This window comes from Zingiber officinale, chromosome 7B, assembly GCF_018446385.1.
Source record: "Zingiber officinale cultivar Zhangliang chromosome 7B, Zo_v1.1, whole genome shotgun sequence".
Classification (NCBI taxonomy): Eukaryota; Viridiplantae; Streptophyta; class Magnoliopsida; order Zingiberales; family Zingiberaceae; genus Zingiber; species Zingiber officinale.
Window position 1 is genome coordinate 38,374,072 of NC_055999.1, and position 72,089 is coordinate 38,446,160.

Consider the following 72,089-nt stretch of genomic DNA (forward strand, 5'->3'; position numbering starts at 1 on the left):
TGATTAAGTTAAATTGATTTGGAATTGATTTGGGTTAATTAAGAATTTATTGAATTGAATTAATTAGATCTATTTGGTTAATTAATTAGGTTAAATATTTATTAGGTTGATTTATAAATTGATTAGTTTAATTAATTGATTTGGTTATTAATTAGATAAATTAGGTTAATTAATTGATTAGGTTAAATATTAATTAGGTCGATTTATAAATTTATTAGTTTAATTAATTGATTTGGTTATTAATTAGATAAATTAGGTTAATTTGGTTAGATCTAAATTTTACCTAAGTCCATCTCACCCTGTTCTAAGTTATCAATCAAGGAACCTTATAGATTTTTATGAGATGGTTAATTTCACCTTTGATTTAGGTTATTATCTAAGGATTAATTTACATTTGAGTTAGACTCAGGTTTTTCAATTAATCAATTAAATATTCATTTCAAAGATTAACTTCCAGGATATGGCGAGGCACTAGGCCTTATTGGGTATGAGATCATCTACCACTTCTAGACAAATCATTTCAAAGAAATTGGATATTTAATTTTCCTTTTTGAATCCCCTAGGTCTAAATAGTCAAGTGTAAATCACGCCTAGGTCCTTATTTAGAATAATCTAAGCATGTATAATAAGAGCAAGAAAAAACAAGCATCAAACAATTTTATTTATTAATAAAAATAGTCTTTCTATTGGTTCCCCCTGGATCATAGCCTCGATAAGGTCTATCAAGATAGTGAACTTGATCCTTGGGAACCCAATATTGTCCAAGTCTGACTTGATTAACCAAGTTTGATTTGGGTACCCATGCTTGGACTATTTTTTTATTTGCTCTACTTACAAGAGATAAATAAGACTTGTATTTCCTTTTAGCCTTAAATCCAAGTCTAGATCGGTTGTAAACAGCTCATTGTTTTCCAAGAATTATATTAAGATTCTTGGAACCCAAGGTGAACCGTTCCAACGTATCCTTTAGTTTCTTGACTTGATTTTTCAGGCAAAAATTCACTTTCTCAAGCTTTTGGACTTGAGTTGAGGTTCCAGTCTGAATGAGGTCAGTCAAGGAGCTAGGGTTAGTCACTTTTTTAAGGGTTATTACCTCCTTTTGAAGTGATTTGACCCGAGCATTGGATTTAGCTAATTTGTGCATAAGGTAATTTACTAAATTATAAAGTTTATTTACTTGAGAAATACTTACAATGGGTTTAGGTCCTTCGGAAACAGATACGGATCTGTGACTTCTCTCGAACTTTGTTTTCGATTCGCTCTCGGTCTCCGATTCATCAATTTGTTCCCAGGCTGTCGGCACAAGGAAGCTCGTCTGCCCGAGCTTTTCGTCGGAATCTTCTAACAATGACTCATCCCAAGTTGCTTGCAGTGCTTTCTTCTTTCTCTGCTTCTTTGCTTCTTTTTGGTTTGGACAGTTGGTTTTGACATGCCCCTTCTCATTGTAGTCATAGCAGGTTACTTCGAACTTTACCTTTGGACTTGTTTGTACTTTTTTGGATTGAATCACCTTTTTGATGTCCTTCTTTGTGAATATATCCCTTCTTCTTTTTGTATAGTCTGCATGCATACTAGGTTGACGAGTTCAGCTGCTATTTCATCATCGTCATCATTTGAGTCCGGTTCTTCTTCGGACTCGAGTTCAATTTGATGCTTCTTTCTAGCTCCTTTATCTTGCTTGTACCTGCAATCAACGCAATATCTTTCTTGGTCAGACATGCATTAGTCTATTCATGCAATTCAAATTCGAAAAATAACTCATCTAGTTTAATTACAAACAATCCTTGGATACCTTGTAGGCATCTACCATTGATGCCCATAATGTATTCCTCGGAAAAACGTTGAGTGCGTACCTTATTACATCCTGATTCTCCACCTTCGGTCCGATCGCATGGAGGTTGTTTACTAGATCTTGAATCCGTGCGTGAAGTTGACTAGCCGTCTCACCTTCCTGCATTTTTATGTTATATAATTTATTCAAAATTAAATCATGCTTACTTACTTTTGTATCGGAGGTGCTTTCGTGCAGCTCAATCAGTTTTTCCTATAGTTCTTTTGTGCTTGAGAAAGGGCCAACTTTGTTCAGTTCTTCTTTCGTCAGCCCGCATTGTAGCATGCAAGTTGCTTTAGCGTCGGCTTCAATCTTCTTCATTAAGCTGGTGTCCCAGTTCACGCATGAGATTGGTTTTCCAGTGTCGTTTCATGGAAGCTTGAGTCCGTTTTGGATAATTATCCACATCTTGAGTTGCTTCTTGAGGTGGTATTCCATCCGGCTCTTCTAGTAGCCAAAGTCCTTGCCGGAGAAAAGAGGCAGGTGGGCTATGATGTAGCCTTCTTGATGGGCCATTAAGGAAGAAAATCTCGCACAAACAAAAACAAGACATTTTGTTCCAAGACTTGGTCTTGGATTAGTAGTGCGGGAAAAAATAAATACGCAAACTCGAGTGGTGTTGCACCATCTTCGAGCAAAAATTTCTATTGCGATTAAAATAGATCAAAAGGTGGCAATTATACCGATTCTGATCGACTCCAAAAAATAAAAAAAAAATACCATGAAAAACTGCTTGAATGGTGGTTTCACCAATTTGAAGCGATCCCGCTCTGATACCAATTGTATGATCGAAAGCGCTTGAGGAGGGGTGAATAGCGCTCGTGGCTTTGACTTTCGTTTCAGAAAACTATCGAGTAAATACGCAACGGAAAAGTAAAACACACAGAAGCAATGCTAACACTTTTGGTTACTTGGTTCGGAGCCTGTGACAACTCTTACTCCAAGGCCCGCGATCATTGATCGCTTTTGGTGGGCAATCACTATAAGCTCGAAAATATTACAAAAGAATACAACAATAAAGCACTATTAAATATTATACTGACAACAAGGAAATCTGGAATTGAAAGCTTCTGGTCATCAGAGTAGAGTTAGGACTTCGTCGGATCGCTTTGTTAGCAGCACACGAAAGAAGGATTGCAAGTATTCGTTGTTCTCTTGCTGTTGGTCAAACTGGGCTTAAGTAGCTTGTGGAGGGCGCCTCCAACACCATGGAGGGTGCCCTTAATCCTGTCGAAATCGCAGCGTGGATGAGCTCCAAACTGATCGCTGCTTATCCACCTGAGGGCGCCTCCAAACTCATGAAGGGCGCCCTCCACCCAGGGTCCAGGGCGCCTCCAGCTCCATGGAGGGTGCCCTCTGCCCTACTGCGTGGAGGTCTTCAGTAGTGCACCCGAGGTGCCTCCAAGTTCCATGGAGGGTGCCTCGGGTACTGTTCATCCGAGGTAAATGTGTCCAATTCGCTTCCTGCAAAATACGTTAGTCCCAGAAACTAACCATGCCCTACAAAACAAAGTTAGCACAATATAGACATGATAAATAAAATATTTGACAGTCTCCGGACTGTCCGATTCTGACTTTAAATTTCCCGTCCGAAAATCCTAGGTCAAACCGACGTCTACTGTTCCCTCACCGGGGAGCGCGTCCTCACCTACTCCACTCAGGAAAGTTTACCTATTGCTAGACTGGTGCTCCAAACCGACTAGATTTTTTCTCAGTGCTCGAGGCTCCAGGACTTTCTGCTGGATGTCCGCTCCACGACCCATCCAGTCTTCCACTTGGTTCACGACACCAGGACTTTCCACCTAGAGCCCCTGACTCTAGGACTTTTGCCCGAAGCCCTCGACCCGCCAAGACTTTCTGCCTAAGGTTACCACCCCCTAGGACCTAGGGTTATCACCCCTTAAAGTTTTCAATCCGCTTAACCGCAGCTAGGACTTTTGCTTATGTACACTTAGGAATTTTCTGCAAACTCATTCAAACATGTTAGACAATAAATTACCTTAACTTTAAACTCTTTGTCATTATCAAAACTTAGGTTCGATCGTTGGATACTTCATGCACCAACACTCTTAGAGGACGAAGAGAATAAAAATCTAGTCTTTACCCTATCTTTGATACTAAAAGGGAATGTCATCAATTGAACTGCATCCGCTGACACTCATTCACAGTTTACCATGTTGGAATATTTAAGAAATTTTTTAAGGTGCAAGTATGAGTTTTTTAATACTTCTCCACCAAATTTATGACATTGCATCATGGTAATTAATTCTAGGTTTAGTTGGAAACTTTTTTACTTTGATATGAGGTTGCATAATAGGAGACATAAATCTTGCTGAAATGGGTATAGAAAATTATCTTAAAAGTCTGCTTGATATGTTAGTGCTCATGGATCTTAAAAAAAGTATGAGAAAAAAATAATAATGCATAATTAAAAATAAGGAAGAGAATGCATAATGAAAACAAGAAAGAAAATTATTTAGAGTAACTTAGATACTAAATAACTAATATTAATCGAAAACAGTTCTAAACAATGGTGCCAAAAACTTGTTGTATAATCCGTAAGTGCATGATTGTCATCAAGTTATAAAAATATTGATCCCACAAGGACTGTTGATTAAACACTAGTTGACTTCGTACAATAAATTATTTAGACAGTCGAAAGATCGGTTTTGAAGACAAGGGAGAATGAGAGAGAGAGAGGAGTTGGTTTAAGGGAATGATTCTAGGAGTTCAGTTTCACTATAATCTCAGTTAATATCTCTATGTATTATTCATCTCCTTACCTCCATGCTGTTGGTCCCTTGGCGATCGACTAGAGGGGGGTGAATAGCCTGCACAATAAAAATAAACAAAATCTCTTCTCAAACTTTACAACTTAATTAAATCATACACTTGCATAAAAAATTGATTAATTAAAGAAATAAAATAGGCACAAAAGAAATTACTTGGTTTGCAATCAGGGGATTACTAATCCAAGGAAATTGAAAGCTCGCTAATGTCTCCTTTGGGCGGAGAAGCCTTTACAGCAGTCAAAGCACTCAAACAATAGCAAAACAATCAAAGAAAGTGATTACAAGAGTTATTATGACCTTCTAGGACCAGAGTTATATTTATAGTCCTGGTTAGGGTGTCTAGATGGGTTCTAGGCGTCTGGAGGAGGATAAACTTTTATTTCCGTCGCAACGGAATGTGCCACGTTGAGTTTGGATAAAATTCATAGTCCGAGCGCCTAGAAGGGTTCCGAGCACTCGGAGTCTGGGCACCCAGTCCAAGTCCGGTAGCCTGGACTAGGTTCGGGCACCCCGGACCAAGAAAGTCAACATTTTGTTAACTTTCAGTCCCGGTCTTCTACTCCGGTTCCACTTGCATTGGTTTGGATCTTCTGCTCCGACTCCACTTGCTTGGGTGATTTCGGCCATCCGGAATAAGGCTCACCCAAACCCCTTTTTCGACCTTCGAGCAATCTTCCGCTCCGGCTTCTCATCCCTCAGAAATGCCATGCACCTCCTTCTCGTCCGCCAGCGTACTCTTCCGTAGCACCTTGCCCCTCGAACGCACCGAACCCGTCGGCTCTCTCTCATGTCGTCCTTCTCGCTAACTGTGTCTTTCGCTCGACTTCCTATGCTCCTAAGTTCTTGCACACTTAGACATAGGGGTTAAATATCAACAGAGTCTAACTTAATTTGGTTGATCACATCAAAACTACCATGGAGTATTTACACATGTCTCAGTCTTATAGGGTTTCTAATTAAAATTCGGCTTAGCCCCATGAAGATCGCGCCGGAGACTTTACCCAAGTTCAAATGCTATTAAGTAAGATGACAACTTTAGAAAGTTTAGTTAAATGGTTGTCCTAAGGCCCCTTAGTCAAACAATTTTAGAGTTATCTAATTTACTTCTTAATGGTAGATTAATACAACTAAGTAGAAGAGACAAGAAATTAAGCATCATATAATCCAAAGTACAAGATAGAGAAGAGAGGAATATTTATCTATGTATCGTTAGTCTTCTTACTTGCAATGCTTGCTCCGAAGGTGGACAGATCATGTGGATTGATAAAGATGGAACTGTTGGGGTTCAATCAAAGTCCCATATTGAAAAGATTTGGTAAATATCATGGGGTTAAAAGGATGCATGATATCTCCATTGGCATAAAGCCTTTTAGGGAGTGCCCAAGAGCAAAGTCATGAGGGCCTAGGCCCAAAGTGGACAATATCATGCCATTGTGGAGATATGTGGGCATCCTTTAGGTACAATAAATGGTATTAGAGTCATGGTCCAGACCAGATGCCATGTGGGGCGGCCTTGAACGAAGTTGAGAGTGGGTCCGGAGTAGGTCAGGATGATTGGATGCTTGCAGGAAGGCCTGGAGCAGGTCAAGGTGATCAGATACTTGCAGGGAGGTGAGTAGGTCAAAGTGACCGGATGCTCGCAGGGAGATCCGAAGCAGGTCAGGGTGACCGGATACTCGCGGGAAGGCCCGGAGCAGGTCAGGATGACTAGATGCTTACGGGGAGGCCTCGAGCAGGTCAAGGTAACCATATGCTTGCGAGGAGGCGAGTAGGTCAAAATGATCGGATGCTCACAGTGAGGGCCGAAGCAGGTCATGGTGACTGAATGCTCGTGGGGAGGCCCGGAGTAGGTTAAGGTCACCAAGTGCGGATGTTTGCGCGGGGGGGGGGGGGGGGGGTCCAGAGCAGGTCAGAGTGACCAGATGCTCGCGGGGAGGTCCGGACCATGAGAGTAATTGTGGTCCTTCGTTTGAGGGGAGAATTGTTGGGGTTCAATCAAAGTCCCACATTGGACAAATTTGGTAAAAATCATGGGGTTAAAAGGATGCATGATATCTCCATTGGCATGAGACCTTTTGGAGAGAGCCCAAGAGCAAAGCCATGAGGGTCTAGGCCCAAAGTGGACAATATCATGCTATTATAGATATATGTGGACATCCTTTAGGTATAATAGGAACCTCTAGGGTACCCCCTAAGTGGGGAGAACCCTTCTCCAAGGAAAGGGACGGAGCTCCAAACTAAAAATGAGTGAAAAGGGGAGAAAACCTCCTTTTATAGGCAGGGGCTATGCCCCTTCATGTTCTCCACCATATGGTCGTACCTGGAGGCACAGCGGGGGTGAGATTGTATTGCCACGGGTGAGGGGAGCATCCATGCCTTTTGGTATGACTAGTCTCTGAATTGACTCTGGACATATGGCATGGTCGTGCCATTTCGCACGGCCGGACCATGATTCGGCTCTGGAAGAGGGACATGGTCGTGTGATTTCACACGCCCCTTGATTGGCTGCTGGTGGGAGGCACAACCATGATTTAGGCATGACCTACCCCTGCTTCTTTACCGATTCTAGGGCATGACCATCTCTATGGGGCATGACCTCCTCGTGGGTGGTGCTGGTAGAGGTACACAACCGTGCCAAGGGGCAAAACTAAGTTGTTGGTCTTTTTTCAGAGTTGCTCCAATGTGCCTTTCCACTCCATTTTCGCTCCAATTTATATCTCATCAATCAAAATAAACAAACAGCAGATCTTCTAACAAATAGAATGAAAGTAAGATATAATAATGAAATAGGATGCAATAAATATAGATTATTTACATGAAATACGAGTATATGTGCATCAAACAATACCTAAAACCATATATAATTACGCACATCAGACCTTCATTCGAGTGAGTATTGTTTTTCCAATTGGTTGTAGAGGGATCAGGTGCTAGAGGTTCGCTCGAGTGGTGAGCAATTTGGGGTGGTTGTCGATCTTGATGAATTTTTCAGGCATATTGGTTATAGTCATGGGTGTTGTGAGATTTGGACTTGTGATATGTAAAAAAGTGAGTATCCACTAACGAGGCTCGACGAATGAGGTCCGAGTGACTTCCACATGTTGGAATGCTCTCTTTTCACGAGCTGGGGGGATGATGACTCGGTCAGTGCTCTTTGTAACATAGAGGATGTGGAAGAGTCTTGCGCTCTTTTTAAAAGGAGGGGTTTGGAGCAGCAACTTCTTTTTTCCAAGTGATTTGGGCCTTTTTAATAGTTTGGCCCAACAAATTGTTGAAATCCTTGGGGGTTTCCTTACCTAGGAACGAAAAAAAAAATCTCCATCGATGAGCCCTTAGAGAAGACATTCACCAATATTTTGGAGGTAGTTGAGGGGGCATCCATGGCAACTTGATAGAATCACTTAATGTATGCTTTCAACGTCTCCTTTGTCCCCTACTTAAGGGCGAGCAAGTTCAATGTGGTCTTGTGGTATCTTTGGCTACTAGCAAAAATAATGGAGGAAGACCGTCTTGAAACCTTTGAAGAATGAGATGGAACTTACGGGAGCCAATTGAACCACTTTGTGTCGAGCTCGAGAGTGTTTTTAAAAACACTCGACACATGATACCATTCGTGTATTGATACAGCTAAACCATATTTTCAAACTTACAAAGATGGTATTCAGGATCGGTCATGCTCCCATACTCTCCGATCTATGGTGGTCAGAAATGACGGGTAGCTTATCTTCAAGGATCCCCTCAGTGAAGGGAACACTTGGGCACTCCGGTGAACTGTTAGCAATGGGGGCTTTACCTCGCCTTGAATCTCAAGGAGGTATATTTCCAATGGAGGATCTCTGAGACTGCTCAGAACTGGCGGAGTCTTCCACTGGCATCTACATCAGAGCTTTAGGGAATTCAATTGGTTGCACTGGCTTGGATCTTCGATCAATAGCTTGTGGTCTTTCAACTAATGCTATAGGTGATTTTGAAGGAGAAGGATTCACTGTCTATTGCTTCCATGTAAGTGCTTGCGCTTTAGCCATTACGAGCAAATCAAGGTCTTCTTATGACAAGATAACAATTGTGAATTTTATGACGTCATCCATTTTTATGTTTTAGATCATGCATACGTTCCCACATATGCCACCAAATTTGAACCAATCTAAAATCGGTGAAAGCTAGACTACCGGTGAGATGATTTCAGAGTTGACCGCAAGAAGACCTCAAGGAAGAAAAATCTACGTAGTTAAGGAGTAGAGGAGGAAGAAGGAACATTAGTAAGCATGTCAGGGGATCCTTAACATAGCTAGTTCGACACTCAAATTAGTGAAGTGGAGGAAAATATGGAAGATGGACAATAGAAGAATATGAGATGCGTGCGAAGAAAAAAAACATACCTGCGCTTACAGGGTCAGGACCCTTATAATACCTTTGTAATCCCCATATTAATGAATGTCATGTTAGGATAAGGAAAATGCCCGATCACTGCATTGTTACTGTATTGTGCAGTTTCATCGACCATACACTACTCATATCTTGTATCTGTACAAAGATAATGTCCTACATGCTTCTAATAACTCCACGTGCAATATTAATTATGGAATGAGTTCATGAATCAAAGGGCCCATTGGGCTTTTTGGGTCTGACCCAAATAATGGGATAATGGGTTGGTAAAAGGGAGCGCAATCTTTGATCATAGGCTAATGGGTCTGTTTATATATCTGTCTGTCTTATAAGAAGCTGAATGATGGTAAGCCTTTAGAGTCAGGAGTATCCAATAAGAAGGATGTGGGAGAGTAAAGTCCAGTGAGTTGAAGATCCGATCGGGACGATATAAGGAAGCATAACCCAATGAGTTGAAGATCCTATCAAGACGATGTAGGAGAGTAGAGCCTAGTGAGTTGAAGATCCGATCAGGATGATATAGAAGATTATCCATTTCATGTAGGATTGTAAGGTCAATCTCCGAGTTGGTAGGATGAAATATTGAGGGAACAGTACCCTTTGGATTAAGATTATCCATTGACTGCCTGATTGACACTTCATTTGGGTCGATCCATATTCAAACCTTGACTTCCATGTCAACTATAAGATTGACCTTATAATCCTACATGGAGTTACCCATATTCATCGTATCATCCCCCATATTCAGATTGGGATTGTGGGTTGGATTGTGTTTGAGTGGATTTGAATGTTACTACTTGTCATGTTTCTGAAATGGTTGGTGATAGTATATCTTGTCAACTGCATTTACAGTGTCCTGTTATACATTATACATAAAATTGAGATTTTTCTTTAGATCAACCAAACCTTCTTGTTATCAACTACAAGAATATTTGCTGGAGTCGTTTTTCAACCGGTGTGAAATATTTTGTTGATTATTTCAATCTCTTTATACGTACTATTATTATTAGTAGGTAAAATCCCTTACAATTTATCTCCTTTTTAAAAAGTGCTGAGAGAAGTCGTCGAAGTGACGATTTTACCTCTTACTACCGACTATACAAATACTCGATTAGCTTCGATCCTTTTGTGATGCAAAAAGATAACAATGTTCAGATGTCCCTCCATCGTTGACTCAATTATATCCGACTAAGCCCTGCGGAAGGATTCCGTTTAAAGATATTTTAAAGAAAATAGTGAAAAAGAATTATTAATTAGTATTTTGTGAAAAAATACATTTGTTTTGGATTTTTTAAATAAATAAATATTTAACAGGATAACGCGATCCCACCCGTTTACTCCACGCTGCTCGTAGCTGACGAACTTGTGCTCGAATGGCCGCGACGATCGCGAGGGGCGGCGCCGGGCTCTTCATCTCCGCCTTCAACGCCCGCCTAGCCGGAAAAAAGAGGATTTCCAGCGCCTCCGGCTTCCTCTCTATCCTTCGTTCCCATGGCAGTGCCACTAATCGTTACTCCTTCCTCCGTTCCTCGCCCGCTGCAAGTGCAAGAGCATACTCTTCGGAGCCACCCCAATCGGTGGTCGGTGAGGTTGAATCCTCAACAGTGGAGGAGGGAGATCCTCCTATTGACCCGCTGCGAGAGGCTGCAGATACTCTTGACATTCGGGTTGGGCGCATCCTCAAAGCGTGGAGGCACCCCGAGGCCGATTCCTTGTATGTGGAGGAAGTGGACGTCGGTGAGTCCGAACCGAGGACCATCTGTAGTGGTCTCGTCAACTACATTCCGTTGGAGCAGCTCCAGGTTTCGTTTTTTTTCCTATTTAAACCCTTGTTCTACAATCCATTATTACCTGTCATGTACTGTGTTTGTTTAAATGCTCATATGAGTTATATTTCTAACAATCACGAGAGTGCAGTGTTTTTTCAAAAAAAAAAGTCTTCCTTTTATGTGTAAAAACAGATTATTTGATTTTAATTTTCTATTAGGTCTCAGTAAACCAAGAGTCTTTCTTCCCGTGGTTATTCCTCCATTTTTGATGAAACATTAATTTTTATGTGGATAAAGCCGATTTTTTTAAGACTCTCTTATACAATGATATCCGAAGAAGTGAACACTAAATTGTTTTGAATTTGGACCATCTTGCTCAAATTCTTATGGCATTCTACACTACTGAATAAGAGATTTTTGTGGTTTCATTTTAGCTATTACTCTTAGATTTCTTAGCTAGATTTGTTAGTGCAGGATAACACTCAAAGTTATCTTTATAAAATGTAATTTTCAGTTTTACAGGAACTAACATAATTATCATATTATTTAGCAGGACACCAAAGTAGTTGTCCTTGCTAACCTGAAGCCTAGAAACATGCGGGGTATCAAATCGAATGGAATGCTTATGGCAGCTTCTGATGAACCTCATGAAAACGTCGAGCTTCTCATACCCCCAGAAGGTTCAATTCCTGGTGAAAGAATTTGGTTTGGCTCTGAGGAGGACAAAGATAAGCAACCTGATGCTGCTAGTCCTAATCAGGTAAGCACCTTTGAAATTTAAATTTCTAAACTTCTCATATATGCATTTATTTATTTGTTAGCTTTTTAACATCAAATCATGTTGGAGTATTGTGGTCAAAGCGTGTCTGCCATTATTGTATTATTATAGTAAAACCAGTAAGTTATTATCTCTCAAATTGTATAGAAAAATTGATGCAATACAAAATACCACACCACAAAATAAATTCCAACAACCCAATTCACTGAAGAAGGAAAATTAGTAAAATGAAAGATCATCTAATACATGAGATCCTAATTGCTTTTGTGGACTTGAAGTCAGGTAAAATCATCAAACATGGCCAATCTTTTCTCTAAAAAATATAATCAACTTCTAAAAGACCCAATTTATCTCTAAAAACTATGACAAATTTTTCACAACTCTTAGAAATTCTAAAAAAATATTTTTAAATTCTATTTTTTTTTAAAAAATAATCTAATTTGAGCCTCAAATTTTGAATTGTGTCATTCTCCTGATTAAGGAGAATTTACTCTAAACAATTTGTCAGCCCTTTTCTTTAATTGTTATTTCTAAGCAGTGTTGTAAATGACAGTAGGTGTGGCAGGGCGGGGCAGTAAATGACCGCCTACTGCCTCTACCTAAGCAGTTGAATTTTTTATTATTTTTTTATATATAATATTATAAATAGTTATTATTCTTTATGATGTTTTTGCATAAATAAGTTTCATACAATATAATTTATATAAAGTATAAATAAATATATAAATGCAACTAACAAGATAATTAATAAAAATTCATCATCATATTGATACTAAAAAAGTAATATCGTTACTTTTACCAAAAGTTAGAACATATAATACTTTCGCTTCAATTCCATTTGATTGTTTTTCATTTTCCGCCATTAATCTTCAATAATTAAATAAATGATAAAAAACTAGAACAAAGATTTACTAGAAACATGATTTAAAATTTTGAATTGTGCTGAGGTTTCGGTCTCAGATCAGAACGATACAGTATTCGTACTGTGTCATATTGTGTCAATATAGTTTCGGTATTTTTAAAATATAAAATATATTAACTAAAAAAAAATTAATCTAAATATTTAAAAATAAAAATAATATATATATATATATATATATATAGAGCTAGGAGTTCATTAAAATTATTAACCTAAAGTTATTTGATTAAACCCTAAGTTAAAAACCTAACTTCGGCCCTCTTACCACTGTTTTGGCCCATGCGATTAGGATCGGGCGACACGTCCGTCGCACGTCGCTGGGCTCGGGTGACGCTTCGGGCCATCGTCGGGCTCGAGTGACGCTTTAGGGCTCGTCGTAGGGCTCAGGTGATGAGTTTGGACCCATCGCCCGCCCTAAGCAACGCATCCGGATGCGTCGTGGCACGCCGGCACCCGAGGCGTACTTGTGTTAGTCCATGGGCTGAACGACTGTACGTATATGGGGAAAAGACTATGGCTCGAGATTTCAATCAATGACTAGAAATATAGAAAAACTGACCTAGTGGTGACAACAACGGTGGTGGTTCCAGGCGGAAGGAGGTGAGTTGTGAGTGACTTGGGTTGTGGAGTTATTTATGTTTTTAAAGGGAGTAGGGTTTTTTAAATTTTGTTGTCCCACCGCCTCGTGCACTGCCTCACCTGCCCACCAATCTTGTCTCATCTTTGACCGCCTAAAGTATCGCTAAGGCAAAGGCAGTGTGGTTGAACACTGTTTCCATGCATAACTTGTGGTAGAATAGTTTAGAGTATGACTTCTTCAGTATCTTTTCTTGGATGACCTCTCCAATGAGTGAGAAAGTGATGGATCTTTATCTTTGCTTTGTTTCTGGGAAAAATCAATCTTGTTATTATCTTCTTTTGACGCCCTTTCCTGTTATGAAATAGTTGCATCGTCCTTATCCTGATCCCTGTGAGTCAAATCTAATTTTAGTTTTACTTCTTTCTGACCACCCCAAATGTTGTGACTAATCTAAAGGTGGATAACCTCTATGTGGTTCTCTTGTGTCAAAATCAACTTGCAGAGATGGAGGCTCAAATGTCTTCCAATAGTTTATTTTACTCTATAATTTGAAAGTTCATCTAATGTTTATATAAGTTGGTAAATTAAAAGTATTAAAATTATTTTTTCTCATGATAATAAATTATCATCCTTGTCACCTTGTTGGTCATTGTGAGTAGTGCAGACACAACTAGCGACATCCCCTTATTGTATATCTGCTCCCAATGACATACCTCTAGCATCTCCTCTTACCTTGAAAACTCTGATTAGGTCAGCTATCTACGTCAAAGCAAAGCACCATTTTATAGGGTGATTGTGGCTCACTTGTCATTTTCTTGTTTCTTTTTTTTTTCAAACTTACACAGACTCTTTCCTTGAGCCGAGTTCGATACCAATCAAACAATGAAGCATCTCTTCTACCCCCAAAAAGTGTCACTTCCTCCCAACCCAGGCCATTGTTCCAACCTCAATAAACTTCTCTAGCATATCTGGCATGGAACAACTAAATTGCTTATCTATGAATAGTTTTCAAAATCCGCAGATCTTGATCTAGTTGAGGCCGATCTGAACTGGATTAAAAAATCTACCATGATTGAAATTGAAGACAAATTGGTAAAACGATCGATGATTCTAAACAAAATCAATCTCCTTCTTGTCTGTAATAATAAAGTGAAAGATGCACAAGAGATGGGATTGAAACAGAACAAAGTCAGATATTAAACAGGTGTTTTGATAACGATAGGGGTGTTTTAATGATCAGAAAGAGCTCATCCTGGTGTTTTAATAGTTAGGCTATTAAAAATCATTATGATTTGATATGAGAAAGAGGAAAATTTTTTAACAAACAGTTATAGTAATACAAAAATATAAAAAGAATATATTTATATATATATAAAGAATATTGGTGTACTCAAAATAATTTTCAAACATGATAACTAATTTGTGAAGTAAAAACAAGATATAAAAAACATATTACCAAAAAGACAAATATGTTGAATAGAGTTGTCAAACAGACCGGCCCATGGCAGGTGGGCTGACCTATAATCAAGAGGCATAGTCGGCTATATTAGTATTAGCCCTAGTACCAGTTATGAGATGATTGACAAGGACACTTTTTTTATCATATTTTACTTATTACTAAAAGACAAAGTTAGTTATTATATTTACTTCAGTTCAGTGCTGAATGAATAAATATAATAATATCCTCATGTCACGCCCTAGAAGAGTCCCTGTCGGTGAAATTTCGGTAACATCTTCCCTATACCGGTGACAATCTGAAACTTGAATACACAACCCTCAGGGTCTCTCAATCCTCGGGCAACACAACCGGAACATATACAATAAAATATGTAAACATTCTACGCAGTTTATAAATAATCAGCTTCCGGCTGACTACACAACAAATCACAACCACGCAGTTTAATATAAAACCTACTCTACTACAATGAGGAAAACACCATCCACAACGAAAAAAATCGCAGCGGAAAACATAGGCAGAGTACCAAAACTTGATATAAAATACACGAGTTCAATAACTACACATCACAAATCTGTAGTCACAAAACAAGGAAACCCATCCGAAATAGAAAACCATCTCGACACGAAGTGAGGACTAGCAACTGGAATCTCCTGACGGCTTCAACCTGAAAAAGGAATAAATCAACGGAGTGAGTTCAAGAACTCAACGGGTATCGAGCAGACATGCATAGCAAGATATATCTATCAGTAATAATCATGCAGTACAGTCTCCCGATCTATAACAGGAAATGCGAAAATTGAACAAGTGGAGAAGCTGTATTCACCAGGACCTCCTATCCGGATATAAGGGTCGTCAGACCAAATACCTCATGTCTCCTGTATGCATGTCAATCATATACAACCACAAAAAATGCAGCATCCAAAATGCAGCAATCACAAGCAATAAATGCAATCCATGCATATGATGCAAATGACATTATCACCCCTGACGCCAGTCAGCCACTTCACACGCGATAGTGAGGTTGAGTGGGTAGGGCTATGACAACTGTGTACTCTGTCATCACTACTTTTGAGTGACCAAGTGGACAGGATGCTGTCGGAGTACACCTATCCTCCTACCCCAAACATAGTGGGGGAGCCTAAGCTCTCATCTCCCTGTATCATAGTCAAGAGGAGGGATCCCTGTCCGCTACTACGCTACAGTCATCGCTACCCATGAGCGGACCAGCGGAGCCTGACAGAACAAACTGCACACACCTTGCCTGATATACCACTAACCCATGAGTGGTTATGTGCGTAGATCATATAACTGGCGATGTGCTTAACAACAATGGGACCGACAATCGCTCAGCATGCAATCATGCAATATGGTGCATGACACTAAGCATGTAACTCCTGAAAATAACAACCTCCATATAATGTGTACCAAAAGTAAAACCAAGTCCATAACAATGACCTAGGTACCATAAATCTAGGTACACATGCCAAGTAATAAATCAAGGTACACATGCCAGGTAATAAATTAGGTACACATGCCAAGTATATCTAGTAACTAGACTTGTATCCGATAATGCATTGTATGTCACTATCTAAGTACACATGGCAAAAATCAAGAGGACATAAGCATAAATGCATAACAGATAGCAATATGGACAACTACGAGTATCAAGTAGTAACATACCAAACATATATAAACATAACTATTACTACTAACTATACCGAACTACGCATATCAAAATGACAATATCAAAAGAGATAAGTTAAGGTACTCGCCTCAAAACGAAGATCGTATCAGATAGATCCCACGTCGAGACGCTCGTCGTAACTTAAAGTCCTGTAATGACAAGCATAAAATCAATCCACTCTCATGAGTATCCAATGACTAAATCAAATTCCTAATTCAATTAGGAAACCCTTATTATTAATCAACCTTAACTGATCATCGATTAACTCATCCACCCCATTTGATTAAATTAGGTATAGCTAAATCTTAACCCTTCTATAACACATTAGACTAGGCTAAGCTTGAATCATCCACTTGGATCAATCATACCTAATCTTTCCTAGCTTCAATTCCAGGTGCAAGCTACAGTAAGGATCAAATTCTCTACACTTTACCTCAATACGAAGTTGCCCCTGTTGACCCACGGCCAGGAAATGGTGCTGCTGGAAATTTCAGCCGAAAGCACTTGCTGCCAGAGATTCGTGGCCGACGCTACACAGATGCCACTGCCAGGAACATCTATCTCAGTTAGGCAACATCCTCTATTGAAATTGAAACCTAACTCTCTACGAATCTAGAATCCAAAAGCCGAAATGCCTTACCCAATCTTAGAATCGGCAATTCCCTCTCCGATGGAGCTTAGGTCACGCGGCTGTTGAAATCGGCGAAGAGAGGCTTGACGGTGATAGCTCGGTATCTGACCAATAGGATGAAGTAACCTTCTGGAAGCCGATCACAACCTACTCCAGCCAAGCTCTTGGCCGAAGATGACTTGTCTGGAGCGGCGATTCAGAGAGTTAGGGCACGGATCGGCGGTGTGAGGCGAGGAGAAACCGAGAGCATCGATAGAGGAAAGTAACAACATATCTCTCACGACTAGTGGCGTCAAGGGCTGGCAGCATTAGCGATCGGAAGGCTCGCAGCTGTCAGCGTCGAAGAAGATCAGGGCGAAGAAGGGAATTGGGCTGTCGGCGAGAGAAAAGGGACGAGGCAAGGTAGAGGACTTGAGGCTCTTCCTTGGCCGATGGCTTTTGTATGCAGGGAGAAGAAGCGTCACGAGGTGGCGACGGGAAGACGAAGAGGAGGTCGGCGTCGGGTTGGGGGAGAATCGGGAGAAGAGGAGAAGAGAAGGGGATCGGGAGGAGAGGGATTCAGCGCATGGGGAGAAAAAAAACAACTTAGGCATTTTAATTAACCCCTAGGTTAAATTCCTCAATCAACTCCCATCTTTGGGTATTCTAAACAGGCTTTTCCTAAGCCTATAAATGCATCCCCTTAAACCCGTCATACGAGCTCCGAAAAATTTCCAGAAAATTTCTAAAAATTTCCAAAAATTCCAATAAGATTATTTCTCAAATAACCTTATTATTTAATTATTATTTGAGTACCGTATTTTACACCTCGAGTAGAAGGTTCTAATTTACAACATATCAATTAGTTGAATTGATAGTGAGATATTGTTGATATATAGAATACTACTCTTAACTATTCCTAGTCAAGCATTAATATACAAGGACAATATTAATATGTTGAGACTAGTATGTAGGTTAACAGATGACTTAATCTCACAAGTCATACATATGAGATATCAGCTTGACACATGAATATATATTAGAGAATATGTACTGAATGACCCGCCATGAGATGTTTCATGGATCGTTATATCAGTATCATAAACATTCTGATTATTAGTATGAATAGTCCTTAGACCTGAAGTCATTACGGTTCCCTACATAAGGAGTTGTGTACTTTGGTATCGACAAACGTCACCTATAATAAGGTGGACTATAAAGTCTATCACGGGATATGCAATAAGTTATGTGGAGGGATGTGAGTGATGTAGATGAGATCTATCCCTTCCATATGACGAAAGCAATATCTGTGGGTTCTGTAGGATACAAGAATACATGACCATGCCCAAATGAGTCAATATGCGATATTGAGCTTATTTGATTAAGTATGTATACTTAAAGATTAAGAAATACAAAAATTGATAAGAGGGCTATGCTTCATTGATCAATCTAGATATCAAGGAAAGAAAGATTGAGTCATATAAGATAATAGACATGGAAAGGTTAAATCGAATCTCTACATTCTCGCCACGTGGGTAATAATGATGCCTTGCTAGATACTACTCATTGTTTATGTATTTAAAATAGTTTTAGAGACATTGTCAACGTTACGAGAACCTATTGGGCCACACACAAAGAATAAGTTGATTTGAAGATAGATTCATATGATGGATCATTGGATTAAGTGTAATCTGAATTAGACTCATTGAGTTAGACTCAATTAGATCTAACATTGGATTGAGTCCAATTCGAATTGGACTCCTTGAGTCAATTTGGATTTATGATGATTAATGAGTTAGACTCATTGAGTGACTTGATGAATTTGAATTCATCAAAAAAGAGAAGTGTTCAATTTAGAATTGATCATGTATTGGATGAAGAGCAAAAGATTAATTTTGAATTGATCATGCATTGGATGAAGACAAATATTAATGTCAATTAAGGCAATTGACATTAAGGCAATTTCATTAATGAGTACTGATCCTGTCCAATAGTTGAGGTGATGGAAGCTGGGGATGTGACGTTCCGGTTGACCGTGTGTTGACTCCTCGCGACCCTGCAACTACAACTGCGTTAGTGCCGAGCCAGGGAAGGGGTCCCGACGATGGCCCTCCGACGCTCAAGTCAGTCACCGAGAATGTGTGGAAGCAAAGCAAAGTAGCGAATAGTAGCAGCAACAGTAAATTATCACATATCTCTGTTCAAGCTTAGACCCCCCTTTATATAGGGCTCCTGTAGCGCGTTTGCGCGCTTCCCAAGGCGTGCATGCTTCTCGAATCTTTCCCTGAAAAGATATATCAGTAAAGTGTCATTGACACAATATCTTAACGAGCCGAGCATATTTCTGAAGTGATAGTGGAAGCTTCTGCCGTACGATCTTCTGTCTGAATCGGCCGCCGACCATGCCGCCTGTCAGTGGCGCATGCTCCCAAAAAGATAATGTCCAGCTAGCGGTGTCTTTTACTGGACCGAGCGGGATAGCCGCTCGAAGGATAACCACTCGGCTCGGGTTCTTACTTTCTGCTCGGATGAGTATATTATCTGGCTGAGTGGGAAAGTCGCTCGGCCGTCCTTTTGTTTGTGTAGCTTGGTCGTACATTCTCTCCGTTCTTATAGCTCTAAATAAGGTCGAGCGGGGAAGCCGCTCGACGTGCCTTTGTAGATACCTAGCCGTTTTTCTGAGCGTCGGAAGCTCGGAATCTCGCCGATCTCTTATGATGTCGGATCGGGTCTTCCTTATCCTAATCGGGTGAGCGTGCTACCCGCTCGGCCAGTGGTATAGGGTCGTTTGACCACCTTGACTCTGACCTCCACCATGGCAGCGGGGTGGAACCCCCCTCCCCCCCATTTATCACCGCATCAAGTACAAAAGGGGTTTTGATTCATTTCATGAAAGGAATGTGTTCTTTCTCTTCTTCTTTTTCCACTCTTGGCCGAAATCTTCCTAGTGGTTGCTAGCACAATCTTCCGTTGATTTTCTTCTCCACTTCGTGAGATGGACGAAAGACTTGTTCGTGTGGATACCGAAAGAGGTACAGACACGTGATCGTGCTGAGATCCTAGCTGTCGGGAGTTTGTGTTCACGCACCAAAAGTATAACTCCCTTCATGAAACTTATTATGTGGTTTTCCTTCGCATGAATCTTCTGGAAAGGAACTAGTTTTTCGGTTGTACTTTCTGCATGTTTAGCGCTCTAGTTCCCTACAGGCTAGTCACAGAGAAGAGAAAAGAATTGGGGCTTTGAGTCTTGAGAGAAAAGACATAAAGAATAGTTGAACATAACAGGGACTTTGACTGGATCTGAACGAAAAAAGTAGAACTTGGCTGACCAACTCAAGCGTTAATTGGTCAAACTCTACAAACAAATAGGCAAAAGGTCGTGCAAACACTAACCGTACAACACAAATGTATAAAAAGGAAAGGAAATTTGAAGGATAGGAAGCATAAAATTCACCTCAAATAGGAGCTTTGAAATCAGGTGGGATTCAAGTGGATAGGGCTGGTCTCTCGGGAGAATTTCTCAGTAGGCGATTCATTGGAGATAGGAAGGTGAGGTGGATGGAGTTTGACGAGAGAAGGGCTTTCTTTTCATTTGAGTTTGAGAAAATTCGGAACTATCTTAGTTGAGACAGCTTCGTGTCTTTGACTTGTTTGAGTTGTCCATTGGAAATTTTTTTCTTAACCTGTAAACCAACCCATCCCACCACGGGCCAGACGGGACAGCAACCCATGTAGGTTAGCCCGTTTAGGCTCACTTTTAAATGGGTTGATAAAATTTCAATCCAACTCGCTTAAATTATATGGCGGATTGGCCAATCCGATAGGCTAAATCCAAATTGACAACTCCAATGTTGAAGACAATAATTTTTGAATTTTCTATATAAATATTTTTGAATTTTATTAAGTTTCTCCCCATATTTTCAAGCTTCATTTTCCTTTGGCAACTTAGGTTTGTGAGGGTGTGAAGGAAGGATATTTTCCTATGTTACCATCAGATGTGATGACTTGCACTCTATTCTGTGTCATAAACCAGACATGATCAGTGTCTATACTCAAATCAAACTCGAGGATTGTTAGTTTTCTATATTGTTCCAACATTGTTGTTTTGTTCAATAATAAATGATTTTAGCCAATTATTTCCTTTTCAATAATTAGAATTTTAAGTGGAAAATTTCTGTTGTTCCAAACATGGAATCTCCTTGAAGTTTTCCATTTCCATGAATTCTATTTTCCAAAAATGCTTATATTTTACTCACATGCTCTAACGAATCTAATGCAGATGACTGCCTAAATTTCCCTGTAAATTTCCACTTTTCTGTCAAGATTTTCTTATGTCCGGCTACTTATTTGGGATGAAACCGTTGTGTTGATGTGCGATTCTTTACCACAGCTATCCTAATTTATGAGTTCATATACTTCACTCTCAAAAAGCTATCGAGATTTCATTTATGCTTTGCACCTTATTTTTGGATCAGTATTTAAACTGTCAACTGATTTAACCATAGCAGCCAAATTAGCCTTCCTCGCCCAAATAATTTCAACTACGTTGGAATCTTTTAGCATGACCCTAATAACTATGCTCTGCTAATGTATTTGTCTCTGTTAAATTAATGGAAAAATGGAATGCTTATCTTGGGCAACTTCTTGATCATCGTTTGACATGCCACAGGTCCAAAAGAAAAAGATATGGGAGGCTGTTCAGCCGCACCTAAAAACAACAAACGATTGCTTGGCTGTTTTAGCTGCGAACCCTATGAGAACATCTGCGGGCGTGGTTGCATGCAAGAGTCTAAAGAATGCACGAATATCATGACCTTGTTCCAGCCTCGGAATCCATCCATCGATGAGTATGTGGTTATTTAGTTCCTTGAGTTCGATTTGCACCAAGAATGTTCTGTATTCGTTCTTTTGCTGGCAAGTCTGCAACTATGATGATGCATTAAGAATCACTGAAGAATGATACTCTCGTGACTAGGCGAAGCTATTATGATGATAACAATAATAATAATCATAACTTGCTGTCAACATCTGCGCATCAAGATATCATAGGGTTCTTCTTCTTATGACTTGCTCTTGGACTAGACGTACCCTGACCCTAGGAATAAGTTTATTCGTGTTTGGCTGGGTATGCCCTATATGTTGGCCTGTGGTATTTGACCTTGTTACGTTGGCTTATTCAAACTTTATTTTTAATTAAGAATTTACAAATTATTATAACTCATATCTGATAGTAGGTTTTCTTTGTTCGAGTTAAATATGGAATACTTGCACGGAATCAATTTTTGAGACAGATACACCTCTCTATTTCTTGCTTGCTTCATGTCCACGCACGCTGAAGCATGACTTCGACAGTTCAGTGGAAACATGAATAGTGAGCATCATTTGTCATGATGGGAATATGAGTCAGATTGTGGCTAATCTTTATGGGAGAAGTGTTCCTTACATCTGTATTTACCTGAGAAGCCGTACAGATAGCGGATTTATTATTATTATTATTATTTTTGAAAAAGTGTTTAGTTGAATCAACAACCATTAAAACGTTTTGGTAAAAATTAATTTGGGTTTAAGGAAACGGATCTAGTCCAACGACCAATTTCACCAGCTACCTTATAGAAACTCAGACCCATTAATATAAACATGAGTGTTAAAATTAGGGATGTAAACCAGTTAAATCAAGTCACACAATATTAGGCTCGAGTTCGAGCTTGAATCAAACTTTTATTACAAGGCTCGAGCTTAGTTCGTTTTGGAATTACCAAGCTCGCGAATCGTTCGAGCTTGACTCATTATTAGCTCGTTTATCATAGTTAACGAGTCTAATTCGTTAAGCGAGCTTAGGTTCGTTCTAGAGCTCGTCACTATAAGAAAAATAGGGATTAACGATGAATTTAGCGACGATCGATTAATTTCCATCGCTAATAGCGACGGACATAAAATACCCGTCGCTAATAAAACTTGCTCGTTTTAAGACGCGTTTTAAGTGAGTTCGAAAACTCATTTGAATAAATATTCAACAAACCTAACAACTAAAATAATATAAACTCAATATATCATTGAACATCTCAAAGTACTATATTAAACTTCCAAACTCAACACATCATTGAATATGTTCACGAGCCCTTTAATCGAGCCGAGTTCGAGGCCGAGTTCACGAGCCTATAAATTAACATGTTCTCGAGCCTTTAAAAGAGCCGAGCTCAAAGGCCTTTAAACGAGTCGAGCCCTTTAAACGAGTCGAGCCCGAGCTCATGAGTCTATAAACGAATATGTTCACGAGCTCACGAGTCAAATGTCCTTAAATAGAACTCTGAAATCAAGCTCAATTCAATAAGATAAATAAATGAATTCGAACAAATTTCTTATCCAATCGAATTCTAAATAATATGAACTATTTAATTCATTTACGTCCCTAGTTAAAATCGCGTTTCCATGTTTGGAGAAAAAAAAAGGACGGAGAGAGAGATTTGGAGAAAAATAATTCGTTGTTGACCATACCAGCTATAATTTATCCATAGGCAGGTTCAACTACCACAAAGAAAAATGTATTTGGATTATTAAATGGTTCAACAATTATTCCTTCTGCAGTGGCACGCTATGCTATTATTATTATTATTATTATTATTATTATTATTACGCTTTACATCCTGTAACAGCTAAATTAAGCTGCCTTTCGTTCTCTCGGTTATCATTGATTCTTGAATCTCAACTGGATCAGCATTCCAACTTTTTATATTTGATTCGTCGAGGTTGCTGTTGTGTGTTCTGTTATCATATCTCCGCTGAAGATCAAGATGGCGTGCCACTCGTTGCTGTCGCTGCTACGCATTGATTAGGTAAATTATCAAAATACTTCTCCAGTTTATTATATTTTATACAATATCATTTTTAAAACTGTATTATTATCAAAGAAAGAACCTTAAAATTGAAATATTCAATAAATTCTTATTTATTTTATCATCTGAAGAGGGACTTGAAAACGTCGAAACTCGTCGGGGGCATTTTTTTTTAAAAAAAACCTATTAATTAAGCTGAAAAAAAAGAAAGAATAAACTATCACCTCCCGTTGTATATTAATTCTTCGGTGATCTCCAACGTCCGGCTTTTAAGTCGTCGTTGCCGAGAGGGAGTACGAAGGAAGCGCTGGATTCAACTCGGTACGGCGGTGGCAGAGCAGCATCCGATTGCTGCGTTTCGTCTCTCTCCAGATGGCGGCGGTGGCGGAGAGCTTATTGAAGTCCGGTGAGGTCTCCGCCATGATCCGCCAAGGCTTCATCTCCTCACCTCGCCTGTCCCCGACCTCTTCTCCTCCGCCGACACCTCCACCTACTGTCTCGGGATCCTCCGCGGTCGCCTCCGTCCCTTCTCCACCGCCTCCTTCGTTCCCCGCGCCCAGGACCACCACACTCTTCGAGATGATTGCCCAGGAAGGCGGCCAACACCGTCCCCCTCTGCGGCCGAAGCAGCTCGACCTGCAAGAGAGAATTGCCGCGATCCTCTCTAGTAAAGGCCCCAGTGACGTGAAGCTCTCCGTAAGCTCCGGAAACGGGATGAGAATCCGGATGGCAGCGCACCGGCAGGTGCTGACGGCCCGGAGCCGTTTCTTTGCTGAGAAGCTGGTAGGGATATGTGTCAGACCGGGTAGCAGACCGGTTGTTGTGGAGATCTGCGAGTGCGATGACGCAGAGGTGTACGTGGAGGCGGTGGGGCTCATGTATTCCGACGATCTAAGGAGGATGCTGGCCGGAGAGAACGTCTCGAAGGTCCTTGGCTTGTTCCAGGTAAGTTTGATTAACTTAATTTTCTGCTCTGTTTCTCTAAATCTTTCACGTATAAGAATTCAAGTCCGTGCCCCTTTTTCTTCTTCACTTCGCAATCAACCAACATTCTAAGAGGAAATTTGCTCTTTTGGAAAACAAACCTAATTAATTGGAAATTGAAATATTAGCTTAAACTAAATGCACTGATACCTCCTTTTCTACTCTCCAGTTAATTGCTCGTCTTGGTTGGTGTAGATGAACAACGATTAACGCTTTCCTTTAAGGAAAATCACAATGCAACATTGCTCTGCATAGTGCAAGGTGTCATTTATTGCCCGTTTATTTTTGTGTGCCAAGTAATACCCATAACCCATATGAAATCCCAGTGGTTTCATCCACCGCCAAGTCCCTGCCAACTTACAGATGAATCTTGATGGTGGCACTCTGCGTTGTGTAGCAGCTTGATCGAAAGTTTAAGTAGCATGAGATCGTTTACTCCACATAACCTGAGTTTATCAACAGCTAGTAGGAGAAGAGGGTTAGTACGTGAAGACATGCGCTCGTCAGTGATGACAAACAAGCATGCTGAAGTATCTGAGAAAAACTGAAACACAAATGTGGAATCTGAGTGAATAGTTGATCAAGGCATTAGATCAAGGATTTTTTGTTGGAAAGGCAAAACTTGTTTGTGTAGTGAACCTTGACATGAGGCATCTTCAACAGTTGCGCATGTTTTGATATATTCTGATCAATCTGGATGATTTTCCACTTGAATGCAAGACTTGATCTAGACTACCCTGGGGTTCAGTTAATGGTTTTCTACGATGCTCCATTTAGGGCACCTTGTCTTTAGAGATAAAGAAGGGTGTGAGCTTTTAAATGTCATATGCCTACTTTTTTTTAATCATTTCCTATAGTTTTGGTGGATGGAGATGGAATTGTGAGAGCCAATTATCCTTTTACAAGGGAAAATCAAAATATATGTTGAATTATTAGATGCCACGAACTCAGTGGAGTCACTTATAGATCCTGTGACATTTTTTTTTTATGTGGGTCTTGATTCGACTTTAATGCAATAGACAGCTTTGTTAGGCAATTCTTCTTGCAATTTGAAGTGATCCAATAGAGGATGTCCTCCCAAGAAAGATGCCAATGCTAGTCCTTTCAAAACCAACCATCTAATTTAGGCACTATGAAACTGGAAGAGATGGGCTAGTAGTTAATGTTGAGTTTGTTCAACGTGGTGTTAATTTTGGTGCCTTTGAGACTAGTTCATTCAGAATTTAGCAATCATCGATCTTAAAGTGTGTAGTTGCTCCCCTTAAGCATAAATCACCCTCGCTCAATCCATCTTCATTAAAATTCTTCTAAGATATGATTAAATTGATGTTGTTCTATAACTAGCTCTAGCAAGGAAGAGCCCTTGGTCCATCAAATTAGCGTCAATGTACCTAAAGTTTGCCTGCTAGAGTGCACAAATCTAGTGGTTAGATTTTGTCTATAGGGAGAAAGAAGCTACTATATACTATAGAGAGGTGACTTTTTTTGGGAATTTCTTGATTCTAATTGAACTCAAGTAGGGATGACAATGGGTCAAGTACTTGGATTTTTAGGTATCACACAAACCTATACCTATTTTAATACCGATTTGGATGATAAACAAGCAGTGCACCTACTGATACCCAATTGAGATCGGTAAAATCCATAGATATATATGGGTAACCACATGGATGTTGAAGGGGGTCGGCAACTTCCGAGGATTCTCAATTATTGGGTACCATAACCATCTATATACATAAGTGATTCTTTTCCAATATTTTGTGCACCACGTCCTTTGAAAACTTCAAATCAATGACCCAGAAAATCCAATGGTCACTACCTTGGTTTGCTTGAAACTATTAGGGTATGCTAGTTTGCTTAGATCAGTTGATTGAGAGCCACTTGTGCAATCTATTAGTGAATCCTTTGTCTTGCACGGTGGCGTAGATGGAGAGCGATATTTTATATAAATCTAATATGCACTCTAATGAAATGATACATATATGTAAACTGCACTAACAAAGTGTCATATTGTGTCTATTATACACCTTATTGTGCCTTGTGTGCATTATACATGCCATGTGTGTGTGTGTCTTATGGGCACTATGTTTGCGGTCATTGTATATATGCGCTTATATGAGTTGCCATGCACTAGATCATCATGCATGTGTTGCACATGAATCTACTCATCTGGTTTACATATGACCTATATAATTCCACCACATGGCTCCTACAAAAACTCTTTTAAAAGTCATTTGTTATAGACATAACAATAATTAAATGACTATATCTCCCTCAAAAGATTGACATGAGACTAAAGTTTTGTACGAGTCCTCTTCTTCTATCTCTAATTTTTGTACGAGTCATCTTTTTCCATCTCTAATTCTTTGAAAACCATTTATGAAACTTTAAGTCTTGAAAAAAATATCCAGCAGTTTACCACCATTTTTCAAATGATTTTTTTGACAATATATTTTCAGACATTAGGCGAGCTTGTTTATCATTCATGTACCGATAAATGTTCCGCGGTTTAAGCTTTAGCAGGTAATCTTAATGGCATGAAATTTAAATTGCATAGTAGACAATTTGAACTGGCTTTGTTATGTCTAACTTGAGAGAACTCACAAAGGACAATTCCGTGCTCAAAGTACTACTCAACACTCTTATGGTTGTATGCCCATATTTGACTGTTAGGATCTTACACTTGAATCCTTTGGAGGATCACACTCTCGCATTCATATACTAAAGGTGTGTTTTCTACAAGGGAAGGAAACATAGATACAGATAAGGTGAGATAAAGATTTCTCTAGTGGCACTTTCACTCCGTTTCTTTTGGCTGAAAATGAGAGGGAAAGAAAAGGCTAGTGAAAATTTTCCCTAGGTTTTCTCTAATTGCTTTTGATTTGGATGATAAACTAGTTTCACTTACAATGAAATTCAAATCCAGACTTTAAAACTTTAAAATTGTTTTCTTTTGTAATATATTTTTATTTATTTGTTTATCTTTTAACAAATAAAGTTTTGAAATTTAAAATTTATCTCCTTTTCATACCCTCAAAGAAACCAAAACGAGGGAAATATTTTTTCTATAAGTTTTTTCTCTACCCTTTTTTATTCCTATCTATTTCCTTCACTCGTAGGAAACAATTTTAAAAATATTTACTATAGGTAGCCTTTGGTTAGCAATAACTTACCCTTGGGATAATAACTTGGTGCTGAATTCACATTTTATATTTATATTATTGTTAGTTATTAAACTTAAAACATTGATGTTTTCATTGCTCTAGTAAGTTTCCATCATTTGACAAATTAGTTAGGAGGCTTTAGACACATCCCACATCTTTTGGATATTACTTCTTACAAGACCCTCTGTCAGCAAATCCACCAAAGTTTTGTTTAAAGAATAATAAAACATCCTGAATTAAGTGCACTGCATAGTTGAATAATTCTAGTTTTCCGAGTTAGGGGCTAAATGAGGCCTTACTTCCATATACGTTACAAAACAAAGTGTCTTATATAGGTGTTTTAATCAATATATGTAGACTTTTTATTGAATAAGTCCCTTAAACCATTCTGTTTCCATTTCTATGGTTAACGACTCCACAAATTCCAATCTCATGGTCTAATTCATAATAAACATGTGCTTCTTGGAGCCTAAAGACATGCCTCCTCACCAAGGTTGAAAATCCACTTACTAATGGGTGAAATGATCCTCGAGATTTGTTATCCAAGTTACATTTAGGTACTGTTATAGCAATGTTGGAAACCTGCCATGTACTATGCTGTAGTCCATTGTCCCTCCTATGCATTTTCTAACCCTATTGATTGCATTCAATAGATATGTCTTGTATATCCACTAACTTTTCCACTGTAGATATAATATTCAACCTTGTATCTCGTGGTATCCATCAAACAACTAATGAACTTGCATGCTTTTCTAATATATTATTTTTACCACTATATATTAGTAGTTTTCAGTGTTGAATCAATTGAAGTACTAAACTGTGCACAATCATAAAAATCATCTTTTTTAAGCGTTTACTCAATACAATAAGATTAATTCAATATGATATTATTTCTTTCTTAAGATAACAATGTTAACATAATTAGACAAAATATTATTTCTATCTTTTATGATCAAGTATGTCATTGACTTCTCTTAACTCATTTATGCTAACATTATTAGACAAAATAAATTTAGTTTCATTAATTTTTATCTAAAATAGTTTCTGAATTAAATATGCCATTGATATACAAGCATGCAGCAACTTCTTTCCTTCAAAAAAAAATTCTATTATAGATGCATTTATCAAATTTATTTATCCTAATATCATTTGATAATAAAACCATATTAAATTTATCCTGTCATTATTTACCACTTTGCTTAAAACTATAAAGAGAGCTTGCTTTCTTTATAACTTGTGTTCTTTTACTAACACATGAAATCTTTTGGTTGAACCATGTAAATATTATGTTTTAAATCATCAATTAGGGATGTTGCTCTTTATGTCTATTTATGTCATGGATCGGAGATGGAATAAGGCAAGTTAGGGTTTTTAGGAGGATGGAAGCTCCAACTAATGAGATAGAATGAAAAAATGGGAAATTATGGAGCATGTATATATAGTGGAAGATCAGGATGATTTCGTTTGGTACTAATGTGAATCTAACAGCCGATTTTGATTTGGGAAAGCACGCAATCCATGTGCTTTGTTGTGATTGGTGGAGGAGCTATCGATGAGGATTGTTGAACTTGATTTCGGTTGGGAGGATTTTGATTGGTTAGGAGGGTTTGAACAGTTTAAATACCCATAATTTATTAAACCATTCTTTTTATATCTAATTTTCCTACTTTTTAATGTCTATGTGGCCACTAACAATTTTGTCAAAAATTATTTATGAACCTAAGGTCTCAAATTGGATCGTATCACACTCCTTTGCATTCTTTAAGCTGCCTTTATTCTTCTCATGCACAAATTCACTTAATCTAACACCTCTATGCTTATAAATAATAATTTTTTACTCAATAATCATTAATAGATTTAAAAAATTTTAGTTGAGTCTGTTAACCTCTTTTATATTCTTTAATTTGCTTATTTTTTTTAGACCTTCAAATACATTAATGACTTTTTTTATTCAAATGATACTTTTTACTCCAAAGACATTGATGAATTTGAAGGTTTTAAATTGAGTCTTATTGTGTTTCTATGCCCTTGCATTCTCCCTATTCTCCCAATGCTCATTTTTTTTACTTTTGAAGTCCTTTATGTTCGTCAATTTTTTTTTTTTCAAAAGTCGTTGATGGACCTCAAGATCTTAAATTAAGTCTCATTGATCATCATTGCATTCTTTACCTTCCCCTTGTTATGAATGAACCTCTGTACCTGTTAATAACTTTTTATTTAAAAAAAATAAATGAATCTAAGTTCTACAATTGAGTTCCACTAGGCATCAGTATAATTTCTTAGTCTGAAATTTCCATGCTCATCAATAAGTTGATGAGCTTAGGCATCTCTAATAGGAGGTTTTTAAAGAGGTGTGTCAAACAAAAAAAGCTGAAGAAAAAGTTCTAACCATTGTGTATGCAAAGTTTGAGATTTGTATTTTAAAAAACTTTTATTTAAATTTAATTTTTATCCAAGAGATAAAGATCATAAAGATCTTGATTTAGCAATGATCACATGGTTAAGGTGATTCTATTAGATAAAGAAATGAGTATTTTAAGATATTGTTATAAGAATTATGGGTATTTTGGGGATTTAAAAGATCGATCATATGACACTATTTTGTCTCTATCAAGCCCAGCCTTATATATATATATATATATACATATAGCAAAGTTTTACAAAGTTCCTACTAAAAATATTCACTATGTTCCGTCTCATAATTTCTCCTAATAGTTATATTAAGAGGAATGACTTATAGCCACGATTTATATAAATCGACGTTAAAACTACACAATAGGTGTAGTTCAAAACTAATTTAAAAAAATAGAGTAATAGAGTTGATTTATGGCAGCAGTTTACACAAATCATTATTGAAAGTATTTAATAGAAATCGTTTGTAAACTGTGCCTAGAAGTTCAAGCAATAAAATGTTTTACATCAACATTTTACACAAAACCACCGCAAAAATTATCTGATATGAGCAGTTCCAAATAGTTCCTAATAGTTATATTAATAGGAGTGGTTTATACATATTGACCCTGAAACTACACAATAGGTGTAGTTTCTAAATCAATTCTAAAATAATAGAGCAGTAAAAGCGGTTTATAGTAGCAGTTTACATAACACGTTGATGAAAGTATTCAATATGGGTGGTTTAAAGACTACTACTAAAAGTTAGAACAATAAAAACAGTTAGTAGTAGCATTTGACACAGACCACTACTAAAAACAGTTAGTAGTAGCATTTGACACAGACCACTACTAAAAGTACCCAATATAAGTAGTTTAAAGATTGCTTTTAATAGTTGTATCATTAAGAGAGGTTTACAATAGTGGTTTATGTAAATTGGCACTAAAACTATGTAATAAGTGTAGTTTGAAAACCAATTCTAAAACATTAGAGCAATAGAAACAGTTTATAGCAGTAATTTGCACAACACGTTGATAAAAGTATTCAATATGAGCGGTTTAAAAACTATACTTAGAAGTTTGACAAGAACCGCAGCTAAAAGTACCAATATTAGCAGTTTCAAAATTGCTTCTAATAGTTGTATCATTAAGAGTGGTTTAATCAAATCGGTGTTAAAGCTATTCACCAAGGGCAATTGTAAAATTATTCTGAAAAGATAAGGCAATAGAAATGCTTTAGTTCAAATTGATTCTGTTTGATTTTCAAGAGTAGTGTTAATAATACTTCTAATAAACCGCTCCTATACGTGTGTTTTTTTATTGTCTCCATCCTTTAACGTTTTGGTGAAGGCGCCCATCAAAATCTAAGGTACGATCAAAGGAATGCCCCAAGTGACTCGAGTGAAGATTAAAGAGAAGGTATGTAAGCGTGCAAGGATTTTGCTTGAGATTAAAGAGACTAAGAGGAGTAGGTGAGTACCTTTTCAAGCTGGAGAAATGACGCAAGAATAGCATAGCGAAGTCATCGAAAGACTGTATGGATCTTGACTTGGGAGTATTGAACCGTCTGGGAAGTCGAAATAATATTCTGCGTACCATTTCTTCCGTCGCTAGAATTAATTAACTCCTGATACTCGTTTGGATAAGCCATTCGCCATTGAATCCAAGTTAATCTTTCTGTTTCTCCCAGTAAATTTTCAATATAGTCGGCTTTGTCCTGCGTATCTGTAAATTTTGCAAGACCACTATATTTTTAGTAACTGCTTCCCATCTTAAGAAGACATCTTCTATCTTGTGTAATTGTGGTGGGAGTGTCAGAATTGCCCCTGTTTGCTGATGAGCTGTAGGTAAATTCCACCATTCATTCTGATCATTATGCTTGAACTTTGTCTTCACTGTATTGTCATCTGTATCAGTTTGTACCTCAGTAAGCATGCACAGAAATTGTCCTGAGTTTGAAGATTGTTGTGAGGAGGATGGCATGGCATCAAGTTCTGCTTGTAATTGTCTTCGATAATCTCTTGATGTTCGCAAGCACCTTCGTGTAATAGCAAGACTCCTTTCCATTGAAGGTGGTGCATCTACTAAATTCAGATATGCTTCTTCCTCATAATATCTATGTTGCTCAATTGCATATTGTCTAGCTTTCTTCTGTAATGCTAACAGTTGTTCTTCAGATAAAGGTTGATAGCCTGAAACTCGCTTGACTGGTTGATCAACCTCTTTTCCTTTTTGTGCTTGAATCTCAGGATAGGTTGTAACATAGTCATCATATCCGGCCGCATGCTCTTCATCACTGCAACAGTAATGACAACCTTGGCAAAAAGGATTAGCTTTGTTACTAGAACAAACCTGAGGTTCTTGAGGTGTTTGATTTCCGAAGCCAAATACAAGACCAGATGCAGTATTCTTAGTTGTGGATCCGAAACCAAATGCCCCTCTTTCTGTTGAGCCTAATAGCTCTACTTCCCTAACCATAGGTGAAGTAATCTGCTCTATAATCAGTTGAGCAATGCATTCCTGCTTGTTGAGAAATATATCATCATTAGTCGTGTTATAAGCCATCACTTTAACTTCTCCTCGATAGTCTGAGTCAATAACTCCTCCCATAATAATAATGCCCCTCATTGCTGCACTAGATCCGGGAGCTACTCTTGCATATGTGTTTTGTGGAATTTGAATGCATATTCCTGTTTGTAATAAAGATCTACCAAGAGCAGGTATATCTTGAGCATGAGTGATAGAAATATCATACCCTGCAGCTCCCGGTGTTCGCCTCACAGGAAGTTGTGCAAGTGAATGTATTCTTTTGACAAGTAATTCAGGACCTCTTTCTTCTTCCACAAGAACTGCAATTATATGGCTTGTTAACTCTTCCTCATCTGATTGTATCTCTTCATCCCTTGAGTTGAACTTGGGTGGAGATGATGAGGTCGCCACTTGATATTGATCAAACTGTAGTGAAACACTGCCATCAAGCATGTTTCTTGTGTTTACTTCTGTAGGCTGCATAGGTATATTAACAGTTGACTGTCTTATAACCCAGTTATGTCCTAAGACATCTCTGGTGTTATAACTTCTTCCAGGAAGTGCTCTTACACCATGGCTTGCCAAATAGTCTATCACATCTCGGCATCCCTTGCCTTGTGACCAAGTTAGGACCTGTTCTTTTGCAATCCACTTGTCGTTCCCCGGTCGCCTTATTACCACAAAACCTTTAGTTTGATAAATTCTAGAACTCTGTTATTCAAACACTATATCAGTTCATGTTTTCGCTATAACTGATCAACAGTTGCAATTCGCTAGACATGCCCTCGGAGTTCGCTATAACTGATCAACAGTTGCAATTCGCTAATCCGAATTTTAAAGAAAGATGTTCTTTATTGTTTTAAGAACAACATATAACAGAAAATATTACTATACCCAACCTTTCCCCTGTGAATACCCTGAGTAGGGTTTTACTCAGCCATAAGAACTTAGCTCTGATACCAAAATGGTTTGCGGAAACGCTTCTTTTCAAATAACTTAGATAATGTACCAAAGAGAAAGTACAGGACTAAATTACAAGAAAAGGAAATTAGAAAGCTTGAAATAGCTAAAGACTTACAAACTTAAGACTTCTCAGAGTAGAACTTGTACCGGAACTCGGTGTGCATTGTGGGCCTCATCATCACTCACGAGTATCCTTATCTGTTCCTCTTTCTTATCTCTTTACAAGCCATCATAACAGAGTTCAGAATGTGATAGACTATTTGGCAAGCCATGGTGTAAGAGCACTTCCTGGAAGAAGTTATAACACCAGAGATGTCTTAGGACATAACTGGGTTATAAGACAGTCAACTGTTAATATACCTATGCAGCCTACAGAAGTAAACACAAGAAACATGCTTGATGGCAGTGTTTCACTACAGTTTGATCAATATCAAGTGGCGACCTCATCATCTCCACCCAAGTTCAACTCAAGGGATGAAGAGATACAATCAGATGAGGAAGAGTTAACAAGCCATATAATTGCAGTTCTTGTGGAAGAAGAAAGAGGTCCTGAATTACTTGTCAAAAGAATACATTCACTTGCACAACTTCCTGTGAGGCGAACACCGGGAGCTGCAGGGTATGATATTTCTATCACTCATGCTCAAGATATACCTGCTCTTGGTAGATCTTTATTACAAACAGGAATATGCATTCAAATTCCACAAAACACATATGCAAGAGTAGCTCCCGGATCTAGTGCAGCAATGAGGGGCATTATTATTATGGGAGGAGTTATTGACTCAGACTATCGAGGAGAAGTTAAAGTGATGGCTTATAACACGACTAATGATGATATATTTCTCAACAAGCAGGAATGCATTGCTCAACTGATTATAGAGCAGATTACTTCACCTATGGTTAGGGAAGTAGAGCTATTAGGCTCAACAGAAAGAGGGGCATTTGGTTTCGGATCCACAACTAAGAATACTGCATCTGGTCTTGTATTTGGCTTCGGAAATCAAACACCTCAAGAACCTCAGGTTTGTTCTAGTAACAAAGCTAATCCTTTTTGCCAAGGTTGTCATTACTGTTGCAGTGATGAAGAGCATGCGGCCGGATATGATGACTATGTTACAACCTATCCTGAGATTCAAGCACAAAAAGGAAAAGAGGTTGATCAACCAGTCAAGCGAGTTTCAGGCTATCAACCTTTATCTGAAGAACAACTGTTAGCATTACAGAAGAAAGCTAGACAATATGCAATTGAGCAACATAGATATTATGAGGAAGAAGCATATCTGAATTTAGTAGATGCACCACCTTCAATGGAAAGGAGTCTTGCTATTACACGAAGGTGCTTGCGAACATCAAGAGATTATCGAAGACAATTACAAGCAGAACTTGATGCCATGCCATCCTCCTCACAACAATCTTCAAACTCAGGACAATTTCTGTGCATGCTTACTGAGGTACAAACTGATACAGATGACAATAATTATCTTGATTACCTGCAATATTTAGCATTGCAGGACATGACTTCTCAAGATCATTATTTTTCTAATGATGAATTTACCAATCCATTCGCGGAAGGTGATGGAGAAGTAGTAGAAGTAGTAGCTGCAGGCACTAGCAATAGTGATTTTTCAAATAATTGGGTTTCTGATTATCCACAATTACAGCAGCTGCAAGAACAAATCTATTCTCAAGCAGAATCCGCATATCGACCTCCCGCTGATACAACCATGAATCCTGTTGGATATCCGCCAAATCGAGCTCCTAAAGATGAACCCGTAAGTATAGCAGCCCCACCTACAGTGAAGACAAAGTTCAAGCATAATGATCAGAATGAATGGTGGAATTTACCTACAGCTCATCAGCAAACAGGGGCAATTCTGACACTCCCACCACAATTACACAAGATAGAAGATGTCTTCTTAAGATGGGAAGCAGTTACTAAAAATATAGTGGCCTTGCAAAATTTTACAGATACGCAGGACAAAGCCGACTATATTGAAAATTTACTGGGAGAAACAGAAAGATTAACTTGGATTCAATGGCGAATGACTTATCCAAACGAGTATCAGGAGTTAATTAATTCTAGCGACGGAAGAAATGGTACGCAGAATATTATTTCCCAAATAAGAAGAGTATTTTTACTTGAAGATCCGTTCCAGGGATCAACTGACATGCAGGATAGAGCATATAGAGATCTGGAAAGATTAAGCTGTCAACAGGTAAAAGATATTATTCCATTTCTGACTGATTATATGCATCTTGCTTCAAAGACAGGAAGATTGTTTACTGGACCAGAGTTATCTGAAAAATTCTGGCTTAAACTTCCTGGCGAATTGGGTCGCCGAATCAAAGCAGCATTTGAAGAAAAATATCAAGGCAATACTATGGGTGTCCATCCTAGAGTTATATTTACTTATAAATATCTAGAGGAGGAATGCAAGAAGGCGGCCTTTAGTAGATCTTTGAAAGATTTATCCTTCTGCAATCAAATGCCTATTCCTGGATATTATAAGGACCCAAAGAAGAAATATGGACTCAGAAAGTCCACCACTTACAAGGGCAAACCACATCAGACACATGCAAGGGTAGAGAAAAAGAAGCATCTACTGCGAAACAGGAAGTGCAAATGTTTCCTCTGTGGAGAAGAAGGCCATTTTGCACGAGATTGCCCTAAAGAATACAAAAATACAAAGAGAGTGGCTTTATTTGAAGGATTAGAAATCCCTGATGACTATGAGATATTGTCTGTACAAGAAGGAGATGAAATCTCCGATGCTATATTCAGTATATCTGAAGGGGAAGACCACCAGGTGAACACTGTTCTTAATCAAGAATTCCTATTTGTTTTTATAGAACAAACATATTCTTACATGATAGGAAAGACAGAAGGGTGACAACCTATGGTAAAGATACCAAAGGCTCAGCATGACTGTAATCATATATGGGAGATCAATGGAGAAATAGCTGCCTCGTACCAGAGATGTACGTGCTGTAAAAGGGAGACAATGCAGAAGCACCGAATGCACTGCAGTACTTGCCATATAACTTCATGTGGAATGTGCACAAGAAATTATTTTGACATGAGCATACCAATAGAAAGGTCAGTCCCAATCCCCTTTTCTCCAAATACATTGATGCAAGAACAGCAAAATTATATAGCATGGTCAGCAGCTGAGATTGAAAGATTAAAGCAAGAAATTGCCAGTACCAAACTACTAGCAGAAATTCAGATGGAAACAGTTAAAAGGGAATTTGCCGCTGAAAAAGAAGAGCTAGTAAGAATCCACAGTGCTAATACACTTGAATTATGCACTGAAAATGAAGAACTTCATTTTAAGGTTGACCGTCTGGAATTAGAGAACAGAGATTTATTAAGAAAATTGGAGGAAGGTAAAGAATACATCAACCCTGAAAATCCTGAGGAAGATGAAGAGGTTTATGAAGAAGTACATGTTCTAATTGATTCAGGAAGGGAAAAAGTATTTTCTATTGAAAAGGCGGAACAACCAAGACCAAAAACTAATGGCCTCTTTAACCTGGTTGTTGAGCTTTTTATTCCAGGAGTTGATCCTGGACACTGGAGCCACTACTTGTTGCATCGATCAGGTATCCATACCCCCTCTGGCTATTGAAGATAATACCAATAAGTGTAGTGAGAAAGACTCGACATGTGACTCCCTCGGAGTATTGATGCAGGAGAGTTGCATTCTCATAGTGGCAAAGATGCTCGTCTGGATCGGCTGTGTCGTTGTACTCATGAATATGTAATGGTCGGAAGTGTCGGGGCAACTCCTCCTTCAGGATGTTTTCAGCAAATGGCATTTGTCGTGCGACCATCCTCTACGTGAGTAACAATCCCTCCAGCTTGTCGACGAGTTGCTTGTCCGGATGGTGGACCAAAGTAGTTGCTCTTGAGCTATGAGTAGTGGATTCGGGTGGAAGCGCCTCTTTGGTCGAGACCTTTTCCGACCCTGCTTCCCCTTTAAAATGAGGAGTAGGGCCTTGTCTTAAGGTTGTCTCTAGAATAGTAGCTACCATTCACAAGAACTCCTCCCATAGAACCAGATCCATAGGAGTTTCCACCACAGTTCGCAACGGAGGTTGATACTGTTAGAGCAATCTGAGTACCCTAAGTTTTGATGTTTGGGCAAAGGTTTATTGTTTTATTTGATATGCATTATGAGTGTGAAGGATACACGTACAACAAGGAAAGTCCAAGTGTGATCTTGGCAAAGGAGGAAAGTCCAAGGATGAGTCTTGGCGGTGTAAGTCCAAGCATGTAGTCTTGGCAACGTAAGTCCAAGTGTAACTTGGCAATGGATGAAGTCCCGGAGGTGCGACCTCTTGGCAAAGGAAGACCCGACAACAATGACAAGGTCGATGGAAGCTCCAGAAGGCAAGACGTGAAGGATGGGGAGACATCCGAGGGACGCAAGGCTGATGGAGGAGGCTAGAAGGCTAGGTCTAGGTTGGTCGGGCGAGGACGAGAGCTGAGTGAATGTACTCGGGGTTAAATCCTAGGATTAGGGCTTACTGCAGCAGTACTGTAGCGTTACTATAGTAGTATTGTAGTGTTACTGTAGCGTTACTATAGCAGTACTGTAGCAGTTGACTGGTGGTTTCATTAGTCAACTGGTGCAGTTGACTGACTGGTGCAACAGAGGGCTGGTATCGAGCTGTTGGGCTGTAACGGTCGAATTTCCACAGAGGGCAGTCGACTAATGGTTTTGACATTCGACTGGTAGGCGGGATTTTTCAACCTGTGGTCTATATAACCAAGACTTGGGAGCGTGGTTGAGGTTGACGAAATAGAGGTGGTTAACCCCTATTAGTAGTCTACTTGTGCCCTAGCGTCTCAAGTGTTCTTGTGAGAGTTGTGGTGAGGTTTCTCTACCTACAAGGAGCTACGTGAGCTAGCCGGAGTTTGCCGGGGAGTCATCCACCGACGGATCGGGATCATTCACCTTACGGACAACCGTGGAGTAGGAGTCCTAATCTCCAAATCACGTTAAATGATCGTGTAGCTTGGTTTGCATTTCTTGTCTTGTATTTAGATTAGTTTTCTACTTGTTTGTTTGTATTTCCGCTGCGTAACTAACAATTATAGGAAGAGGCGATTGATTTGGGTGAGACGCTATTCACCCTCCCTCTGGCGGACGTCAAGGTCCTAACAAGTGGTATCAGAGCTAGGTTAGCTCTTGTTGGACTAATCGCCAAGAGAGCGGCTAGAGGAAGAAGATAGAGTCGTAGGAACCTCTCGGATGGGGCATCCGAATCCCACCTCCATACGAGCGCGAGGACTTCGACTATTGGAGGAAGCGCATGGAGATGTGATTCCAAATGAATTGGAACCAATGGATTGCATTGGAGGAACCGTTTGAAGCTCCAACGGACAAGAAGGGAAAGCATTTCCGACCTCGATATTGGACCGAGGAGCAAAGGGAGCAATTGGAGACGGACAAGGAGGTAACTAGAATTTTAATTAATTTATTACCTCCTAATGCGATATTGAATGTAGGTGAATACGAGAATGCAAGCGACCTTTGGAAAAAAGTAATTGCGCTTCATGAGAGTCCTACACAAATCCAAGAAGAGGAGCCCAAGGAGAAGGGCTCATTGGTCCAAAAAGAGAAGGACCAATCGGATGTTGACACGGGTTCAACATCCGAGGAGGAGAAGGAAGATGAGGAGGTATCATCCACATCTTCAAGAGAGGAAGAAGTGGAACCGTCCACATCTTCAAGTAAAGAGGAAGAAGAGCAATCCAAGGAAGAGGAGATCTTGGAAGCTCAACCCTCCACCTCAACTACCAAGAAGAGCACAAAGGACCACATCAAATGTTTTGAGTGTAGTAAAATGGGACACTACAAAAGTAGATGTCCTTCGCTCAAGAAGATAAAGGAAGTAAACCCTAAACTCACTAAAGTTAATTTAGAAACTAATGTGAGTTGTAGGAAGAAGGATAAGAAGCATATTAGGTGCTTTACATGTGGTGAGTGGGGTCACTACCACACAAAGTGCCCAAGGAGAGGAGAGCTCAAGAAATTGGCGCACTTAAAGAAATGGGAAAAGAAGAGAAGCACAAGTCAAGGGGGCTTCAAAGGTAAAAGGGAATCCCTATTTTGAAGTTTAATCCAAGCTCCAATTCTTATATGCTTGTTAGAAATAATATAGATTATTTACCTAAGCATAATCATGGATTTATGTATAATGATAGGAATAGGGTTAACACGGTAGATAACCCTAAGAAATCATACATTAAGGGTAGACCTAATAAGACCCAAACCACTTTGCCTAAGGGAAGGAAAGCGGGTGAAAACCTAAGTATTAATCCCAAGAAAGGGAGGCATATGCCTAGGAAGGTGGGTAGGTCTAGGGATATCCAAAGTGTACATGTTGACTTTAGGGTTAGAACCCTAGAATTAGAAAATCAAGCCTTGAAGGTAAGGCTTGAAGAAATGGAGAAAGTCCTAAATAGGTTCATTATTGGACCTAGAGGACTTGACATGTGTTTGGGTGGTCAAAACCTCAAAAATGTCAAGAGGAGGTCAAGTGCTAGGGTGACACATGAAAATGGCAAGGGAGGAATGACAAAGGCTAAGGGAAAATCATCCAAGGTCTATGATAAGAAATATGCAAGGGTTGCATATGATTATGGAAAGGATGAGGTGCCCAAAGTTAAGAAGAGGAAGTCTACTAAGGTACACCATGTGGGTATAGCCATGGTAGATGAGTCATCTAAGGAGGTGATTAAGGCTAAGAGTCCTAAGGTTAGGAAGAGCCTTTGGGAGCCATGATAGATGGGTTATCAAATGTGCCAAGTGGTTAGGAGACGGACTTGAGTCTCTAAACTAGTGGGTTGACACAATTAGGATGGTATCATGCATGAAAATATGACATTGGGATCATATTACATGAAAATTAGTTTTTGATGTATAGATGTCATATAAACCAATGCTAGGGATGCATTATGGTTTAGTATGGGCAGATAAATCAAGAGGAAGCCAAAACTAGGACTTTATGTCAAGGTTCAATTGAATCATTTAGCTAGTTTTGAATTTTGTATCAATCTTGGGATCTGCGATAAATATATTTTTATATATATTTTTCCCAAGTAGACATGGATAAAATAGACCTCTCCACAAAATTTGGGATTTTTTGGAGGTTTGTGGAATTTTTGACGCATTTCTGAAAGTGGGTCAAAAAAGTTGATTTTTACCAACATAGAGTATCGGTCGACTGGTAACAGTAATTTTGAGCACAGAAAACCTCTGTAAGCTCATTTTGACGATAACAGTCGACTGGGGTTTATACCAGTCGACTGGTAACACTATTCATGAGCACAGAATGTCTCTGTAAGCTTATTTTGACGATAACAGTCGACTGAGACTTATAGCAGTCGACTGATACGGTTTGAAAATATTTTTTTTTTCATTAGAAAATGATCAAAAAAGTGGTGAACATGTATGTAATCTTATGGGGGATTAATACATGACGTTTATGGTCATTAAAGGTCAAAGAATCCAATAATTGGGATATTGTTAGAGCTCTTTTTGATGTATGGCAAAGGGGGAGAAATTTAGGTTTAAGTGGGAAACCTACATACCTTTGCAAGAAATCCTAGCTCAAGGGGGAGCTTAGGTGAAGGGGGAGCCTAGGGATTTAGGTTCCATTATTTATGCATGAGTTGATTTGCATATGTATTGTTATATTGTTTCCCTAACTTAAACGGGTTGTCAAACATCAAAAAGGGGGAGATTGTTGGAGCAATCTGAGTACCCTAAGTTTTGATATTTGAGTAAAAGTTTAAGTTAGGTTTATTGTTGTATTTGATATGTATTGTGAGTGTGCAGGATACAGGTACAACAAGGAAAGTTAAGTGTGATCTTGGCAAAGGAGGAAAGTCCAAGGATGAGTCTTGGCAGTGTAAGTCCAAGTGTGACTTGGCAATGGATGAAGTCCCGGAGGCGCGACCTCTTGGCAAAGGAAGACCCGACAACAATGACAAGGCCGATGGAAGCTCCAGAAGGCAAGACATGAAGGATGGAGAGACATCCGAGGGACGCAAGGCTGATGGAGGAGGTTGGAAGTCTAGGTCTAGGTTGGTCGGGCGAAGACGAGTGCTGAGCGAATGTACTCGGGGTTAAATCCTAGGATTAAGGTTTACTATAGTAGTATTGTAGCGTTACTGTAGCCGACTAGTGGTTTCATCAGTCGACTGGTGCAGTCGACTGGGAGCGAACAGAGGGCTGGTATCGAGCCGTTGGGCTATAACGGTCGAATTTCCACAGAGGGCAGTCGACTGGTAGGCGGGATTTTCCAACTCGTGGCCTATATAACCAAGACTTGGGAGCTTGGTTGAGGTTGACGAAATAGAGGTGGTTAACCCCTGTTAGTAGTCTACCTGTTAGTAGTCTACCTGTGTTCTTGTGAGAGGTTGACGAAATCGAGTATCAACTCACCGAAGTTTGAGGGGGAGTTCTCATTCTGTAAACGAAAAATGGATGTATTTTTTTGAACTGATTTTGATACAATCCTTTTTATGAAATTTGGTTTTGATGTTTCCAAAAGAAAAGATGGAAAAGAACTCGAGGAGCATCTTTAGACTTAGACGTAATACGACAAATTCATAGAAAATGGTAAGGTCGAGTTCCATTTATTGAGTGTTCTTCCTGCCCAAGAACCAATGCGCAAAAGAATTTTGGGAAAAGTTCTTGGAGCTCTACGAAAAATCAAAAGAAATCGAATCCAACTCCTCGATGGACACTGAATCGTCGACGGAAGAATCCGAGACCGAGAAATCTGCCGGAACAACACTCATAGCCGAATATCTACCAGAAGATAACGAAAGTACCTCGGAAATGAGCATCGATGAAGAGGGAGACACTACAGAAAAAAGTAACAATGAAGGGGAAGCGTCTACCGACGAATATATGGTAAGTCAGGTAAGTAAACTTCTTCCAGAGTAATTATTTAAAATTGTGCAAATGCTAAGTAAATCATTATATAAAAAGAGAACAAAGTATGTAAAGTCAAAGAAAGAATATGCATGCTTTAAAGAAGAATTTCAAAAATTAATGAAAATGTAAAATTAAAAGATAAAATAGAAATGTTAGAAAAGGAAAACTCACATTCAAATTTTTCGCATGCTCCAGAAAGAAATTACAAACATCATCGAAGGTTTTAACAGGTATTTTAAGGGCAAAATTAGGAAAATATCACAGAAATACATTCCTATTAAATTTTTGATTAATCCTATAGAAAGAAACTTATTTTGGGTTCCAAAATCATATTTAGATTTTTTTTTTTTTGCTTTCAGACAGAAAGTTTAATATTTAATTTCTTTAAAAGACTTTATCTAAAAAGTGGTTGTTACTCCAATATCCAAGAAGGCTTAGTGTCTGCCTGGAAGTTAATTATTGAAATAAGTATTTAATTGACTAACTGTTAAACAATTAGTTGTTATAAAAATGCTTTAAATTGTTTATCAAAAATTTGATTAGAAATTAATTTGAAGTTAATTTTTCCAAGAAAGATAACTTTATCACTTATTAATGTGGAAAAGACCTTACTTTTTGCTTAATGATAATTTTAACTTCATATGAAATGTTTTATCTGCCTTATATAGGTTAAATATTTTTTTTAAAAGAAACTTCATTGATAAATCCGAAGCTTAAACTTTTTTTTTTTTTTTTTTAGAATTTTCCCTTAGACTTTTGTTTTAGACTTACCAAGTAACATTTTTAATGTACCCCATTTTTAATGTAATTAAAAGGGGGAGTAGTAAAGATTAAGTCTAGGAGGAGAGTAGTACAATTTTTTTTATTTTTGTACTTGCAAAAATTTTATAACTATTATTTTATAACTGTTATTTTTATGGTTTTACTCTAACTTAACTTAGGGTTTGCTCACATCAAAAAGGGAGAGATTGTAAATATCCCGTGGTAGTTTTGATGTGATCAACCAATTAAATTTATGTCATGTTGGTATTTAACCCTTGTGTCTAAGTGTGCAGGAACTTACGAGCACAGGAAGTTGAGCGAAAGGTATAGCTAGCAAGAAGGACGGCATGGGAGAGAGCCGACGGGCTTGGTGCGCCCGAGGTATGAGGTGTTTTGGAAGAGTACGCAGGCGGACGAGAAGACAGCGTTTTCGAGGGGCAAGAAGCCGGAGCGGAAGATTGCTCGAAAGCCGGAAGTTGGGTTCGGGTGAGCCCTATTCCGGATGACCGAGATCATCCAAGCTAAAGGAGCTGGAGCGGAAGACCCGGACCCAAGCGAGCAGAGCCGGAGTAAGAACCCGAACCAAACAATTAACATAAAGTTAACTTAGGTCCGGGTGCTTGGACTGAGTCCAGGCGCCCGGACCATGAATTTTATCCGGATCACATCAAATGCGATCCGTTGCGACGGGATAAAGTTTTATCCCCCTAGAGGTGCCTGGAATCCTTCCAGGCGCCCAATGGTTCAAAACAATATTTGTGATTGATTCTTCTTTAGTTTTGTTCTGTAATTGAGTGCTTTAGTTGCTGTAAAGAGGCTTCTCCGCCTAAAGGAGAGTTTAGTGAGCTTTCAACTTCCTTGGATTAATAACCTTCTCAGTTGTAACCAAGAAACCCTTTCGTACCTTTCTTTTTCAGTCTTGTATTTATTTTATGCAAGTGTTAGTTTAATATAAAGTTATAAAGTTCGAGCAAGGTTCGTTTTCCTTTGCAGGGCTATTCACCCCCTCTAGCCGGCCGTCAAGGGTCCAACAGAAGTGACGCCCCTTGACTGACCACATGACTGATCCTCTCCACTGTGACGACAACTATGAGTCTGTACCACTGGCTTTGCCCGGTTGTCAGTTCGATGTCCCTTTCTAAAGAAGGGGCACTAATGTATACTCACCCCACCTCAGAGGGGTTTACAAGTGATCATCTCATAAGATCCAGTTCAGCTTGGCTTTGATACAGCGAGTCTCCGATGTGGCTATTCGGTCCAAAGATGACCGCTCGACCAGAGATGATTTGGCCACTGTGGGTGGAAAAGGGGGAGTCGATTATGTATTGTAGGTCCGATAAGGCCCACTACTTGGTCGGGTTTACTCGAGCATCATCATTAAGGAATATAAACTCTATATCTCTTTCACTAAGTGTAATCCTTTTAGGTTTTGGTAGTCTAATTGCTGCTCTTGGTATCCCCAAACTTTTACAGAGTTTAGGGCAGACATTCTTTTCTTCTAAGCCTTCTATGAGGTTTTCTTCTTTTCAGTGCAAACTTAATTCAAAATTTAATAAGGTTTCACTCCAATTTTTTGTGTGGTATATTCAAATAGGATAACATGGTACCATTTCTCATTTTATTGTATTGCCACATTGATTCTCTACTTTTTATGTTCTAAATTATTTATGACTTCACTTTTAATGTTTAGGTTAATCATTGATGAATGGTGAAATATTTCTTATTTCCTGCTATAGGTATGACATGCAAGTTATATACATTATTGTGTTGTTTAAAAAATTAAATCTAGTTCTTGCCTTAAAAATATTTCTTGTTTTAACTACATTAGAAGTTATGTTATGTTTCATCTTGTTATGGATTTTATTATAATTTACATGTTCTAATCAACGTTTAAAATCTCATGTTGAATCACTCTTGCAAAATATTTCATTCCACACCCTAATCGACACTGACACGCCCAAAGTCCCGAGGCCCCATGGTTGTCGCGAAGATGTCGCACAAGGGGCACTAGCGCCACAGAACAGGAAGTGCAAAATCAACTTTTAATTAAATAAACTTAGATTAATAATTTCAATCAACTCTTAATTATGATAGAGATAATTTAAATAAACTTAATTAAACTGTAAAAACTATTCTATTAATTATATATATATATTAAAAAAATACTATTATTTTTTTTATTTTTTAAATATGTAGATTAAAATTTTATTTTTAGTTAATATATTTTATATTTAAAAAATATCAAAACCATATCAGCATGATGTGGTAGCAAAACTGTATTGTTTCGGTCTGAAACCTCGACACGAGTCGAGATTTTAAACCTGGTTCTAATCTACCTACCGAGTGTGCTTCTTCTTGTCATGCATTCTATTATAATTAATATGTTATAATCTACCTGTCAAAAGTTAAGGCATTAAACAAAAATATTATTTTATTGATATTAAACACATCACTATGTGTTGTCTAATAAATTAAATCTTGTTTTTGCCTTAAAAATATTTTTATAATTATTTTAGTTGTTTTTACAAGTAATGGATATATTTCTTGTATCAACTACATTATGAGTTAAGTCATACTTCATCTTGTTATGCATTCTATTATAATTCACATGTTTTAAACTACCAACCAAAAATTAAGGTATTAAGTAAATAATATCACTTTATTGATATCAAGCATAAATAATCAATGACACATGTAACCCTTCCCTATAAATGTTCTATTAAAGAGTAAAAACTTATCTAACTCAATTATAAATTTGAAGCCATACTCATTACAAAACTTACAAGATATTAATTTGTCCCTAAATTCTAAACATACAACATTGTCAGTACAATTAGCCCCAAAGTGGTTGGGTTCGACTGAGAGGTTTTAATGTGTAATAAAGGGTTTAAGTTAGGTTTTCTTGTGAATCTAACGTATCCATTTAGTTTACAGTAGAGATTAAGATGTTGAGTCGCATTAATCGGCATAGGTGGAATTTACCATTTCGTTCATTAATTGATTTTGAAACTCTTCGACATTGACATTGGGTGGAGCTCTTCGTGAGAGGCCTAACGGCCAAGCAAGGACACAACAAGAGACCTTCATGAGGTTGTAACGATCTCGCTTGGCCGTGAAGCCTTTGCAAGGTTGCAGTGGCCTCGCCTAGCCACGAAGCCTTCGCGAGGTGTGTAATCTTGCGGTGGCTAGGCTTGGCTATGGCCTCGTGGCAGCCTAGCCATTCATTAGGCCATTGCAATTGGCAATGCCTCACGCCACCTCAATTTTCATCTTTTTCTTTTCTTTTTTCCCTATTTTCTTATTTTTCTTTTTATTTTCTATGGAGATTTTTTTTCCACCGTTGATTCCTTTTCCTCCACTCCTCCATGAGAGTAAACACAGAACATAAGGGAGAAAAAAAAAACTTATTATGTTAGAGAATAGAGTGGGCGTGGTGGAGACAGATTACTAAGAGAGATATGAAAATATAATTAAATATGATATAATTATTAACCTTATAAAATATATTATTATGATTGAATCAAATTATTTTATATATAAATTTGATTCAATTTTAAACCAATTAAAATAAATCTAAATTAAATCCAGTTTAAATCTATTTGATTTTAATTTTCATGCCAACTTGGTAGATTACACCTAATCCTAAATCAACTTTTATTCACTCTTTTGTAGCAAAAGATGATTACGCTCACTCAAGCGTGTCTCGCAGTCCATTCCCAGATTATGTGAAGGGACGTAAATCACATGTCAGTTTATAGCCGCTCGCCAAGTAGCTAAGGGTGGAAGGAGTTTTTCCATCTTTTACACTTTTAATTGTTAAAATATTAGTTTAATTTAACTAGATTAATTATTTTTTAAAAAATAAAATAAAATTTTAGGAAAAAGATAAAATTTGATATCTAAAGATTTTTTTGTGGGTACTAACTTTTGTGATGTCCATAGAAATCAAGAGAAATAATGTTAACATGAGATAGGAAAACTAAAATTTGATGAAATTGTATTGAGCTTCTCCTCCTTTATGTGTTTCTCATCTTTAGTTTGAATGTCAATAAACAATTAGGGTTCGACACAATAATTTATTTAATAAAGTTAAAAAGCAATATTTATTATTTTATAATTTATTTTATTAAAAATATCATTTAAAATACATTATACTTCTTTTGATATTAGTAATTTCACATGCTATGTATTTTATTAAACTTATCTTAATTATTTTGTATAAATTTTAATTCGAGCTATTCCTATATCATTTTTAAAAAAGAGAGAAAGTTATTTATTTGCTTTTATCTAAATTGTTCTATAGTTAAAAACTTCCAAAAATTATTATATATATACATTATATCAATAAATTAAAGTTATCATTCCCTTGTCATTTTACTATAAAATTTAGCCAACACTTTTGCATATTCTCAAAAGACAAAAATTACATTAATCCATGAATGATTTGAAGTTTTCAAATAAATATAACATAATCAATATCTAAAATCATGAAAATATATCTAAAGATATTGAAACCGAAGATCAATCTTTATGACCATTATAAATGCAAGTTCTCATATAATATGTTACTAAAACCATATCATTCTTGTTGTAAATCAAAATCACATCTCGAAATTTTGAACTTTGGTTTGCAGAGACTTCGCTGGTGATATATGGAGTTTTGTTGATATTGGTGAAGAATGGTATGATACATTTGATGGACTATTAAGTTCTAGAAGTAATGACTTCAGGCAAATGGTGAAGTTCTAAAATTGTGGCTCTTGGGCAAGTAGATGAAGTCCTGTAGTGCTGTCTTTAGGCATTGGAAGTCCTAAAAGACACATTTTGGGTAATTGAATGATGTCCTGGATATGCAGCCTTTAGGAAGAAAGGTCTTTGGACATCTTGGTGCATGTGGAAGACTTGAGAGTACGATTTTCAGGTAGGAAGCCCTAAAGAATTAGAGTCTTGGGTAAGTTGGTGAAGTTCTCAAGCTTGGTCTTGTAGTTTTATGGAGGCTTATAGAGTCATGAGTAAAGTTGATATCCTTGATCAGATTAAGTCGATTCATTACTCGATTGGAAGTTTGAGTCGATTGGTCAATGAACTTAAATGCCCCTTTTGTGAATAGAATGCTTCTGACAGGAGCTTTGTTGAGTGTGATTATGGATAAGATCATGTTAATGACTCTTTTATTTAAATTCCAATTGATTAAAAATCATTTGAAGTAACTCGAAATGTAGTTGTTGGACAACCGTGGGAGGCTTGGGGTTCTAAAGTTTTTCCTTCATCAGATTTTGGAGTGTTGAGTATGTAAGCCAGCATTCTAGTTGTTGAGCCTCTAATCCAAAAGGATCTCCCATCTCCTTGATTGTTAAGAGAGCCACCTTCTACAACAAACGATTAAGAATAGCCTTAAGATAATTGAAAATGTTGCTAGCTGATGAGTCTCATGGCTTGTCTTGAATGAAAAAAATCATCAACCTTGAAGTGCATTACTTTTGTGGAGGTGGATTTTGTCCCAACCAATGATTCTAATGGTCTCAGAGCGATCAATTCTGTCACGCCCCGGAGGAGTCCTTGTCCGAGAAAATTTCGACAGCATCTCCCCTATACGGCGGACAATCTGAAACTTTCTACAATCACTATATACCTCAGCCACATGCGGCTGGAATAATAACAAAAATAAAACAATCACACCGGCATTCCACGCAGTTTAATAGAAATAAACATATCAATAATACGATGACTCAAAATCCACCCTACTCAACTACACTCGTAAAGCTCAAATCCGATGAACTCACCTCTTCTGTCGTCCAGGCAGGCATGTAGTAGAATAAATCCAAATCATACCAAAAATCCATCAAACGATATGAATCTATACAATATCCATAATTAAAACAATACAAGACTAAAAAAACAAAGTCTGATAGTGAAACTAAGATAAAATAGCAACTCAAGACCAGCAGAGGACTAGCACTACGTGCAGATGGGGACTAGCGACTGGAACTGCTCCGGACAGCCTCAACCTGAAAATATCAATAATGGAGGCGGGGTGAGTCCAACACTCAGCAGGTACAATTGATATGCAAAGTAAGAAAATAACACCTGGCACTAATCATGCGTACAGTCTCCTGATAAAAATAAAGGTAAATGCAAACCGAAGTAAAACAGGAGAGAAACTGTACTAACCAGGACCTGGGTATCAGGACAAACAGTCCGAGTGGTATAGAAATCCTGTATGCATGTCAAACATAGGTATCCAAACAATATGCAACATATAAATGCAGCAAACACAAATACAAACAATAAATGCATCATGCAGATGATGCCAATGTCATGGTCACCCCTGACGCCAATCTCACAACAAAGTGGGACCGAGTGGGTAGAGCTGTCACAAGTCACTACTCCTGACGAGTGACCGAGTGGACGGGATGCTTGTTGGAGTACACATACTCCTACCCCAAATCATAAATGGGGAGCGAATGCTCATCTCCGACACGACGACGGGAGGGTCCCTAACGTACACGTCACACACTACCCACGAGCGGACTAACGGAGCACCGAAGAGCAAACTGACGCCACGCTACCCATGAGCGTCAACAACGGAGCACCGAACAGTGATGAAACTGGCGATGTGCTCGACAATAATGGAGTAATCTATCACACAGCATGCAATCATGCGAATGGTGCATGTCACTAAGCATGGTAATATACTAAACCAATCTATGCACATATAATGATATGCACCATAGTGAATAAATCATATCAAAGTACCCTGATCAAATAAGGTATCAAACCTAGGTCCTGAACATGATGAAACATGGTTATATCACTACCCCTATGAGCATGTGTAATCAGGTACATAACAACACGAAATGCAAAACAAACAATCAATCAAGCAGGTAACAGGTAATCGGGTAGTGATTAACCGAAACAAATGAGGATCATAATTAATGCAACTTGTTAATTTCATTACTATGCATATCAAAGACAATAAGTCAAAAGTACCCGCTTCCAAAAGAAAGGTCCAATCCGGTAATCGAGATACTCGTCTCGTATCAATGTCTTGTAATAAATCGTACAATTTAGCTAAGTTTAATTATAACTCAAATAGTTAAACCAAATCTATTTTCCTTCAAAAACCCTAATTAAATAGTTAATCACAATTAACTATCCCAAATCCAAAGCTTAGGGTTCCATTCCTAACAAAACAAATCAGAAGAAACACACTTACCCTAATGTGCGAACAACGATCAGATGCCTATCTCTCAACCAAACATTGTTATGTTGAAATCAACCCTAGCAAAGATTCAATTCTTTCCAAGAATCAATCTAATATAGCAACAGAACAAATCCTCTATTGTTTAAGTACTAAACAGACCTTACCTTAATCTGATCCAACATTACTTGGTGAAGAGATCCAGATGCGATTGCAAGGAAGAAAGAACCCTCCACTTCAGAACTGACGAGGAGAGTATCATCGATGGTTATCCTCTTCTCCAAACTTGAAGGGCAATGGATCTCAGGCTAACAGCTCGGGCGCGCAAGGGGTACAGAACCAAGCCATCTTTCAGTCGTAGTCGGCTTCCCGCACTGTTGGTCTCGGCCAAGACCAATCACCTCGCTGGATCGGATTAGGGCACAGATAACAATTGCCAACGGTCAATTGAAGAGACATAGGGCACAGATAGAGGTTACCGGAGCTAGGGCTCGGCGTGTGGCCGGTATCGCTGGCGGCCTGGCTTCGGGTGGCGGCTCAAAATGGCAGTAGCGTCGGCGGCTGTGAACCCCATACTAGGGCACACGGATGGAGGCTAGTCTCGGGGTGGCCGGCACTAGGCCTCACCCGTCGGCTGTGGCGGCGCTGTCACTCGGCGGAAACGGCGGAGCAATATGGCTAGGGCAGAGGAGGAGAGGGGTTCAGCTCGGGAAGGAAATGGAAGAGAGGCGATGGGAAAACCGCTCGGCGCGTGAGAGGAGAAGAAGGAAAGGCGGTTAGGGCAAGGAGGAGGAGAAGGCACGGCAAAGCCTCGGGCACGTGGGGGAGAAGGCGGAGAAACGAAGGAAAGAAGGAAATAAAGAATAGAAATAGAAAAAGAAAAGAAATAGGAAAAATATAACTTTTCCTCACTTAAATGGGTAGACTAAACAGGCTTTACTGGGCCCCGTTTTTTTTTTATCCCCGTAAACTCGACCATACGAGTTCCGAAAAATTTCAGAAAAATTTCTAAAAATTCCAGAAAATTCCCTCCTCATTATTCGTCATTTTTCGGTATTTTACAAATTCAATATGCTTTTGCATATGCAATAGATTGTTACATAAGGTCTCATGTGGGTATGAGTCTCGATTGCCAGATGAGCAGCTGTCCACAATGTGTACGTATTGCAGTGTACCACTTATTGGGGTTCACATGAGTTCACCCATGTTCTTTGCACATAACCAACATAGTTTCACCATGTGGCTCCACAAAAAAATCTACTTTATAAGACATTGTTTTGCAGATGTATATTCACATGCCTTCATCTCCTTTTAAAAGTTAGATACCAGACTAGGCTGTGTGGGCACTCTTTTTCTTCTGTCTTTGGAATCATTTACAGCCTTTCGTTTAAAAAATCTCCTCCAGAAGAATCTAAGCATTTTAAGATGTTTGTCACAAAAAAAAAATAAAAAAATACAGCTCTGTTATAGGGAGGTCTGGTTCTATCTTGGAATAATAAAATCTAAAACAAAACATTATTTCTGTTTTTCTCCCCTCTCAAGTTGTATCAAATATGATACTGATGTTTGAATGTAATGGTAGAACTAGTTTCTTTTGCAACAAAAACCTAAAACTTACATAACAGAAGGAAAAAATGACAATTTATTGCAGGTATCTGTGGATATAAAATTTGATGAAGGAATTTCTGCATGTCTTGAATATTTGGAAGCCATTCCTTGGTCTGAGTATGAGGAGGACAAGGTAATATCTATTCTTGGCAAGCTTCACATTCAGCAGTTACGTGAGCCAATCAGAGAAATCTTTCAGAGAGTCTCAGTCCAACCATCTACTTTTGCAAATGCTGACCCCATTTTTTTAGGGATACTTGATGGTGTTCTACAATCCAAGGATAAGAAAGCTCGACGAGATATAAAAACCTTAATTTCTGGTTTGCTTAAGGAGGATGTAAACCAAAGCAATATACAATATAACAAGCTTGATGTCTCAAAGGACTCCCTTTACTACCTATGCCAGAAATGCCTTGATCATCTTATGCAGTTGTTTTCTGAGGCTGCAAACATTGAAAATGTAGCTGATCGAGCTTCCTTGATGGGTGAGGTTGCTCGAGAAGCTGACAATGTGCAGTGGCTTGTGGACATCCTAATCAACAAGAGGATTGCAGATGAATTTGTGGCTCTCTGGGCGGACCAGAGTGAACTTTCGACCTGCCATTCCAAGATACCATGCATGTACAGATTTGAGATCAGCAGGATCACTGCCCAGTTGTGTGTTGCTATAGGAAGAGGGCATATTTTAGTATCTAAAGATGCAAAAATATCCCTTTTGAGGACATGGCTGGAAGCCCTATATGATGATTTTGGTTGGATGAAAAGAGCCTGTAGGGATTTTGATAAAAAAATGGTAGAGGATGGACTATGTGCCACAATCCTGACATTGCCCATGGTGGAACAACAATCAATCTTATTAAGATGGTTTGATTGCTTTTTGAATAACGGTGACAACTGCCCCAACATGCAGAGAGCCTTTGTGGTTTGGTGGAGGAGAGCTTTTGTGAGACAATACCAAGGGGATCAAGCCAGCTCGCAGTTACAGAATGTTGTTTCTGATGATCATACATGAACGTCTGCTATGAATTACTCTATCAAAGGTAGATGGTTATTATTCTAGGCAATGCACATAGAGGCAATAAGTCTTCCATTTTTGCTCTTGCTGTTTGCTGTCATTCTTTTAGGCTGCTTTTAGGATCACTTGTACACTTGGACACTCATAGAAAATCATAGAATGGAAAAGAATGATTTCGCCTAGGATTAGCCATGAACACAAACAAAGAATAAGTCAGGAATCCCCCTTTGCCTTCTGAACTAGACTCTGAATTGTAGATGCATGCAATGGTGCAGGACTCTGAAGTATGTGAAGAAGATCAACTGTCATCATGAACTAATCTAAACAGTGCAATTTAGACAAGACATGTATTTGTTTATTCTTAATATTGATGCAACTAGGGGTCTAGATCAAGTTTAACTAGAAGGGCAATTATTGTTCTAGGACCTCAACTAAACGCATAACCCAGTTGGGATGAGTTACTGGGTTTACCTAAGCATCAGTTTGGGGGCATGCATACTCGAAGCACATAAAGTAACAAGGATAAGAATCATTAGATCACAAAAACAATATGTAAAAAGGGCAGAAGACTACATGCAACGCAAGGAAGTAAGGTGATGGGAATAATTTCAAATTAATTGGTCTACATAGATACATTGTTATCCTAGATATAACTTCAATTTTTTTTCTTCAACTCTATTTTTTAGTCGTGGGTGCCCCATATTATATTGGATGGGACAATTTTTATTTAAGATACGCGTGAAAAATATTGCTATCAGTCTAATTACTTGCTACTAATAAAAAATCTTCATGGTCCTTTTGACCTTCAATTTATAATTTGATTTTTTTTATTTAGTACAATGTACGTATTTATCAATGGATGCCTTTAAAGTTGTAGTATCTAGAGTCGAAAATTTTCTAATAGGTGCCCAACTTTAACTTGTGGTTGCATCATGTATTTTTGTGAAATCACTAAAATACTCGTTAAATTCAATCAACTTATACATAGTATTTATATTAATGTGGTTTAACAATATTAAAATGCAAAGTTAAGCTTACAATTAAAATTAGCTCACATATACTCATTTTATATTACATGCAACTTTGATTAACATTAATTATTTTAGGTCATCAAAGTGATTTTAATTAAACCACTATCATAGGAAGAAGTCAAACGACTAATGTGAGTGTACATTGACTCCTAGGAACACAAGAGTACATGCATCAACTCTTTTCCTTTATATATATATATATATATATATATCTATATATATATATATATATATATATAGTGGCAATTAAATTATATTTTATAACATATGTGATATTAAAATGATTATATAATTATATAAAAAGGATGATGCATATTTCTGTTAAATAGAAATATATTATAATAGGTTTGAAAAAAATTCAGTGGAATTTAGAAAAATGGTTGTTACGGGATGTTAAAAGCGGACTCTGGCTGACGTGGAAAATAGAGTCAAGGTAAGGTAACTGTTCAAGTCAAAAAAAGATGGTAGTTAAAGGGTCACTCTTGAAAGGGGCCTATCCTCTAGCTTAGTACTTAGGAACCTCAATTCAGGGGTAGTCAATCTAATGGTCGGTCATGTGTAAAGGACAAAGACACTATAACACTTCGTGCATCTGATCGCTCACCATTCATGTCTCGGCCGGTCCAAAGGACAACCAGAGGAATACTTGGTCGGGCCCTAATCATCCAACATTTCTTTTAGAGTACAATCGCATATACGGTTATACAAATATACAGGCCTTTCGGTTTATTTTTTTGCCCTCCTACATATGGTCAACCAAGTTAAAGGGATGAACAATTACAGGCCTCAATACCCTTAGCCCCACTAGGTAGGCCGGGTAATTTTTAGAAATTCTATCGAATTTAAATAGCTCAGGATATTATCTCAGTGATAAGAAATCAGTCTCCAGTCGTAGGAACGCCCGACCAAAAGGTCGGTCGAACCTCTTGGAGCTTAATTCCCCATACTCTAGAAGTAACCAACTCAATATTTATGGCGGGACGGTCATAGAATCGCCTTGACATAAGGGATTTATTTCTATAAGTTCACTCAGATCTCCAGTCACAACATATATTTGGGCGACTCTAAAGATAGGGCAGGATTTCACTTAGATCTCCAGTCACAATGTATATTCGAGTGGCCCTAAAGACAAGGCAGGATTTCACTCAATCTCCAGTCACAACATATATTCAAGCAACACTAAAGATAGGGCAAAATTTCACTTAGATCATCAAAATCAAGATTCCATTTATCTTTTGTCATAATGGGCACCCGGTCAGGCCAACCCCTAATCGAGATATATCCAGGGAACAACATTGTCAGATAATCCTAACAGTCTGTCAGAGATCCTAACACTTTGTTAGAGAATAACGACTGTTTGTCAGAGAATATTCCTTTACCTCAGTCGACCTATTATGACAACATATTTCTTCAATTGTTTTATTGATAACGTCAATAACAAAAAGGGTACATACGTGTAGCGGAAGATTTTTCAAACTGGGGCTATACTCCTTCTAGGGTACATATACTCCGTTGCTTAACAACTTTTGATACCTGATATTCTCTGTCATCTTATGATTACGTAAGTTATAGAGGTGATATATAAATGGGGTCTTCTCCGATGACGAGGTACACATATTTCATACATTATACTACTTGCGCATTTTGCTATTCATTCCTACTATTCTACTTTCCGATCGGGTGATATACTAACTTGAGTGTCGGAGGATTTTCACTAGGAATTCCTTTTCTATTTTTTGATGCTGACGTTCTGTTGGCTCATTTGAGTATGTGCAAGGAATTTTGTACACCAGCTAAGAGTCCTCAATTCTATCTAGAGATCTACGCCCATTCAATATTATAATTACTTATCCAACATGTTATCTCTAGCTCTCAAACAGAATCAAAGGTGAAATGAATTTTATAAAAAACTAGACAAACATATATCTAATTTTTTATTCGTATATATTGGATCAAAAATACTACTCAAGAGAAAACTAAAATAAAATATTGAGAAGACCAACAGAAAAATGGGAAATTTTGGTATTCAAGAGAGAGTCGTGTTAATTATTTGAATAATTAATAAGCATGCTGCGAGCTGCTCTTGATTTCGACTTGAGACGCTAGTATAATCCATTCTTAATTGACACGGGGTATCTTATATCGATTAATATGGGATGATTGTTTTGATCCGACGAAATTTTTTTTTATCAGTTAATAGGATAAATAAAAAAAAAATACTTAGAACAGATGGTCAATAGTTCATTAAAAAAAATTCATCTATTAATTTATCAAAATTAAAATTCGATACTTAGAGGTTTGAGAAATTAAGAAGATATCCTATCATTAAAAAAAAATTCATCTATTAATTTATCAAAATTAAAATTCGATACTTAGAGGTTTGAGAAATTAAGAAGATATCCTATCATTGTATCATTGTTCTAAGAGTATACAATTTAAATTTTTTTAATTGACACTAGTTATTCAAATACTGGCTAATCTTAGGATGTTCATTTAAATTATATTTTTTCATAATTATCAGGATAAATTAAGAAGAACTCATAATAAACAGCTCATTAATTTCGTATTTTTAAGTCAACCGTCTATAAAAAAAATATTTATTAATTGATTGAAATTGAAACTTAATCATTAGATGTTTGAGAAATTAAAAAAGACATTCTACATTGTCAAGTTATTTCTATCAAGGTTATATGTTAATTCACGCTCCATATGGACTCTATAATTATTCGTAAAACAATAAATCAGGAAACTGGTGGAAGGATATTTTGATTAGCTTCGCATCCTGTTTCGTTTTTATAAATATATTCGTGATGATCAGTTTGACTATACCCTGGAGCATCATTGCCAAGTTATTGATTAGATTTATGGACGACTCGATGGGCAGGTCTTAATTTCTACAGCAGCTTGAAGTCTCTTGCACAGCCGACGTCAACTCAAGCAGAACTACAAGACAAAATTTGCTTCCTTAACACACAAAGTGGAATATTACATTATCGTAATCCACATGATCATGAGATGGCGTGAAACAAATTACACATGCTGATGCCATTCATTATAAAACTTCAGCCAGTAAAATTTACTGTATTTTTTAGATAATACTAAATGTTTAAAATCTAACTAGCTAGAATACGCTTTCAAAATTATTATTAAGAATATCATAATCCATCAATACAATCTTCCTATGAATAAATGAATCTCGATACGAATATTGTCGGTAGGGACAAATGGTTAAGGTTTGCAGCATGCAGTAGCAGCATGCAGTAGCACCAGTGCGTGAGAGAGACGGAGAGAGAGAGAGAGGGGAAGAAGAGTACGAAAATAAAATCACCTGCAAGACACGACGAAGGACCTGTCACATCACCTGCGATCCCCACACCACATGCAACTTCTTCGCTGCCCATGCATCCATGGAACCAACTGCATGCTTTCTATTGCCTTCCTTCCTTCTCTATATATTAGAGCATAAGAATTTTTTTTAAAAATATTTAGTCTTCAATTTTACATCATCATTAATTCTATATATATATATATATATATATATATATATATATATATAAAATTAGTAACTTTTTTTCTAGACAATTGAATTTTAAAAATAAAAAATAACAAAAATAAAAATAAAAAGTAACTGTTGCTCACTTTTAGTGGGCCCAGTTGTATGCCACCAAAAAGAAATCGTGAGACACAAGTTTGTGTCCGATGATTTCTAATGTCTTTAAAACATCCCTTTACAATGAGGGATATTCAAGAAGAGAAGATATTTGGAGAAATATTTTCTCCAAATATGTCCTATTGTAATTGCTCTAAGCATGCAGCTCCTGTAGAATTTGCTATGGAGGTCTCGTTGCCCAAGAAAAACTAGTCAATTTGGAATAAAATTTAGGGATGAATTTTCGTCTCAAATCCCTAACAAATTTAGGGATAAAATAAAAAATCATCATAGATTAGTAATAAAATTTACAATCAAATATTTTCATCATAAATTAGCAGCAAATAATGTTTTGTTGCCACATTCGTCGAAGAAACTCAATATTCATTGCAAAATATGTGACAAATAAATTATTCGTTGCTAATTTTACAATGAAAATATGATTCGTTGCAAACTTTGCGATGAATTAAAATTTCATCGCAAAAGCTTGCAATATGCACAAAATTGAGGCTGCCAAATTTTGGATGAATCCAGAATTTGTTGTCAAATTTGAGATAGATCCAGGATTCATCGCAAATTGGGAAAAAAAAATATATGTTCATAATAACCTAAAGTTCTCGGAATGACATAAAACCAGTTCCTATAAGTTTGTTTTATTCGCCTGATCTTAAAATGATATCATACATCAATTTAACCAATATATTGAGAGCATTGATTTTTTCAATGCAAATTAGGTAAAATTCATATTAAAAAAATTACTACTCTCAATATATTTGGTCAAATTGATATTTGATGGTATTTTTATAATCAAGAGAATAAGACGAATCCATAGGAATTGATTTTATGTCATTCTGAGCTCTCTAGGTCTATCTTTAAGGTTTTGAGTTTATTTATTTATTTTTTTTATTTTTACAATCTAGGACGAATCCTGGATTCATCCCAAATTTGGCGACAAATCTAAGATTCAACCTTTCAACATAGATTAGAAAATAATAAAAGTAAAAAACAAATGACTTCGAAATCCTAAAGATGGATTTAGATAGCACAGAATAATATGGAACCAGTTCATATGAGTTCGCGTTGTTATCCTGATCATAAAAATATCTTTAAACATCAATTTGACATAATATATTGAGAGTATTAATATTTTTAACACAAATTAGGTCAAATTCATATTTAAAAAATCACCGCTCTAAATATATTGAGTCAAATTGATGTATGAGGGTGCTTATGTGATCAAGAGAACAAGATGAATATATAAGAACTGTTTCATGTCATTCTGAGCTCTCTAGATCCATCCTTAGAGTTTTAGGTTTATTTATTTATTTTATTATTTTCTAATCTGGGACGAATCTTGGATTCATTCTAGATTTGGTGACGAATCCATGGATTCATCCCAGATTAGAAAATAATAAAATAAATAAATAAATAAATAACTTCGAAACTCTAAAAATGAATTTAGAGAGCTCTGAATGATATTAAATCAGTTCCTATATGTTCATGCCATTCTCTTAATCATAAAAATACTCACAAACATCAATTTGACCTAATATATTGAGAGTATTAATTTTTTAACGTGAATTAGGTTAAATTCGTGTTAAAAAAAATTACTACTCTCAATATATTAAGTCAAATTGATGTATGAAGGCGTTTATATGATCAGGAGAATAAGACGAACACATAAGTTATTCCGAGATCTCTAGGTTTATGTTTAGGGTTTCAGACAAATCTAGGAGCTATAATTATTTTATTTATTTTTAAAATCCGGGATGAATCAATAGACTCGTCCTAGATTCCGTCCCAAAATTTGGGATGAACATAGTTTTCATCCCAAACTTTGGGATGAAAACTTCTTTCGTACCAAATTTTGGGATGAACACAATTTTCATCCCGAAATAACCTAATATCCCCCACTCAACTGATCCCTAATTTCACTCTCCCCTCACAGCCGACCTCCCCTGATCATCTTGTTAGAGTGTATACTAAAAGTCTAGCTTTTTGTATAAATATTTAAAAATCATATTGGTCAAATGTCTACATTTATGCGAAGTGTAGTTGTCCATTGAATTTATATTGAAGATAACATGGCGTGAGGAGACACACAGAAGTTCATGTTATCAGTTCCTTATAAATTATAAACAGTTGTTCACAACCAAGATGGAATGGGACAAACCATTGGAGTGGTTGTAGTGTAATTAGGTATTAGTTTATCTTGACTAATAAATTACACTAGTACATTATGAGTGTATTGAGCATGACCATTTGAGGTAGTATCTTTTTATGCTGACTATATAAAAGAATAATACCTCTGTTATTATGGAAGTGTGTACTCTTAATCATGATATAATAACAAGCACGTATACTTAATATTTATTTCTTTGATTTATCAAAGGGTGTGATTTAGCTCGTTAAATCAATAGGCCTGATAAGTTGGGAAATGATATTATTTATATGGTATGTTGTTGATTATATAATGAAACTGTGTCCTAGTAATCTAGGTTGATGATGTCCCCTTGAGGAGCTCATAAGGATTGTCATGTAAACCCTGCAGGTGGACCTAGTTCGGCATGACAATAAAGTTGAGTGGTACTACTTTTGGAGCTAGATATTAATTAAGTGAGTTGTCAGTAACTCATTTAATTAATGGACATTCGATATCTTAAACACAGGGAGACTAACACACTCATGATAAGAAGGAGCCCATATAGTAATATGGGATTAGTGCGGTAGTGCAATAATAAATTTTTAGTGGAATGAGATATTATTGATGAACTTGAGTTGAGTGTTCGAGGTGAACACGGGAAGCTCAAGCTCATCGGGAGACCAAAACCAATTCCTCCTCTCGGTCCCTATTGCAGCCTCTTATTTATAAAGTCTTATATCCACCAAACCCAATTTCTTACCCACCTTAAGGTGGTCGGCCAAGCCAAGCTTGGAGCCCAAGCTAGGGCCGGCCAAACCAAGGTTAGATGGGTTCAAGTTATGGTCGACCCTAGCTTGGAGCCCAAGCAAGGGTGGCCGGCCACATTCACATTGAAAGAGAGTTTTAAAATTATAAATCTTTCCTTTTATAGCTTTCTACAAAGGATTAAGAGAAATTGTTTGATATCTTTCCTTATTTGTAGTTAAAAGGAAGATTTTAATTTTTTTCATAAATTTTAAATCTTTCCTTATATGGAAGCCATGGTTTTAAAAGAGAGTTTTAAAATTATAAATCTTTCCTTTTATAGCTTTCTACAATGGATTAAGAGAAAGGTTTTGTTGGAGCAATCCCAATGGTCCGTGCGACCATGTGTTTTGGTGTTTGGGCAAAGAGTTTAAGTTAGGTTCACCCTTGTATTTGATATGTGTATTTGAGTTGTGCAGGTTTACAGGATACACATGTGACTCAGGTTGATGGCTTCGAGTCCGGTGAAGGACGGAGCATCCGAGGGACCGTAGACAAGGCAGCGAGGACAAGGGCTGAGGGAAGCGACTTCGAGGCATACGCGAAGGATGGCATTGGGACAAGCCGTGGGCTTGAATGCATCCGAGAGACGAGACCAAAGGAAGTAGACTTGAAGGTAAGAGGTCAAGGCTGCAAAGAAGCATCAAGTGAGTCATAAGGGTGAGTGCATGAGAGATTGTACTCAGAGTAAAATCCTACTTTTAGGGTTTTATTGTAGTGTTACTGTAGCACTACTGTAGCAGTCAACTGCATGTTTTAGCAGTCGACTGGTGCAGTCGACTGGGTGCGAACAGAATGGTTCTGTTCGTTCGGTCAGTGTGAATCAATCAATTGTATGTTTTAGCAGTCGACTGCACCAGTCGACTGCAAGTTTTAGCAGTCGACTGGTATCGAGCCGTTGGAATGTAACAGTCGAATTTCCACAGAGGGCAATCGACTGCATGTCTTGGCAGTCGACTGGTAGGCGGGGGTTTTCAACTCGCGTCCTATATAACCAAAGCTTGGGAGTTTGGTTATAGTTGACGAAATAGAGGTGGTTAATCTCTATTAGTAGTCTACCTGTGCCCTAGCTTGTAAAGAGTCCTTGGTGAGGGTTGTGGTGAGGTTTCTCCACCCACAAGGAGCTACGTGAGCTAGCCGGAGGTCTTCCGGGGAGTAATCCACCGACGGATAGGGATCGTCTACCTCAAGGACATGCCGTGGAGTAGGAGCTTTATCTCCAAACCACGTAAATGATCGTGTAGCTTAGTTTGCATTCTTTCTTGTCTTTAGTTTAATTTCCTTTAGCTTGTTTGTTTTGTATATTCCACTGCGCATACTAACAAGTGTAGGAAGATCAATTGATTTGGGGGCGCCGTCTATCCAACCCCCCTTCAAGCCGGTCATCCGATCCCCTTACAGGTTTGATATCTTTCCTTATTTGTAGTTTAAAGAAAAATTTTAATTTTTGATAAAACTTTCCTTTTTGTAACCATCCACATGTTTTAAAAAAGTGATTTTAATTTATAAAACTTTCCTTTTATAACCAACCATGAAGGGATTAAAAAAAAACAAATTTTTTAATTAAAATTTCTTACCGGAAATAATTAAGGAAGCTTTAATTTTTTGTTTAAAACTTTCCTTATTTGGAGAACAAGATAGGGGCCAACCATTAAAGGTTTATAAGGAAGTTTTAATTAAATTTTCCTTCTTAGACATTGGCAAAGAATATAAGGAAGTTTTAATTATGTTTAAAACTTTCCTTATTTGCCAAGACCAAGGAATATAAAAGAGAGGGTAGAGGTGCCACACCTCAGAATAATACATCTATTATTCCTCTCCTCTCTTCCTTGGTGGTGGTCGGCCCTCTTCTTCCCCTATTCTTCTTCCTTGGTGGCCGGCGGCATCTTATCTCTAGGAGTTGTTGGTGGCCAGATCTTGTTAGAGGAAGAAGGAGAGATAGGAGGCATTGTTTCTTAGCATCCCTTGGAGCTTGGTTGGTGGCCGAAGTTCATCATCTCTAGGAGATTGTTGGTGGCAGAAACTTGGAAGAAAGAAGAAGGTTTTGGTGGAGTCTCATCTTGGTAGATCGTCACTCACACGATGCCCGAGATAAGAAGAGGAATACAATAGAAGATCGTGAGGTCTATAAGCTAGAAAAAGTATAACTAATTATTTAATTCCGCATCATAACTAGTTCATCTTTTGTATAGATCTTGAAAAATCAAACACAAGAGGCTATCAGTTTTTTAGTTATCATTTTTGTAATCGATTTTTTGTTTCGATTTCATGTTTTGATATTGTGCTTCTATTGAGGTCTTCGTAGTTAAACCTAGGTTACTTAAGAAGTTTAAATATCAGATTTCTTTGAAAGGCTTTGTCTAGGCAGTGGTGGATGCTCCCATACCCAAGAAGGTCATGTGCCTCGCCACGTTTGACCTGGAAGCCGATCCTTGAAATGGATATTTGATCAACTTCTGTAATGTGGTTTACCTTAAGAAGAACACATTGGTTAAATTTGGAGTAAGAATGTTAAGCATCGTTCCCAATCCAAATTTAACTTCTAAAGGATAACTTGAATTAATAATGTTAAGTTCTGTTTGCAATCTAAGTTGAACTTCAATAGAGCACAAGAGTAGCTAGGAAAGTTCTATGCTTGTACAAAATTTTTGTATAGGGGAACTAGAGCGGTCTCCAAGTATAGCAACCAACACATCTCTCCTCCCTGCTGTTAGAATGTATACTAAAAGTCTAGCATTTTGTATAAACATTTATTTTGAACTAAGAATCACATTGGTCAAATATCTGCATTTATATGCTAAATGTAGTTGTTCAATTAATTTATATTGTAGATAACATGGTGTGTCGTGTCACACAGAAGATCATATTATCAGTTCCTTATAAATTATAAATAGTAGCTCACAACTAAGATGGAATGGGACAAACCATTGAAGTGGTTGTAGTGTAATTTGGTATTAGTTTATCTTGACTATAAAATTACATTAGTACACTATGAGTGTATTGAGCAGGACCATTTGAGGTAATTCCTTTTTATACTGACTACATAAAAGAACAAAACCTCTATTTACATATAAGTCCATACTCTTAATCACGATATAATAACAAGCACGTATACTTAATATTTATTTCTTTAATTTTATCAAAGGGTGAGATTTAGTTCATTAAATCAATAGGCCTGATAAGTTGGGAAGTGATATTATTTATATGGTGTGTTGTTGATTATAGAATGAAACTATGTCCTAGTAATCTAGGTTGGTGATGCCCCCTTGAGGAGCTCATAAGGATTGTCATGTAAACCCTGTAAGTAGACTTAGTCTGATATGACAATAAGGTTGAGTGGTACTACTCTTAGAGCTAGATATTAATTAAGTGAGTTATCAGTAACTCATTTAATTAGTGGGCATTCGATATCTTAAACACAGGGAGACTAACACACTCATGATAAGAAGGAGCCCATATTGTAATATGAGATTGGTGCGGTAGTGCAATAATAACTCTTTAGTGGTATGAGTTATTATTGATGAACTTGAGTTGGGTGTTCGGGGCGAACACGGGAAGCTCAAGCTCATCGAGAGACCAAAACCAATTCCTCCTCTCGGTCCCTATTGTAGCCTCTTATTTATAAAGCCCAGCTTCTTACCCATCTTGATGTGGCCGGCCAAGCCAAGCTTGGAACCCAAGCTAGGGTCAGCCAAGCCAAAGATTGGAGCCAAGTTGTGGCCGGCCAATCTTGGAGCCCAAGCTAGGTGGCCGACCACATAAAAATTAAAAGGGTATTTTAAATTTTAAAATTTTTCCTTTTGTGGAAGCCATGGTTTTAAAAGAGAGTTTTTAAATTTTAAAATATTTCCTTTTATATCTTTCTACAAAGGATTAAGAGAGAGGTTTGATATCTTTCCTTATTTGTAGTTAAAAGAAAGATTTTAATTTTTGATAAAAATTTCTTTTTTTGTAACCATCCACATGTTTTATAAGAGAGATTTTAATTTATAAAATTTTCCTTTTATAACCAACAAGAGATTTAAAAGAGAAATTTTTTATTAAAAATTTCTTATTAGAAACAAATAAGGAAGTTTTAATTTTATGTTTAAAACTTTCCTTGTTTGGTGCACATGTGTAGGGCCGGCCATGACAAGCATTAAAAGGAAGTTTTAATTTTTTGTTTTAAAATTTTCCTTTTAGTCATTGGCAAGGAAAATAAGGAAGTTTTAATTATGTTTAAAACTTTCCTTTTTTTTTGCCAAGACCAAGGATTATAAGAGATGGAGGGGGTGCCTCATGAGATAACACATATTCTATTCTTCTCTTCCAATCCATTGGTGGCCGGTCCTCTTCCTTTTCTCTTCTTCTTTTGTTTTCTTCCTTGGAGGCCGGCGGCATTAAGTTTGGTGATCTCTTGATGGCCGGTTGCTTGAAGGAGAAGAAGAAGAAAAGGAAGCTCTCTTGTTTAGCATCCCTTGGAGGTTAGTTGGTGGCTAAAATTTGGAAGCAAAGGAAGAAGCTTGGGTGGATTTCATCTTGGAAGATCATCGCCCACACGGCATCCAAGAGAAGGAGAGGAATACAGCAGAAGATCAAGAGGTCTATAAGCTACAAAAGGTATATAAGCTACAAAAGGTATATAAGCTACAAAAGGTATAACTAGTTATTAGTTTCCGCATCATAACTAGTTCATGTTTTTTTTAGATCTTGTAAAACCAAACAAAGAGGTTATCGGTTTTGGGATATCGTTTTGTTATCGATTTTATTTTTCGATTTCATGTTTCGATATTGTGCTTCTATTGAGATCTCTGTAGTTAAACCTAGTTTACTGTAAGAAGTTAAATATCCGATTTCTTTGAAAGTCTTTGTCTAGGAAGTGGTTGATGATCTCATACCCAAGAAGGCCTAGTGCCTCGCCATATTTAACCTGGAAGCCGATCTTTAAAATAGATGTTTGATTAACTTCTGTAATATGGTTTAACTTAGGAAGATCACATCGGTCAAACTTGGAGTACAAATGTTAAGTATCATTTCCAATCCAATTTTAACTTCTGAAGGACAATTTGGATTAATAATGTTAAGCATCATTTGCAATCCAAATTTAACTTCAGTAGAGCACATGGGTAGCTAGGATAGTTCTATGCTTGTACAAAATTTTATACAGGTGAACTAGAACAGTATTCCGAGTACCAACCAACAATTGGTAACAGAGCTAGGTTATACCTCTGTGTGTTTGGTTTTTAGTTTAATTATGCACATGTCATACATATTTTAGGCAGAATAATAGTAGGATATGTAAATAGATTAATTCTGTGGTTGCAGGCTCCAACTATTATGGTCTATTGTGATTGTGTGTGATTGGACCCTCGGATATGTCGAGGGCATTTTATGTATGTGCATGATTGTATTTATTAAATACAGCAGGAGCTGTATTAGTTTTAGGATTTTACATTTTGTTCGATCTAGACTTTATGTACATTTCTTTGTGGAATATAGGATCAATATATGTAAAATTTTATTTTTGTCACGAATCATATCCTTGCGAGGCATGGTGCTATTTGAGGACCAGAGGCGCAGTAGAAAAAGGAAGCTCGATGGACGCGATGACATGAGCCCTAGGGCTGGCGGCTAGTTTTGACGACTACTAGGGCTGGCAGCACACGGAGGATAGTGATGGAAGAGACCATAATAGTTGGAAAATTATTTTTCCATATTTATTACTTTTATTTGCTGTGATGTGTGAGTGTGCATGTTAAAATCCTTATCTTAAATAACTAAGTGGGAGAAGGATTTATAAATAAATTCCACGGTCTCCATTATTGGTTTGTAAGTGATGTAAACAAACTTACTCGTTGGCTCTGAGTGCCTTCCTCCACATCGGATGAGTTTGTTTGCGGATCACTAGATCAAACTTCCTTTATGGATGATTATAGAAAATTATTTAGGAGCGTGTGATCTTCTCAATCTGAAGGGGTACAATTCTATTTAATGGACTAAGTATCAAGTAATGGTAAATCAACTATTAATTTTATTTGTCATAAAGTTAGGTTGACAAGAATAAAATTAATGGATAAACCCTCCTCTTACAAATGTTTAAATTTGTATACGTCCACACTATCGTGACATACAAAATTCACGGTGTTTTGAGGTGTTGGTGAATTTAAATGATATTGTTTGAAGAATCAATATTATTCTAAATTCTTAAGTTTTGACCAAAACTTATTTTGTAATTCTTAGGATGACTTTCAACCCACTTGTTATTATTCTGAAAGAGAACAAACTTACTGGTCCAAATTATATAGATTGGAAAAGAAACCTGGACATTGTCCTAACTGCTGAAGGCTATAAGTTTGTACTGTTAGAGGTCTACCCTAATGAGCCTAATAATGATTCTAGTGAAGAGGAGATTGAGTATCATAAGAAATGGGTTAAGGCAAATGAGATGACGCGATGTTACATTTTGGCTTCTATGTCAAATGTGCTGCAACATCAGCATCAGTCCATGCCTACTGCCTATAACATGATGTACAATCTCAAGGAATTCTTCGGACACCAGAATCGGGTTGCTAGGCAAGAGGCTATGAGAAACTTAATGACAACCACCATGTCAAAGGGGACACCTATAAGGGATCATATCCTCAAAATGATGGCTTACTTGAACGAGATACAAATCCTTGGAGCTGAAATCGATGGGGAAACCCAAGTCGATATTATTCTCCAAATGCTACCCAAAAGTTTTGAGCAGTTCCGCCTGAACTATAATATGAATAAAAGGATTTATTCATTGGCGGAACTACTGACAGAACTTCAAGCAGCAGAAGGGCTATTTCGTCATAGTTCTTAAATCCACTTTGCTGAAAATGTTTCTACTTCTAAGTCGAAAGGCAAGAAGAAGAAGAAGAAACAAGCTGGCTCGGCAAAGAAAGTGAATCGATCTCTAGGTACTGGACTAAAAGCAGGAATGAAGAAGCCGAAGGGCAAGTGCTTCATTTGCAAGCAGTTTGGACATTGGAAGGCGGGCTGCCCTAATAGGAAAGAGAACAATAAAGGTATATCTTATTCTCTAGTAGTTGAAACATATTTAGCGGTGTTATCTACCAGTACATGGTGTGTAGATACAGGAGCCACTGATCATGTCTGCAATACATTGCAGGGGTTCCAAGAAACCCGACAATTATATGAAGGAGAGATAACTGTCTACATGGGCAATGCTACGAAAGTGGCGGTTGTTGTAGTGGGAGATGTTTACTTATCATTTGATAGGAATACAACTTTGATTTTGAGAAATTGTCTTTATGTACCAAGTTTTAGAAAGAATTTAATTTCAGTTTCTAAACTATTTTTGGATGGTTATACTGTTTCTTTTTATGATAAAGTGGGTATCAAGAAAAATAGGGTAGTTATCTGTTTTGGTACATTAGTTGGCAATTTGTATACTCTAAATCCAATAACTCTCACAAAGTAACAAATGAAAATTAATAACACATCCTCTAATTCTAATAAGAGAAAAGAACCTTCGGAAATGAACCAAACATATCTTTGGCATCTAAGGCTTGGACATATTAACTTAAGTAGGATTCAAAGGCTAATAGCCGATGGACTCTTGGGTTCATTAGTATTGGAAAACTTTCCAACCTACGAATCTTGCTTGAAAGGAAAAATGACCAAGAGACCTTTTAAGGCCAAGGGGTATAGAGCAAAAGATGTGTTGGAATTGGTTCATTCTGATTTGTGTAGACCTATGACTATCCAGGCGAGAGGTGGTTTCGAATACTTTGTCTTTTTTATAGATGACTATTTGAGATATGAGTATATTTACTTGATGCACCGCAAGTCTGAGTGCTTTGATAAGTTCAAAGAGTACAAGGTTGATGTGGAGAAACGTCATGATAAAATTATCAACACACTACGGTCTGATCGTGGTGTCGAGTACCTCTCAGGAGAATTTAGGAATTACTTATCAAAGGTTGAGATTCAATCCTAATTATCTGCACCTGGTACACCCCAACACAATGGTCTGGCAGAACGAAGGAAAAGGACTCTTATGGAAATGGTTAGATCGATGATGAGTTATTCAGAATTACCAAATTCGTTCTGGGGATATGCTTTAGAAACGACAGTGTACATTCTGAACTTGATACCTTCTAAATCAGTACCATCTACTCCCACAGAATTGTGGAATGGGTGTAAGCCTAGTCTGAGTCATGTTCGGATTTGGGGTAGTCCAGCACATGTGCTGAAGGGAGATGTTGATAAGTTGGAATCTCGTACAGAAGTTCGCCTATTTATAAGTTATCCTAAAGGAATGAAAGTGTTGGGTTTTTCGGGCGAAAACCGCATTTTCGCGTCGCGGAAACCCCGAATCACCTATGCCACTGGATCTCGTGCGAAGAAAACTTTTGAAATTACAAGTACGAGTTTAAAACTTTAATCTACAAAGGAAGAAAACATTTTTATACCTTTGAAGCGTGCCTTTCGCGTATCCCGCTCGTCCAAAATGCTGGATCTCTAGACCGTCAAGCGTACGGTCCTCTAGAAGTATCCACACGGACAACTTAGGTGGAGAAGACCTAAACAAAGGTGTGCTAGCACCTTGATAGGTCACGGCAAGAGAGGAGAAGAGGGAGAGGGAGAGCTTGAGAGGAAGAAGATGGAATGAATGGGATTAATTCACAAAATGAAAACATAACATCCCATTCATGTGGCCGGCCACATTAAGATGGTGAGTAACTCCCATGGAATGCCAAGAGTCACAACTCTTGGTAACTCCCATGAGGTGACATCCCACTTAAGCAACCATGATGATGTGGAGCATCATCATTGGCCCACTCAATGCCAACTCACCAATGAAGTGGCATAAAGTCAAGTCAAACTTGACTCTTCATCTTCCTCTCAAGTCAAGTCAAACTTGACTTAATCTCTCTCATGGTTGATCTAATCCAACCACTTAATTCAAGCCAATTTAATATAATGAATCTAATTCATTTAATTAAATTAATTTAATGAGTCATAGTCCAAATTAGACTCATTAAACACATGAATCAACTTGAGTCTAACTCAATTATCCCAATTAGGATTACTCTTAATCCAATTTGATTCATCAAATGAATCTAATCCTCTTGGTTCATCATATGAACCAAATCTCCATCTAATTGTCCTTAGTGTGTGACCCTATAGGTTCTTGTAACGTTGGCAATGCCCTAAACTCATTTAGGAGCATAAGTAATGAGCGGTATCTAGCAACACATCATTACTACCCAATGTTACAAGAATGTTGAGATCCAACATCACCTTTGTGACTACTAATTGTGACTCCTCACAAAATATGGCAAGTGTCCTTCTATCCTAGACATCTAGATTGATCAATGTGAGGCATAGACCGTGTCATCCTCTGACCAATCTAAATCTTGAACTCCAAGTAGACTCACTCGATCAAATGAGCTCAATATCCTATATTGACTCATTTGGGCATGGCCATGCACTTCGTGGTCTCACTCTATCCAGAATACCGATGTCACTCCCGTCATATTGGAGGGATAGATCCCATCTACATCACTCACATCCCTCCGCATAATTTGTTACATACCCAGTAATCGCCTTTATAGTTCACCTAGTTACGGGTAACGTTTGACGAAACTAAAGTACATAACTCCTTATGTAGGGAACCATGGTGACTTCAGGTCTAAGGACTAGTAGTCATACTAATAGCGACATGAGAAAGTATTTGACACTCATATAACGATCCATGATACTTTCTCATGGAGGGTCATTCAGTATACATTCTCTAATGTATACCCATGTGTCAACTTGATATCTCTATATCCATGACTTGTGAGATCAAGTCACGAGTTGACCTACATACTAGTCTTATTGCATTAACATTGTCCCTGAATGTTAATACTCGACTAGGAATGATTAAGAGTAGTGTTCCCTATATCATCTCACTATCAGTTCAACTAATCGATTGATATAGGTGAGAACCGTCTACTCAAGGACATTATTATACTTAGTTTATTTGGCACCAATACAAGTAAGTATAATAACCAAAATCCAAATGCCTTTATTTATATAGAATATGATACAATATGTCCAAAATACAATCATCAAATGATTGTCTCTAGGACTCTAGCTAACAGAAAGGTGGTTTGTTTTATAGTCCTAAATATCATAAAGTCATTGTTAGCACTAATGCCCGATTTTTAGAAGAGAACTATATAATGAACCACAAGCCCATGAGTGAAATTGTTCTAGAAGAAATGAGAGAGGGCACGTCTACTTTACTACCAACAGTGCAAGATGAAATATCACAAGAAACTGCAACACGTATCGCAAATAATACACAACTACATATAGTGCCTCGTCGTAGTGGGAGGGTTGTTAGGCAACCTGAAAGATTCATATTTTTAGGAGAGTCTTCAGACTTGATCCCAGGTAAACATGAACCTGATCCCCGAACATATGACGAAGCACTCCATGATAAAGATGTAGCATCTTGGCAAAGAGAAATGAATTCAGAAATAGAATCTATGTATTCTAACAAAGTCTGGGAGCTAGTAGAACCATCAAATGGTGTAAAAGCTATTGGATGTAAATGGATCTATAAAAAAAAAGGGACAGGCGAGAAGATGGAAACCTTCAAAGCAAGGCTTGTTGCAAAGGGGTATACTCATAAAGAGGGAATCAATTATGAGGATACTTTTTCATCAGTAACTATGCTTAAGTCTATCCGGATACTCTTATCTATTGCTGCTCATATGGATTATGAGGTTTGCCAATGGATGTCAAGACAGCTTTCCTTAACGGAAGTCTTGAAGAAAACATCCATATGAAGCAACCAGAGGGGTTTATTGCAAGGGGCAAAGAGCATTTCATATGTAAGCTCAATCGTTCTATTTATGGACTGAAGCAAGCTTCAAGATCTTGGAACATCCGGTTTAATGAAGTAATCTAGTCTTATGGATTTAGTCAGTGTCCGGATGAGTCTTGTGTATACAAGAAGTGTGACGGAAATGTGGTGATATTTCTTGTACTATACGTAGATGACATTTTATTAATTGGCAACAATGTCAAAGTGTTGTCAGAAGTAAGGGTATGGTTGTCCAAGCAATTCGATATGAAGGACTTGGGAGAATGTGGACATATTTTTGGGATCAAAGTAATAAGGAATCGCAAGAAAAGAATATTGTGCTTATCCCAAGCTTCATATATCGATACTATCCTAGCTCGTTTTAGCATACAAAACTCTAAGAAAGATTTTCTATCTTTT

The 72,089-nt window shown here is 37.7% G+C and overlaps 2 protein-coding genes across 2 annotated transcripts; both read left to right on the top strand.

Moving 5' to 3' along the window:
• The first annotated feature begins 10,345 nt into the window (after positions 1–10,345).
• Positions 10,346–22,026, top strand: LOC122003698 (aminoacyl tRNA synthase complex-interacting multifunctional protein 1). Its single transcript, XM_042558764.1, has 3 exons — positions 10,346–10,811; positions 11,332–11,538; positions 21,478–22,026. The coding sequence occupies exons 1-3, from the start codon at positions 10,383–10,385 to the stop codon at positions 21,619–21,621; spliced, it is 780 nt and encodes a 259-aa protein (XP_042414698.1). The 5' UTR covers positions 10,346–10,382; the 3' UTR covers positions 21,622–22,026.
• A 1,847-nt stretch (positions 22,027–23,873) lies between these two features.
• LOC122005687 (BTB/POZ domain-containing protein At5g60050-like) lies at positions 23,874–54,030 on the top strand. Its single transcript, XM_042560809.1, has 2 exons — positions 23,874–24,586; positions 52,243–54,030. The coding sequence occupies exons 1-2, from the start codon at positions 24,014–24,016 to the stop codon at positions 53,209–53,211; spliced, it is 1,542 nt and encodes a 513-aa protein (XP_042416743.1). The 5' UTR covers positions 23,874–24,013; the 3' UTR covers positions 53,212–54,030.
• The last annotated feature ends 18,059 nt before the right edge of the window (positions 54,031–72,089 follow it).

Coding starts and splice junctions, on each gene's coding strand:
- LOC122005687 (XM_042560809.1), top strand. CDS start 24,014: ATGGCGGCGGTGGCGGAGAGCTTATTGAAGTCCGGTGAGGTCTCCGCC. Junction 24,587..52,242: donor AGGTCCTTGGCTTGTTCCAG/GTAAGTTTGATT, acceptor AATTTATTGCAG/GTATCTGTGGATATAAAATT.
- LOC122003698 (XM_042558764.1), top strand. CDS start 10,383: ATGGCCGCGACGATCGCGAGGGGCGGCGCCGGGCTCTTCATCTCCGCC. Junction 10,812..11,331: donor TTCCGTTGGAGCAGCTCCAG/GTTTCGTTTTTT, acceptor ATTATTTAGCAG/GACACCAAAGTAGTTGTCCT. Junction 11,539..21,477: donor ATGCTGCTAGTCCTAATCAG/GTAAGCACCTTT, acceptor GACATGCCACAG/GTCCAAAAGAAAAAGATATG.